The sequence below is a fragment of the Lethenteron reissneri genome, chromosome 1, assembly GCF_015708825.2.
Source record: "Lethenteron reissneri isolate LAM-NWPU_2019-01 chromosome 1, ASM1570882v1, whole genome shotgun sequence".
NCBI lineage: Eukaryota > Metazoa > Chordata > Hyperoartia > Petromyzontiformes > Petromyzontidae > Lethenteron > Lethenteron reissneri.
Window position 1 is genome coordinate 1,243,115 of NC_083779.1, and position 64,677 is coordinate 1,307,791.

General features: G+C 50.9%; 2 protein-coding genes across 5 annotated transcripts; both read left to right on the forward strand.

Moving 5' to 3' along the window:
- Nucleotides 1–11,232: 11,232 nt before the first annotated feature.
- LOC133359887 (myeloid-derived growth factor-like) lies at nt 11,233–19,850 on the forward strand. The gene is made up of 6 exons (XM_061578784.1): nt 11,233–11,501; nt 13,829–13,879; nt 14,435–14,496; nt 16,418–16,499; nt 17,244–17,316; nt 18,623–19,850. Exons 1-6 carry the CDS (start codon nt 11,343–11,345, stop codon nt 18,700–18,702), a joined length of 507 nt encoding a protein of 168 aa, XP_061434768.1. The 5' UTR covers nt 11,233–11,342; the 3' UTR covers nt 18,703–19,850.
- Nucleotides 19,851–22,234: 2,384 nt separating this feature from the next.
- On the forward strand, nt 22,235–60,621 carry LOC133360702 (furin-like). 4 transcript variants are annotated; one of them, XM_061580501.1, is made up of 17 exons: nt 22,235–22,430; nt 24,137–24,287; nt 28,939–29,177; nt 37,566–37,664; nt 40,146–40,241; nt 41,294–41,422; nt 42,709–42,785; nt 43,118–43,206; nt 43,323–43,495; nt 44,457–44,669; nt 45,002–45,102; nt 45,259–45,362; nt 46,239–46,356; nt 46,683–46,862; nt 47,400–47,524; nt 47,867–47,992; nt 51,187–60,621. In XM_061580501.1, the coding sequence occupies exons 3-17, from the start codon at nt 29,010–29,012 to the stop codon at nt 52,026–52,028; spliced, it is 2,640 nt and encodes an 879-aa protein (XP_061436485.1). In that variant the 5' UTR covers nt 22,235–22,430; nt 24,137–24,287; nt 28,939–29,009; the 3' UTR covers nt 52,029–60,621. The 4 variants fall into 4 exon arrangements, 2 of the variants coding, with proteins under 2 accessions (XP_061436485.1, XP_061435836.1); XR_009757501.1 differs by lacking the exon at nt 24,137–24,287 and adding an exon at nt 48,687–48,830 and having other exon boundaries at nt 22,236–22,430; nt 51,194–51,328; XR_009757463.1 differs by lacking the exon at nt 24,137–24,287 and adding an exon at nt 48,687–48,830 and having other exon boundaries at nt 22,236–22,430; nt 51,187–51,313.
- The last annotated feature ends 4,056 nt before the right edge of the window (nt 60,622–64,677 follow it).

The following is a 64,677-nucleotide window of genomic DNA, read 5'->3' on the forward strand; positions in this document are numbered from 1 at the left end:
CAGTCACGAAAGCTTCAAATCTAGAATCTCGATTTAGACCGGAGGAATCCGATGAGCTATGAAGCTGAATTTTTTTTTGTTTGCTCACGGGCTCATCAGTGAACGGATACGCCACCTTGGGTAGGGCTTCTTTTTTTTAGCGGGCGCGATATCGGCGCAAGGCACCCACAACCCCTCCACCCCATCCCCGCCACGTAGGAATTTAGTGCCAGGCTCGTTATGGTCAATAATTGGGGGCATTTCTTGGCGTTCCGCCCATCCTCAGTTCGCGTCCCCCTCCCCCCCCCCAATGCCCTCCTGCCCCATTTATCTTTTTACTGCCGCACTGCGAGCGGATGTCATGAAAATTCCATCTCGCTCCGCCTTTGCTACTGAGGGGGGGGGGGGGCCCAACCCCAACCCAACCCCGCTGCCAAACATTTTTTGACATTTCAAGCGAAGCGTGACCGGACGTGTCCCTCGCTCGATCGACGACAACTGCGCAACGTGGAATCGCCAAGCCGGGCGAGCCAGGGAGCAGTGAGAGAGCAGCCAGGCTGTGACACGAGGAGCGTGCACATGCGTGTGCGTGTGTGTGTAATTGCGGTATATGTGTGTGCGATTGTAAAGATGATGCGTGACCGCGCGCGTGCGTGCGCGTGGTGGCACGCAGTGGTCAGCCACAATGCGTCACCCAACACCGATGGCACGAGTTCGAGTCCCGTGCGCGGCCAACATCGGTGATGAATATCTGAACCGGTTTCTGGGCCTCCCCTAGGTCGACTCAGCCGCAAATAAGCACCCGGTGCGGTGTGTTAAAACATCGCCACTGGGGAGCCAAAGGCGGCCGGGCGTGGTGTTGGCCACCCCCACCCCTCCCCCCCCACGGTGCCGGCCTCTTCATAGGTGCTACTCGCTAACAGCACTTGCCCCAGAAGTCGCTCTAAGGCTACATACGTCGGGACCTTTGTCTTTGCTGAGTGATGGCTGCAGGGGTTGAACAAACCGCGCTCCAAGTCCCGTCACTCTCCGCCCACCTCGTGACCGCGGCACGCATCATTAACGGTAGCCAGAGGGCTGTTAAATATATGTATGGCCTGTGCATCCCTTAGGTCAGCTCAGCCTCAAACAAATAACAATGCAATGTATTGCAATACACAACCTGATCGCTGCCAGGGTTCAAATCCGAGGTCTCGCAGTGACTCCTACACGGCCGTCGTGAACCCCTCCAGAAAGGGAGAGGAAGCGACACACCAGATCAAGGGGCCATGGGTTGACTAAGATGACACACACACACCACCACACACACCATCACACACACACCACCACCACACACTCACACCAACACACACACACCATCACCACCACCCACACACCACCACACACACCACCACACACCATCACCACACACACACACCACCACACACACCACCACCACACACACCACCACACACTCTCCCCAACACACACACACCACCACCACACACACCACACACACATACACCATCACACACACACCACCACACACACCACCACACACACTCACACACCACACACCCACCACCCCACACCCCCACCACCCCACACACTCACCACCCCACACACTCACCACCCCACACACCCACCACCCCGCACACTCACCACCCCACACACCCACCACCCCACACACTCACCACCCCACACACTCACCACCCCACACACCCACCACCCCACACACCCACCACCCCACCCACTCACCACCCCACACACCCACCACCCCACACACCCACCACCCCACACACCCACCACCCCACACACCCACCACCCCACACACTCACCACCCCACACACTCACTCCCCCACACACTCACCACCCCACACACCCACCACCCCACACACCACCACCCCACACACCCATCACCCCACACACCACAACCCCACACACCCACCACCCCACACACTCACCACCCCACACACCCACCACCCCACACACCACCACCCCACACACCCATCACCCCACACACCACAACCCCACACACCCACCACCACACACACCCACCACCACACACACCTACCACCACACACACTCACCACCCCACACACCCACCACCCCACACACTCACCACCCCACACACTCACCACCCCACACACGCGTGTGTTTGACTTTCTGTTAAGACGGAACGACTCATGCGAGAAACTCTCCACGCGATTGTGCGTACGGACCTGCGTGACACTTGAGAGAAAAAGCCAGAACCAGCCCTCCGTGTAAATGGAAAAAAAAAATAACCATCGCGATGCAGCAGATATGCATGACTCACACCGTCACCTTACATATCCAGGCACGTGCTGGCCTGCTCCCTGCGAATGAAAGTCCACGGCAGTTGCATCAAACAATACGCACCCAGGTGGTGGTGGGGGGGGGGGCTGTCTCGCTGAGGGGATTCATAATGGCCAGGTGAGAGAAAGAGACTCTGAGCAAATCACGACGGAGACGCTGGGTCTGTAACGAGACCTGTCCCAGTGGGGCCGCCTGGATCTCTTGCCAGGGGTTCATCATGGCCACGTCAGAGATAACGAGCGGGGCACCATTGGCATCCGAGGTTCAAACCCCGGGGCTCCACGTCTCTCTTGTAAGAGACTCGTAATGGCCGTGTTAGAGACACTGAACCAGCATCGCTTGCATCCTCGGTTCAACCCCGAGGGTTGCGTGTGTGTGTGTCTCTCTCTCTCGTCAGAGGTTCAATCGTGGCCGTGTCAAAGATAATGAGCCAACAACCGGCGAGTTCCCTGATATCCTCGCTTCTTCAGCGCTGCTTTTCGCGTTCAGTGTGTCGTCCTTCCCCCGCACCTCCGATTAGCGCGTTTGGCTACGTACGGTGCGAAAGAAGTTCAACATACAGTGCATACCCTCTTCTTGGTTCTTTCGGTAAAGTCACATAGAAGGGAAATAATAAAATAATAAAAATTAAACATAATGAAATACAATTCTCACGACGTTTCGGCCACAACGCAAGCAGCCGTCCTCAGGTGAAGAACAGGTCTGTCGGGAAGACAGCGTCTGAATGAACACCACCAAGCTTGGCAGCGTATATTTAAGCTGGGTTAGGGGAGGAAAAGTACATACCCAATCCCACCTACCCACCTATAAACCAACCTTCCGACCCAACCACCCACCCATGAATCGTCAGAGGTGGTGGCAGCGGCTTGGGGCAGGCCTTCATCCAGCAGTGGACTGACCATGGCTGATGATGACGATTGGCTACGTACGGTGCGAGAGAAGTTCAACAAACATTATACGCACGTGCCGAGGTTCGATGCCCTGCGTCTGTCTTGTGAGAAATCGATCCACAATTGGCCGTGTCAAACCACTGATAACCCTGGGTGCAATCTCCTGGGCGGGGTGTCTCTCATTCTCTTAGTTCTCTCTCTCTTCTTGTATGGAAGGCTCATAATGGCCATGCCAGAGACACTGAGTGAGCACTGCTGAGATCCTGCAGGGCTTCGTGAAGCCCTGGGGGCCTGGTTCATAATGGCATTGTCACGGGCACTGAACTGATTGTTGTTATTATTGTTGTTGTTATTGTTATTGTTTCACAAGGTTTCGGGGAAGAAACCATCACGGGGCATCGCAGCAAGAAGTGGCAAAATTTCCTCGCGCTAAATATGTAAGCGAGCGATTATTTTTCGAACGAAATCAGCGATGAGGACGAGTTGTCACCATGGCGACGCGGTAGTGTTTAGTTATTTCACCAACAAATATCACAATCTGTATTCATACTGGAGGAATCCAATGAGATACGAAGTAGCGGTGGGTCAGAAAGCTACAGCAGCAAACATTGCAACAAAAAAACACGAGGAGAGTGCAAAGTATAGCCAATGAAAGCAAATCACAAAGACAAAAATCCCCCGTATAGTCTGAACAGACTGTTGGGGCAAGTGCTGTAGCAGCACCTATGCAGGCCGGCACGGGACACGAGGGGATGGGTGGCGAACACCACGCCCGGCCGCCTTTGTTTCCCTCGTGGCGATGTTTACACACTGCTCCAGTCAACCGCTAGCGGCGGCCCAGGACCGGTTCAGATAATCGTCACTGGGTGTTGGCCGTGAAGCGAGACATCGAACTGGGGTCTCCGGCTTTGTGACGCAGCTACACCACAAGCAAGTCACACACCACAAGCAAGTCACACACCACAAGCAAGTCACACACCACAAGCAAGTCACACACAACAAGTCACACATAAGCAAGCGAACGTCTTTAACTTTGTGAGCGGGTGAAAACCATTAACGTGGCCATGACTGCAAGGCCAACCAAATGCCCAGAGCGCGAGCGACCACCACCACCACGATGGGACGGAGTTACAGGTTCTTCACGTTCTGCAGATGTAGATGCCACTGGTTCTTCACGTTCCGCAGATGTAGATGCCACTGGTTCTTCACGTTCCGCAGATGTAGATGCCACTGGTTCTTCACGTTCCGCAGATGTAGATGCCACTGGTTCTTCACGTTCCGCAGATGTAGATGCCACTGGTTCTTCACGTTCTGCAGATGTAGATGCCACTGGTTCTTCACGTTCCGCAGATGTAGATGCCACTGGTTCTTCACGTTCCGCAGATGTAGATGCCACTGGTTCTTCACGTTCTGCAGATGTAGATGCCACTGGTTCTTCACGTTCTGCAGATGTAGATGCCACTGGTTCTTCACGTTCCGCAGATGTAGATGCCACTGGTTCTTCACGTTCCGCAGATGTAGATGCCACTGGTTCTTCACGTTCTGCAGATGTAGATGCCACTGGTTCTTCACGTTCTGCAGATGTAGATGCCACTGGTTCTTCACGTTCCGCAGATGTAGATGCCACTGGTTCTTCACGTTCCGCAGATGTAGATGCCACTGGTTCTTCACGTTCCGCAGATGTAGATGCCACTGGTTCTTCACGTTCTGCAGATGTAGATGCCACTGGTTCTTCACGTTCCGCAGATGTAGATGCCACTGGTTCTTCACGTTCCGCAGATGTAGATGCCACTGGTTCTTCACGTTCTGCAGATGTAGATGCCACTGGTTCTTCACGTTCTGTAGATGTAGATGCCACTGGTTCTTCACGTTCTGCAGATGTAGATGCCACTGGTTCTTCACGTTGCAGATGTAGATGCCACTGGTTCTTCACGTTCTGCAGATGTAGATGCCACTGGTTCTTCACGTTCTGCAGATGTAGATGCCACTGGTTCTTCACATTCTGCAGATGTAGATGCCACTGGTTATTCACGTTCTGCAGATGTAGATGCCACTGGTTCTTCACGTTCTGTAGATGTAGATGCCACTGGTTCTTCACGTTCTGCAGATGTAGATGCCACTGGTTCTTCACGTTGCAGATGTAGATGCCACTGGTTCTTCACGTTCTGCAGATGTAGATGCCACTGGTTCTTCACGTTCTGCAGATGTAGATGCCACTGGTTCTTCACATTCCGCAGATGTAGATGCCACTGGTTATTCACGTTCTGCAGATGTAGATGCCACTGGTTCTTCACGTTCTGTAGATGTAGATGCCACTGGTTCTTCACGTTCTGCAGATGTAGATGCCACTGGTTCTTCACGTTCTGCAGATGTAGATGCCACTGGTTCTTCACGTTGCAGATGTAGATGCCACTGGTTCTTCACGTTCTGCAGATGCAGATGCTACTGGTTCTTCACGTTCCATGGCTGTACTGTCCTTACATATTTTGGTACGGATGGTGAACTTCTTTCACGCCGTATGTAACCGACCGTGCCAATCGGAGGTGCCACTTTGCTGCAATTTACCCGCCCTGCGCTCTGCTCGTTGTTGTGAGCGTCGCTCCTCCGCCCTCCCCATTGTTGCTTGTTGGAGAGAGACCGCCTCCAACCGCACAGTCGCATCTCGACCCCCCCCCCTCCACCCCAATGGACCTCGCAAGTGAGCTCGAGGAATTGACGCAGGAAGGGCAATAAACGAGAGCAAAAACTTGTTTCGAGTGCCCCCTTTTTAAGCACGTGCCGTCCGATTTAACTGAGAAATTAAATGCGCCGTGAAATATTTAAAAACAACTGTGGCGTGTTCCAACGCCACGTGTGTGACTCTCGCACACAAGCGAAGCAGAAGGAGAATGCTGCTGCAGAATACTGAGTTTGTCTCGCGCTCGACAATAAAGACGATCTTCTTGGTTTTTTCGGTAAAGTCACGTAGAAGGGAAATAATTAATAATAAAAATAAACATAATAAAATAAATATGATCTTATTATTAAAAATAAAACATAATAAAATAAATATTATTTTATTATGTTTATTATTAAAATTAAAACAATAAAATAAATATTATTTTATTATTATTTTTATTGTATTATTTCCCTTCCACGTGACTTTACCGAGAGAACCAAGAAGATGAATCCCTGCAGTCACGAAAGCTTTAAATCGAAATAAAGACGATGTTTACGTAAAATGTGAAGCGTTCATTCAGTCCCGCCTGCTGAACGATGCCAAACTTTGAATGTGCGGTGACCCCGAGGGGGTCACACGTGATGCCGTCACGTGTGAGCCAATCATGCGTGAAGGCCAGAACAGAGTGGGGGGGGGGGCGGGGGGATTAATGTATGGATATCAATTACAATGGATACACATTACCGGGTAGGTTATTTATAGGGTGATTAACACACATTAGGGTAAGCATAGGGTGATCAACATACCACCGATCTACTCGCCACCACCGACCCCCTCATCATGACCAAAGTCTTCTCCGGGTTAACACGACTCACTTATTCTCCGCAGTATTTTTTCAGTAAAATTGGAAGATGCGAACGTCAAATATCACTGCTTCCTCCCCCCCGCACCTCCGATGAGAACGGCTGCCTAGGCAGGGTGCGAAATAAATGCAGGTTCGATCCCGACCCTGACGCCTGCTGCTGTATATTTGGCGTTTGCATGTTCTCTCTCTTTCTCTCTGTCTCTCTCCCCGTGGTCGCGTGGATTTTTCTCCGGGTCCTCTGGTTTTTTTTCCCATCCACATTTAGAAACGCGCGTTTAGAGAGTTGTTTGGCGGCTATAAATGTCCACGTGATAAACAACTTAGTTTAGCTTTCATTTGTGGCCAGGTCACTTCTAAAAAAGGGCTGTATAGCTCAGTGGGCCTTACCTGCTAAAATAAAAGTAGTTTCTAGTTTTTAGTTTAACATTAAAATAAAATAAATTACCAGTTAATGAAGCTCACTGAGCTGATATGCAGCTGTTTTTCAGAACCTGGCTATCATCAATGATAGCTCAACGAGGTGGTGTGTCATCATCATCATCATGTCGACATTTATAGCAGCCACACATTCTAAACGCGTGATGTCGATTCTAAATGTGGAGGGGAAACCCCGATGACCCATAGAAAAAATCCACGAGACCACAGGGATAGAGAGAGAGAGAGACACGCAAACTCCAAATATACAGCAGCAGGCGTCAGGGTCGGGATTGAACCCACGACCTTCTGTACACCAGGCGAGGTAGTTAACATCTCCTAGCCACCGTACTGATGATGAGAGAGAGAGACCCGCAAACTCCAAATATACAGCAGCAGGCGTCAGGGTCGGGATTGAACCCACGACCTTCTGTACACCAGGCGAGGTAGTTAACATCTCCTAGCCACCGTGCTGATGATGAGAGAGAGAGACCCGCAAACTCCAAATATACAGCAGCAGGCGTCAGGGTCGGGATTGAACCCACGACCTCCTGTAGACCAGGCGAGGTAGTTAACATCTCCTAGCCACCGTGATGATGATGAGAGAGAGACACGCAAACTCCAAATATACAGCAGCAGGCGTCAGGGTCGGGATTGAACCCACGACCTCCTGTATACCAGGCGAGGTAGTTAATATCTCCCCAACAGACAAACATACATTCCCGCCATAACTAAAGGCAAGGCCATGTACAGACGTGTCTAGACACGCCGTCTTGTATAAACATTACTTTACCGTTGAGTGCTCGTCAACCCGTGTGCTATTTTAGGCTCCTATAAGGTGCACCTCTTTTTGGAAACAATATTTTCTTGAGAAACATATTTTACTTGTCAGTAAAATGTCACAGCAAGGCTATAAAGAGTTTACCTTGCTAATATCGATGAGCATAAACCATCACGCCAACGTCCTTCACCCTGTTTAACGAGGAGGCTTTCGCGACCAATATCATCCATAATACAGGTTTCTTTTGGGGGGTTAGATTGCTTAAATATCCTCGTAGCAGCTGGCCATCGAACAAAGATCGTTAGCACATCGCGGACTTTCAGGTGTGCTTCTGCGGCCGTCTGGAACGCTCTTCCTCCCGATATTAGGAAGTCACTGGAGCTATGATACACTTTTTAGTCATCATCTAGATCGACAAACTAATTTATTGAGAAATTTCCTTTGTGTTTTTAAGGTTGTTGTACTTTCCCCGCACCTCCGATTAACACGGTTGGCTACGTACGGTGCGAAAGAAGTTCAACATACCTTCACCATACTATACACTACAATATACAATACACGCTACACTATACACTACGATATACACCACGCTATACACTACGCTACTATGCACAACCACACTATACTGATCATGCATTCTTTATAACGGCTGTTGGTGTTTGCTTTGTTGCTCACCTCCGATGAGCATGGTTAACGACATACATTGCGAAAGGCATTCAACATACACACCAATACACTGCACATTCCTCGACACATGCTTGCGAGGTTCCGGCCGTTCAGCACATTTCTTGAAAGTCTTTTTGATCCCCACTCGGGTATCATGCGCAAGACCCAAACGTGAGTCACGAAGTCGACCACAAAGCAACACGGTTACCCAGGATGCAATGTGCGAACAACATTTCGCCATTTTGCTTTTGAAACAAATTAGTGTGTGCAACATTTCTACGTTTTTTTTTAAGCGTGGGTTGTCTGTAGCTCAATATGAACTGTGATGGAACCATTCATATGCCCTTTTTGAAACTGTTCATCAAAAAATAAAAATGTTTTAAATGTAAGTCTCATGAGTCCCCATGGCGTATACTGCAGCCTCCAACTCTTATCCACTTTATCTCTCTGCTGGCCTATGCGCTCTGAAGAAGGGCTTGAAAGGTCACGTATAATGTATATATATTGCCCTTTCAAGGCCACATTGCCTTTTGGCGTCATCTGGTCCAACACCATGTGAGACTAGGCTCTAAGAAAAGCTGTCTCGGGTGTGGACCAATCAATTTCAAGGACAGTGCATACATTATCAGAGTTGTGTTTTTTGTTTGCATTCCGACCGCAGGTATTGTGGTCAATGCAAACATGACTGCTTGTAAAAAAAGGTGTCAGTTTTGTTGCCAGATAAAAAGGTAAAAAAACAATGATCATTTTTTGCTACTGGCAAAGGAGGTTCCAATGGTGAATGTAATTGGGTTTTAATGATTATAAAACAATGCAATTTACGAGCATAAGAATCAATTTTAGTGATGCATTGTTGCATACCTGCTTTGTTTGAGCAGAAATCTTGACTAATCAGAATATGTAATTATACTGGAGAAATCCGATAGCTATACACACATATTTTTTTACAACAGCTGGAGTACAGATCGCGGTTAGAGCGCCACCTCCTGGCTGAGACCAATACCACCGCACACGTCACAATGCACCACGTGCTTTAAACAAAACGTAATCTCTCTCTCAATATTAATTTCATGAGGGTCCTGCCAACACTATGAGACATCTCCTTTACCAGTGGCAAAATATAGTAATAGGTTTTTACCCTTTCAACTGGTACAAAAACTGACACCTTTATACAAGGCATCATGTTTGCAATAACCACAACACAAGCAGTCAAAATGATTGGTCCACATTGTCCTTGAAGTTGATTGAGTTGTACGCCTTTGGCGTCATCTGGTCCAACACCAATGGAGACTAGGCTCTAAAAAAAGCTGTCTGGAGTGTGGACCAATCAACTTCAAGGACAGTTCTTATCATTATCAGAGTTGTTTCTTTTTGTTTGCATTTTGACTACTTGTGTTGTGGTTATTGCAAACATGATGCCTTGTATAAAGGTGTCAGTTTGTGTACCAGTTGAAAGGGTAAAAACCTATTTCTATGGTCCTGCCAGCATTAGGATGTTTTGTTTGTAATGTATGTTGAACTTATTTCGCACCACCGTAGAGGCACGGAGGAAGGACAACTACACACAATAGGCAGTGTAGACATACATTCATACTGGTAGGAACCTCCTGGTTACACCAGCCCACAGGGGATTATTGTGTCCGTCCGTCGTGCATCCAAAAATGGGAGTGGGGCTGGGTGGAGAGGGGAGGGTGGGGAGGGGCTGGGTGGGGAGGGTGGGAGGGGAGGGGCTGGGTGGGGGTGGGGCTGGGTGGGGAGGGGCTGGTCACCCCGTGGTGCCCTTATAAAACTCAACGTTTAACCTACTCACGCCGGCTTGTGCCCGCCCTCACAGTCGGGCATATTTGCGGAATACACCACGCCGCCGTTGACCCTGGCCATTGACCGAGCAACCCGACGTTCCTACCAGCTCCCTCTGCAGGAATGTGTTTTGCAGGTATTGAAACGGCTGTACGCCGTATGGACCTCCAAACTCAATTTCCCTTTACAAGAATACGGTGTAAACCGTATGGGTTCGCAGGTATGACTTTGACATACATTACAGGAGAAAGGTGCGTCTTATAGTCCAGAGATACGGTACATCCTTTTGTATCGATCTCGCCTTCCCTACGTAAAATGGCACTCTCCCTTTCCAAGATGGCGCTCTCCCTATACAAGATGACGCACTACCTATGTAAGATGGCGCCCTCCCTATGCAAGATGGCGCCCTCCCTATGCAAGATGGCGCCCTCCCTATGCAAGATGGTGTTTTCCCTACGCAAGATGGCGCCCTCCCTACGTAAGATGGACGCTCCCCCTACGTAAGATGGCGTTCTCCCCCCCCCCACCTCAACCGACAATGACGCCACAGCCACCCGCCCACAATGACGAGAGGCGACGCGTGCGCGCGTACGATTGGTCAACCGCGAGCGCGTGATGCAAACAAAGCAGCTGATTGGCTAACGCGGTAGGTAATCTTCCCCTTCCGGAAGACGGCCCACCGTGTTTTATTTGACCGGATAGCGGAGTTCTTCCAGAAGAAGTAACTTTGTTTTTTTCGATATCGCGTCCGCCTCCAATGCCGACCGATGGCATTCCGGAAGAGCAACACCACTTGGAAGATGCCCGGACCGGATTAGGAAGATATCTTCCGGAATTGGAAGATATCTTCCGGAATTGGAAGATATCTTCCGGAAGAGGAAGATCATCGTCGTTGCAGTGTGGCACCTGAGTGAGAGAGGTCCCGCGATCGGAGGAGCTTCGGTGAATTCAAAATCGAATTTTAATCGATTCATGTCATTGACAAATACAACAACAACAACCATGAGGGCGTGGGCCGCGTGTTTGACGCTGGCCGCCTTGTTCGTGGCTGCGTCGGCTGACGAGAAGGCGCTCACCGTGGAGTTCGATGTCAGGCCCGGCGGGATCGTGCACTCGTTCAAACAAGAGCTGGTGAGTGAAGGTTCATCTTGTTGGTTCTTTCGGTAAAGTCATAATAAAATAATATAATAAAATAATTCTCACAATAATAAAAATAAAACATAATAAATCATTCTTATGTTTTATTTTTATTATTTTATTACTTCCCTTCTACGTGACTTTACCGAAATAATCAAGAAGATGAATCCCTGCAGTCACAAAAGCTTTAAATCGAGAGTTAAGGTTTATTACATCGCAACTCCGTGCGATCTGTAAACCTTGTTACGTGTCAACAACTGCCGACCTCTTTACGTCCATCGCCTAAGAGGCAGTGGATGGACAGGATACAAATTGTCCCCCTGACGGTACTGGAAAGAGCATCGGAATATTTATACTGGTAGGAACCTCCTGGTTACACCAGCCCACAGGGGATTATTGTGTCCGTCCGTCGTGCATCCAAAAATGGGAGAAAGGGGCTGGGTGGGGAGGGAGGGGGCTGGGTGGGGGTGAGAGGGGTGGGGCTGGGTGAGCGGTGGGGCTGGGTGGGGAGAGGCTGGGTGGGGCGGGGCTGGGTGAGCGGTGGGGCTGGGTGGGGAGAGGCTGGGTGGGGCGGGGCTGGGTGGGGGGAGGGGCTGGGTGGGGAGGGGCTGGGTGGGGAGGGGCTGGGTAGGGAGGGGCTGGGTAGGGAGGGGCTGGGTAGGGAGGGGCTGGGTAGGGAGGGGCTGGGTAGGGAGGGGCTGGTCATCCCGTGGTGCCCTTATAAAACTCAACATTTAACCTACTCACGCCGGCTTGTGCCCGCCCTCACAGTGGGGCATATTTGCGGAATACACCACGCCGCCGTTGACCCTGGCCATTGACCGAGCAACCCAACGTTCCTACCAGCTCCTTCTGCAGGACAATGTGTTTCTAGATCTATTATTTTTTCTAGATACGTGACTTTACCGAAAGACCCAAAGAGTATCTTAACACCTGTTTTATTGCCAGAATGGGTAAAACCTATTATTTTTTTCATACTTTGATACTGGTATTCTGGCAAAAAAAATTCCATTTAATAGCAGGCTATGTGTGCCGGTGCTCTGGTTCAAATTTAACAATTTGCGAGAAAAAAAACATTCTCGTGTTAAAAACTCAACGGGGTGAAAACCAGGCGGCAACACGGTCCCCTACTTGGCTGACTAATGCCATTTGCAGGCCGGCACCGTGTACACCTTGCGCCACGTAGGGACAGCAGCCGCTGGGTGTTCCCCAGGCTATGCGAAACGCAGTTCTAAAGAAATTAGTTTTCAATGTATGTATTTGTTGAACTTATTTCGCACCGTACGTAGCCAACCGTGCTAATCGGAGGTGCCATGTTAAGTCTATGGGCAGCGTTGAGTCTATGGGCAGTGTTGAGTCTATGGGCAGTGTTGAGTCTATGGGCAGTGTTGAGTCTATGGGCAGTGTTGAGTCTATGGGCAGTGTTGAGTCTATGGGCAGTGTTGAGTCTATGGGCAGTGTTGAGTCTATGGGCAGTGTTGAGTCTAAGGGCAGTGTTGAGTCTATGGGCAGTGTTGAGTCTATGGGCAGTGTTGAGTCTAAGGGCAGTGTTGAGTCTAAGGGCAGTGTTGAGTATATGGGCAGTGTTGAGTATATGGGCAGTGTTGAGTCTATGGGCAGTGTTGAGTCTATGGGCAGTGTTGAGTCTATGGGCAGTGTTGAGTCTATGGGTAGTGTTGAGTCTATGGGCAGTGCTGAGTCTATGGGCAGCGTTGAGTCTATGGGTAGTGTTGAGTCTATGGGTAGTGTTGAGTCTATCAGCAGTGTTGAGTCTATGGGCAGTGTTGAGTCTATGGGTAGTGTTAGTCTATGGGCAGTGTTGAGTCTATGGGCAGTGTTGAGTCTATGGGTAGTGTTGAGTCTATGGGCAGTGTTGAGTCTATGGGTAGTGTTAGTCTATGGGCAGTGGTGAGTCTATGGGCAGTGGTGAGTCTATGGGCAGTGTTGAGTCTATGGGCAGTGTTGAGTCTATGGGCAGTGTTGAGTCTATGGGCAGTGTTGAGTCTATGGGCAGTGGTGAGTCTATGGGCAGTGTTGAGTCTATGGGCAGTGTTGAGTCTATCAGCAGTGTTGAGTCTATGGGCAGTGGTGAGTCTATGGGCAGTGTTGAGTCTATGGGCAGTGTTGAGTCTATGGGGCAGTGTTGAGTCTATGGGCAGTGTTGAGTCTATGGGCAGTGTTGAGTCTATGGGTAGTGTTGAGTCTATGGGTAGTGTTGAGTATGGGCAGTTTTAGTCTATGGGCAGTATGTATGAATGTTGAACGTGTATTGTGTCGTGCGTATCCAACCGTGCTAACCGGACGCTTCTTTGTGTTGACAGGGGAAGTTCGGCTGCACCTTCACCTACGCTGCACAGGGAGGAACAAACGAGGCAAGAGATCCCCCCCCCCTACCGTCCCTGACATCAACCAGAATCAACATGAGAATATCAATGTATCAGAATATCAATGTATCAGAATATCAATGTATCAGAATATCAATGTATCAGAATATCAATGTATCAGAATATCAATGTATCAGAATATCAATGTATCAGAATATCAATGTATCAGAATATTAATGTATCAGAATATCAATGTATCAGAATATCAATGTATCAGAATATCAATGTATCAGAATATCAATGTATCAGAATATCAATGTATCAGAATATCTATTTATACTGCAGGAGGAATCCACTGAGCTTCAAAGCTCTTTTTCACAGATGTCCGATCGTAGTGCGTGGTACAACCACAAACAAGAACACGACGGGAGTACAAAGTATAGGAACGGTAAACGAATCACTAAAAGATATGTACGAAACCTTCTGATACGGACACCCAGTCCAAGCGGGACTCAAACACAGGAACTGCCACAATACATTGTGCGATGATTATGATGACGATGTTGATTATGACGGTGGTGATGATTGTTTAATTTCTTGCAGCAATGGCTGATGAGTTTGGGGTCGAATGAGGATCAGTCACTTTTCTCCTGCTCCGTGTGGAGGTATGGAAACTATCCGTTCATTTCACTTTATTCGTTTTTACCGCCCTTTGTCTCAATCTTTGGCTGGGTGAAGGCCTCCTATGCGCTGCGTCAGTCGTCGGAGTTGTTTGACCTTAATTCACCGTGCTGGTCATTGCAGGTCGGCGAAGCGGGGGCACCCAGGACCGGTTTAGATATCACTCGCCACTGATGATGTTACCCGCGGCTGGGAACCAAACCCATATACCTGTCAACCCATACGGTTTACCCGTATTCTTGGACAGGGAAATTGAGTTTTCAGGTTCAGACGACATACAAACGTTTCAATACGGGAAAAAAAACACGTCTTTGTTCGTGTGATGGAACTTTGTAGGATGAACGTTGAGATTTATCAGGGGCACGGGGTAGCCAATAAGGTGTCTGAATTGGTCTCTAATCACGTAGGTACTGACAAGGGGTTGACATGTATGGATATCGCCCGCCACTGGTGATGTTACCCACGTCACTGGCTCCATGGCGACGCCGTAATGGAGCGACGAAATGGGACACCTGGCGAAATCGCCGATCGGAGATTTTCTCCCATTACACGGTTGGGTGTGGCGTTGGCCGAAGGGGCGTTGTCTTTGCCCATAATATTTGTGGATCATGAATCGAGGTTCATCATCGTATCGATTGCGCTCGGTCGACCCGGCACCCAGCTCAAAGTTGATCGGGCAGCCATCTTGAAAATGTCGATCTATTGGCAATCCGATTAATTGGCAAGCGACCAGTCGTGTGAAACACCCCCTTTATTTGATTGGCTAATATCAGCAAGGTCGGTGATTCCGTCGCAGGCTTTTATTGTAGTGCTGTGCAGCAGCCGCTGAGCTGCCAATCCATTGGTGCAATTCAACATGGCTCTGTTATCACAACAACAACAACTTGACGTTCAACTTTCACAGCCTCAAATTGAACACGCACGCCCTGTCAGAGTCGACAGCGCTGCCTATCAACAATCGGTCGGCACAGCCTTCAAAATCCCACCATCACCGGCAGTACCGGCAGCACCACGACTTGTATCTGACTTCTTTAGGTCACCCCCCTTAGTCGCCAACCTGGGGGTGCCACGTGCATTACCAGTCTCGGTAACCTGCCCTCCACCACCCTGCACACGTGTCACACCCATCACAACCTCCTCTTCTGGAAGTATGTACGTTTGAACTTCTTTAGCACCGTAAGTAAGGCCAACTGCGCATGCACGGGGGAAGGAAGACAAACTAAACACAAAAAGCACTTCTAAACAAATTACTTTTCGATCAAGGTCACATCTCCAGTGCTCTCCTGTCACGTTCTATTTCGAATCTCTTGAAATTCCTATATTTCTGCACATCTATATACTCAAAGGCAAGCACCTTCATTCGTATTTGTTAAGTTTTAATTCCAACTCTCTGTCGGCCAGTAATTCTTAACCTGGGGTGCACTCACCCCCTGGGGGTGAGAGATGCCCTTTCTGGGGTAGTACAGCTACTTTTCTCGTTAATCAAACCTATGTATTAATTAACATTGTTATTTTTTATGATTTAGAACCAAATGGGTGCATGCTGCAGTAAATGTTAAGAACCACTGCCTCTAAGCCCTAATAGTAACACACACACATTTCTCCTGTCTCAAACACTCACTTCTTCACACCTAGGTTGACCTTTCTATCCTTCTTAAAGTTTTACGTAAGCCATTCTGGACCCACATTGGTGAATACAACTATCGTTTTCTGTTATAGTGTTGTTGGCGATGCTGACGTGCTGTTATCGGTGTGTGAAATTTTAAATATGACTTAGAAAAATCACGTGTGCTTTTAAAAATGGTACAGCCTTCTTCAGTTCACCGGCTTGCGCAGTCAGTTGAGATGCCTGTGCGTCTTGTCACCAATGTGTCGAGACAAATTCTTTCCGCCTTTTCTTTTCAGGCCAAACGGGAAGTCATATCTGTTCTTCGTTCAGTTCAACACTGAGATTTCTGGAGCCAAAGTGGAGTTCGCGGAAGCCTTTGTGAGTCGGTTTTTTGTAGTTCATTGTTCAATGTTGCTCCACAAATCTATCGCAGCGGTTTAACAACCGTTACGTCAGGAAGGAGGATGTTGCCATGGGGTTGTCACAGTGGCGAGATGTTAACTACCTCACCCTGTATGCAGGAGGGTCGTGGGTTTGATTCCGACCCTGACGCCGATTAATTTGGAGTTTGCGTGTCTATCTCCCCGTGGTCGGGTGGATTTTTCTCCGGGTACTCTGGGTTTTTCCTCCCCGTTTAGAATCAACATGTGTTTTAAGTATTCTTAGGTTTTTTCGGTAAAGTCACCTGAAGTCGGAAGCTTGTGTTGCCTCCGAAACGTCGTGATTTTTATCTTATTTTACTTTTATTAATTGTAATGTTTTACCTACGTGACTTTACCGAAAAAACCTAAGAATATGAATCCTTGCAGTCACGAAAGCTTCAAATCTAGAATAAATGTGTTTTAAGTATTGGCTGCTCTATATTTCCACGTGATACGGCTATTAGCTTCTTTTTCAGAAGCGACCTGGCCATAAATGACAGCTCAACGAAGTGGCTTATCATGTGGAAATTTATCGCAGCAAAATTATCTAAATAATTTAGACTGATCCTTAAACCTGGACTCTTGGACCAGTGTCATGCTAGACGATCCTAAAACCCTGTTTCTGTTAACATTCTGTAAAAGAACACTGGCACCAAAAATGTAGTGTTTGAAATTTTAAAATGTCACGTTTGTGTTTCAGTCGCAGGCAGCTACAATTAACCTGAAGGACATCGCTTTGAAGCCAAGTGAAATTGTGGTTGGCGAACACACAGGTGATATATTGTAGATTTTGGTTTTATACTCTTGTTTTGTTACACGCTGAAGATGCTGCTGCCCCGATTGTGGAGCGAAATGTCAGGCATTATTGTCCAATAACACGCGGTGCGACCCCAAAAGCACATCATAGAGTTACAGAAAATCATTACTTTTGTGGTGTGGGGTTGGTGCATAACAATAACAGTCCTTTATAAAAAGTTCAAGTCAAGTCTATACACGTCCCCACTCGAAATGAGTGTTGGGCAGGGATCATCTCGGTTAGTGGCCCTGAGTCGGGAGTGGAAATTCCACATTCTTATGGCAGTGGCCAGTTTATCTGTCGGACAACCACTGTCAACATCCACCTCATTGGTGTTTATTTTTCTATCAACCCCTGAGAGATGAAGATGATGGGATGAAGATGATGGGCTGAGGTGACCCCCAAATGACTGGATCTCGTTATTTGAAGCCCTCTATCCTTTAAAGACCATAGCACCCAATAACACATTGGCCAAACAAACATTTTGTTCTCCGTAATAGTTTTTGTTTGGGTTAGATCGCGTAAATATGTGTTGTCGTCACTGTGAGCCAATCAAAATTACAATGGATATTTAATAGTTGGGTTATTGATAGCTAGTTAATCAACATCGACTTCAAATTTACCCCCCTCTATTCAAGACCCAAACAGGAGGATTTTTCCACAATTCTGGCTGTCGCCTAATGAAGATAGTTGTAATTACCGGCGAAACGTCATACTCAAATTGTAAATGTTGTGGGTTTACTCTCCAACACACCGGTGTGCTGAACTCGTAACTAATTGGCAAGTTTTATTTACGTGACAAACCTCACTTCTTGACTATGTCGGGTGGTGGCGGGTTTAACGAAACATTTTACACGATCTCACCCAAAAAAAAACTATCATAATATTGGTCGCGAAAGCCTGTGTGTGAAAGTTTGTTCTCCGCTTTTATCTATGTATGTTGAACTTATTCTTGGTTCTTTCGGTAAAGTCACGTAGAAGGGAAATAATAAAATAATAAAAAATATAAAACAAAAAAATTCGACTGCAACACAATCATCATCAGGTGTGAAATACAGCAAGAAAATAAAAAAGTGGCGTTTTTTTCAAATTTGCTTGCTGTGGATTTCACACCTGATGATGATCGCTTGTGTTGCAGTCGAAACGTCGTGAGAATTTTTATTGTTTTATATAATTATTTTATTATTTCCCTTCTATGTGACTTTACCAAAAGAACCAAGAATATAATCAATCTTGATAATAGATTATAATGCCAGCTGAAAATGTTCCTTCTGTTTTTGCAGTGAGCCACAACCCGGGCCAGTTTGGATCGCAGCTTTCCAAGCTCATGATCGTGTCGAGGAAACCTCACGAGGAGCTGTGATCGCCTCTCTCACTCTGTCTCTCTCCGCCACACAACTCTCCCATTATTTATCCACGTCTCATTTTCTCTCGACACACCACACCACTTTCACACACTCTTCTCTGCATCCCACACTTCTAGTCTCTCTCCATTTCCCCGTCTCTCTACTTCTTCCTCCCTGGCATCTCACTCCTCTGCACTTCACACAACTCTCACGGCTGTCAATGGAGACACACAACTGCTGGGATTTGGACTCATTTTAACATGAGCCAGTGGTAGCTCTGTGGCTGAAAAGGCCGTTGCAGTAGCACCGAGCTAGAACCTCTTGACACTTTGAGTTTCAGTGAATCCTTGCGGGGGCTGGGCGTTTTGTGTCGAAGGTTCGTCATCGCTGCGTCGCAGACACTGAACCAGCACTGCTGAGATCCGAGGTTTGATCCCTTGGGTTGGATGTCTCAAGGGGCTCATGATGGCCGTGGCAGACTCTTGAGCCAGCACTGCGAAGATGAAGCCCTTGTGCTGGGTATATCTGGCTCTGTCAAAGCACCGTGTTGGAGTAATTGAACAAACACTGGGGACGTCATGAGCCAAGTTTTCGGGGTGGGGTTCTCACTTTCGTATTAGGAGGGTGACGATGGCTGTGTCGGACACTAAGGAAGTGCTTCAGAGATCATGGGGTTGGTTATTCTACTGTTTCCTTACAATGGGGGTTCTTCATGGCCATGTCTGGAACATTGATCCAGCAGTGCAGAGATCTTGAGTTTAAATCCAGGCACCTACCCTGTGATTAAACTGGGTTCTCAAGCATTACGAATTCGATGTCTCAGCCCGGTCACCAATCACTGCTCACAATTGAAATCAATGAAATGAGCTTACCATTTGAGCATAGCTCAGCTCTGAGGTTATACAACTGTACGATACTTTTTCGTATAAAATCACAGAAAACTAGGCCAGTCACCCATCTGCACAGCTGAACTGAATGCCGTATTTGCTGTGGTAAAATTGGCCCTTTTGGAGGACATGGAGCCGTTAAACACTGTGGTTTTGCTGTAATGTGGTGGAGATTGGAATGGATTGAACATTCCTTTGGGTATATAAAGGTTAAAATTTAAAAGAAGCAAACTGGAAAACATTTCCACTCAATAAAAAAATGGTTTTGTTACTTTAAACCCGTGAATGTGCTTATTGTACACACACAAACACAAGCGATGACCGGCTCAAATGCGCATTGAGGCAAGTGGATGTATTTGCCATCTGTTTCCATCTGTACGGGGATATAGTGTTGCCCCCTCACGCAAGACGTGGGTTTTCTCCACCCACTTGTATCATAAACACTCATCAATTGGCTGAAAACAATTTAACATAAAACCGAAATGTAGCACTCCTCAAAAAGAGCCCTACGACTCAACGAAACACGACGGCCGTCTGGACTGCACATCGAGCTTCAATTACATGGCGTCATTCAATTTGCAGATTGCATTACAAGCAGTCCTCGACTTGCAAACACCCACACGGACACCCGCACTTGCGATCCCCCGCGAGAGATGTAACGAGTCGGCTTTGCGCTGTGACGATTATCTGAATGGGTCCTGGGCCTCCCCCTAGGTCGACACAGCCTCAAATGAGTACCTGGTGCGGGGTGTAAACATCGCCACTGGGGAGACAAAGGCGGCCGGGCGCGGCGCTGGCCACCCACCCCCTCGTGTGCCATGCCGGCCTTGATCGATGCTGCTCTAACAGCACTTGTGCCAACAGTCTGTGTGTCTATACTGGGGATCATTGGAGTGTGTCTTTGTGTGTGTGTCTGTGTGTGTGTTTTTGTGTCTGTGTGTGTTTTTGTGTTTGTTTTTGTCTTTGTGTGTGTGTTGTCTTTGTGTGTGTGTGTCTTTGTGTGTGTTCTCTGTGTGTGTGTCTGTGTGTGATTATCTGAACCGGTCCCGGGCCTCCCTTAGGTCGACTCAGCCTCAAATGAGTACCTGGTGCGGTGTGTAAACATTGCCACTAGGGAGACAAAGGCGGTCGGGCGTGGTGCTGGCCACCCACCCCCTCGTGTACCGTTCCGGCCTTCATAGGTGCTCGCTAACAGCACTTGCCCCTACAGTCTGTTAAGGCTACACGGGGGATCTTTATCTTTGTGTGTCTTTGTGCCATTGTGGTTGCTCACTGCCCCCTGCCGACAAGCAAGCCGGCGGCAGGACTCAAGTGAAAATAAAACAGATTTTTTTATATTCATGTTAATTTATTGTATGTTCTATTGACTATACGGTATTTTTTTTACCAGTGTTACATGCAAATGTATAATATTTTTTATGAGTTTAACAAAGCTTCCCTGTTTAGTTGGACTGTAACACATTTCATAACACTGACCGTATGGGCATTTAAAAACGGTACGTGACTGTTTAACACGTCGGCTTTCGCGATCAATATTATCCATATTAGAGATTTTGACCACCCAAAAAGAGCAGAACCATGCATTGTACATTATGCATGGTGTGCATGCATAATGTATGTTGATTAACCGATGAATAACCCAACGGGTAATGGATCACCATTGTAATATAGGCATAGATCAACCCTAGATTTGAAGCTTTCGTGACTGCAAGGATTCATACTCTTAGTTATTTCGGTAAAGTCACGTAGGTAAAAAATGAAATAAAATTTTTATTTTATTTTATTTTTTACCTACGTGACTTTTTTTTAATTTTAATTTCATGTTTTACCTACGTGACTTTTTAAATTTAAATTTCATGTTTTACCTACGTGACTTTTTTTTTAATTTAAAATTTATGTTTTACCTACGTGACTTTTTTAATTTAAATTTCATTTTTTACCTACGTGACTTTTTTAAAATTTTTATTTCATTTTTTTACCTCCGTGACTTTACCGAAAGAACTTAGAGTATAGATCAACCCCCCCCCCTCACTCTGACCTTCGCATCTGATTGACTCACCAGTCTCGGCATCACGTGTGCCCTCTCTCGCTCCACAACTCTCTGGCTGTCGCCTGATGATGCTGGCTGCTGCTGCTGCTGTCGTCGTAATTACCGGCGAAACGCCACGGCACTTGAATTGTAAACGTTGTAGTTGGGGTTTAACTCTCCAACACACAGCCGGTGTGTGTGCTGAACTAGTAACGAATTGACACGTTTTATTTACGTGACAACACTTTGCTTAATTGGCCGTGTCGAGTGGTGGCGGGTTTAACGACACGGTTATATTTACCCCATCTAACCCATCCAAACCCTCTATTGTGCAGTACATGGCTCGAAATTCCCGACTTTAGAAACCGTTCGACTTACGAACGAATCGCGTTCGTAACTCGAGGAGTCGCTCCCCGTCCTACGCGGAATTTGTATTGCGCGATGACGTCACCGAATTTAAATCGCCGTCGCAACGAGAGGCGTGCGTACATGACGTCACCAGAGTTCACGCCTACGAACACAGCTGTTTAGTTTTTTGACGTCATCGTTTTAACGTGACGTACGTGAGAGGGGGCGTGGTTTACGTCGCCCAGCAGCTGTCCGCGCGCCCGGCTATAAAAGGGGGAGCGCCATGAGCACTCGTGTTGGCGTCTTCCCCGGGGTGTCCGCGTCGCTTGCGTTGGTGGTGATCCCCAGGATGGCGACGCCGCTGTCTCGCTGAGCTTTCCGTCTTTCTCCCCCCCCCTGCCGCCGCCGCCCTCGCCTCGGTCTCCCCTCACCACGCACTGCTGCCGCTGCGGGGACTCCGCCGCTTCCGAGCGTTCCTCGGGTAGGCCTCCGCCAGACCACGGTGTTGCCTAGTTTCCCTGCCCGGTGAGGTAGGCGAGCGTCGGTGCCGTCCGAGAGGCCCGGGGTACCCCCCAACATTCATTCGCTCGCCGGGCGATGTTGAAAGTCTTTGACTAAAATGAGCGGTGGCGCAGTGGTTGGCGCATTGCGCCGTAGAGCCCGGCTCGCCTGAGTTCGATTCCCGGCCACGGCTAACATCGGCGGCGGCGAGTGATGTGTGAACTCGGCTCGCCTCTCTTGACCAAATCGTGAGGTGAAGTATGGATACCCGTCCATCAGCGCGTTGTCAGAGGGCTGCAAGCAAAATCTACGTGGCTGTGTGTCTCCATGTGCAGGCTCGACTCGAGTCGGAATACTCGGGAAAATTAGAATAATTTCGGGGTGGTGGTGGGGCGTTAGGGGAGTTTAAAACGACTTAAAAGTGGAGCGTCCTGTAGCCTCACGCCATCCTAGCGGTGTCCATCGAGTTCCAATTCAATTTCGTCCGTGACAATTGGTAACCCCGATCGATGACGATGGGAGGAGAGCGGATGGGGGGGGAAACAAAATCCGTTAAGTTTGCACAGGTGGCTTGATCGTGCGATGATCATATGGGATGCGCGTCTGGTGAAACATCTTTCCCCCCCGCCCGCTTTAACCAGCAGTCGATTGACCATGGCTGGTGATTGACATGACCGAAACGCCTTAATGGTTCGTGTGATCCGTGCCTTTTTAAAGTGTCCTCCTCGTCCCTCCCCCCCTATCGTTCTTTCTTTCTGAACGCTCTCCATCGGAGTCGAGGTCATCCGTTGGCTGTGGGTGTTGGTGTCGTCTGCCGCGTCCTCCGTCTAAACGCGATGAGTGGACTACGTGATGATGACCGGACAGACCCAGATGGTTGTTAAACACTCGAGTAGCTGCAAGGCGCTGCGGCGTTTGTGCTTTTTATTTTAATGTTGTTTACATTCTGTAGTCTGTAATTTATATTTCTATAAACGGTTACTTGGCACGGGCACCAATACTTCAAACGGCTTGCGACAAACAACACGGTCAGGAGTTTTAATAATAGAACTGCTTTTGTTTGTAGTTGTACCTCCCCCGGCACCTGCGATGAGCACGGTTGGCTACGTACGGTGTGAAAGAAGTTCAACATGCAGTACGAGAAAGACGTGGCACTGGATGCGCTCCTGTGCGGCCGTCTGGAACGCTCTCCCCTCCGATATTAGGAAGCCACTGGGGGCTATGATGCACCTTTAAATCGTCTAGATTCACAAACTCAGTTTTAGAAACTGCTTTGTGTGGTTTAGCCCCCCCCCCGCATCTCCGATTAGCGTACGGTGCGAAAGAAGTCCAATATTACATTACGTGCAAAGAGTCATAACACGGTTCTTGACCAACGCCTGGATATTTGCATCCCCCCATGGGCGATCGCCATACGGAGCGGGTTTGTTTTTAGTTTGTAGGCCGCTACAATGCCACACAATGGGCAAGCGATCTCTGGCCGGCACCGCAAAACCCATGGTCGAAGTGCAGCTCTGTGCTCGCCTTCGACTCGCACTGGCGAGCATGGGAAGGCCATCGTCTAGAAGTGGATTGACAAAGAGTTTGGTGTGGCGTGTATCTGCGCAAATGTTTCAGTGGGGATCGTAGCGGTGAGCGTATTCGCGGCCACCAACACCAATGACTATTCTTTGAACCGGTCCTGAGCCCCTCCCCTAGGTCGACTCGGCCACAAGGGAGTACCCGGTGCGCTGTGTAAACATCGCCACCGGGGATTCTACCTCGTGTGGCGTGCCGGCCTTCATAAGGATACACGGGGATCTTTGTCGCGCAATGCTTTAGGAGCAAACACAAGAAGGTAAGTGGGCTTGGGCAGGACACGTCGGGGGGGGGGGGGGGTGAGTGCTGGTTGACGAGATCGACAATGGAATGACGGCCAAAGTGGAGAATTCACCCCAGGGGGTTGTGAAGATGTCGCGATTGAAGTCGTCTCGTGTGTCGGTGCAGGGTAGGCCTTTGTACAGCAGTGGATTGAGCATGGTTGGCGATGAGTTTGTTTTTTAGTACCTTAGTTACAAAGACAAAGATTCTCCCATGTGGCCTGAGGGAGCAAGTGCTGTTAGCGAGCACCTATGAAGGCTGGCACTGCTCACAAAGGGGTGAGTGGCCAACGCCACGTCCGGCCGCCTTGGTCTCCCAAGTGGTGATGTTTTTCACACTGCACCAGGTATTTATTTAAGGCCGAGCCGACCTAGGGGGAGGCCCAGGACCGATTCGGATAATCGTCGCTAGTTTTGGCCGTGAGCATGAATCTAACTCGGGTATGGCAGGTTCTTAGTGCAGTGTGCTAACCGCTACACGACACTCTTGTCTTAGTTACACACATGTAGAGACATACCTGAGAGAGCCCTGGGAGATCAAAGGTATTTTTCAAGGGAGATCTGGGTTGTAAAGCAAAGAATGTGCTTGGCGCACACATTTCTTCGCACAACATCGAGCAATGCGGTTTATAACTGCAACAAAAAATGAGGTGAGGAGTTGTGTGGTTAACCGTGGAAAGCCGTGGTCTCAAAAGCTCATGTTCATGAGGTTCCATCATTGGAAATACAATCTCTTCTTTGGCCTTTGAGCCATTGGGACAATTTTGGGTTGTTAGTACCACGCAGGATGCCAAATTATACTTATTTGCCTAGATCCTACTATCTCTAGATTAGAAATGTACATGATAGCAAGGTCACCGTGGTAGCGTTTAATGAGAAAATATAAAGGCGGGTGCCTTTTTAGTATGTTCGTTTGACAGATAATATATTTTCGGGGGGAGGAAAGAACGACTTTGATATGAAACGTCTGCAGAATGCGAACCCTTGGAAGTTGTCTATAAAACAGATGGTGTGTAGACTGATGTATTCCCATGGTGGGACACGGTCCTTGGTAGGCCCCCCCACTGCCTGCGGTGCAGACTGGCAGCGTTTTCCACCCTCGGTGGTACCCACAAACCCCTTGGTGCATGGGCTAATTGAGGTCGTTTTGAATATGGGAGGAAAGCGCGAATACCTGAAGAAAAACCCACCAACACACGAGGAGACGACGCTCGGGCTCACGTGTGTATAGGTGTGCCGCGATTTTGCGAACGTTCGGTTTTTACGAAATTGCACGTAAACGCACATTGACGAATTCTGGACACTTTTTTAGATTTTTAACGAAATCGAATTTCCACGTTTACGAAATTTCGCGCACTGCACGCGCCGTGAGGTCGTCGGACACGGAGCAACCTGGGAGGCAAAATTTTCTGATTCTGATCCGCTGGTTATAGGGGAGTTTTTTTCAGTTTAGGAGCAGAGCGTGAATGACTGCTCAACGCATCCATAATTTTTTTTGTATCAAATTAACGGGAAAAGCCATTCCGATTTACGAAATTTCGTTTTACGGGTGGTTTTTTGATGAACGCATCCCTTTCACAAATCGAGGGATCTCCTTGTAAAGCAAGAACTGCTTTTTGTGTTTCGTTTGTTTTTGACCCGCACTTCCGATTAGCACCGTTGGCAACGTAAGTTGCCAAAAAAGTTCAACATATATTCCTACATCACTGTCGCCTCCGATTCGCATGGTCAGCTACGCACGGTGCGAAACAAGTCCAACATACCCACGTGCCTGCTGTCAACCTCAGTGCTGCACTGCCTCATGAGCCACCACCACCTCACAGGTGCTTCCACCCTTCTGTGGTGATTCAACCCCGCCGCTTAAGTGCTTAAGTCACCGCCGGTCTTGCTGCGATGTCATCTTTCGCCATATGGTATCAAATTTCCACGACAATGACGCGACTACAAATTCCCTTGAAGTTGTAATTGCAGCTCGCATTTGTATGTCCTTGTTTTTGTTCCTTGCTCTGCTTTCCGTCTGAAACGAGGTTTTACTGACCGCTGCGTTTCACTCGGCATGAGCACCCCTTGAGTCGTCTCGCCGTTGCAGCTTTTCAGTCCTGTGATGCTGAGACCGTTGTTCTTGTTGGTTTTGAGCCAATGGTGGAAATTCGACATTCCTGTGACAGGGACCCATCTCTCTTCCATACGCTGACAATTGTTGACTCCCCACAGGAGGACTCGTTTTTAATGATTCCATAGAGACGATGATCACGATCGGTCCAGTTGGTATTGAAACGCTCCAACGACCGTTTTGTGATCCGCATGCTTTTCCCACAGAGCCTCCATTGTCAATAATAAATAAAAGACTTGTTGAAGAGATGTGTACAAAAAAAGTGCTCTGTACGGCAGCCATAAAGATTTAAGTGCTTTACGTGTCAACAGTTTTTTTGTAATGGTTGTGGTTTCTGAAAAGGCACATGTTGACCTGTGCTTATCAGCTGCGGGAGGTCAGGTCGGTTCCTCCAATAGAATGTGTTTTTTTTTTTCCAGCTATAATGATTGCTTAAGTTTCGCAAGGTCATTGCTTCACATTATCTCTGTTGTTCCTCCTTGGCCTATACAAATACGGGCAGTTTAACTGGGTAAATACATGAATTGCGTTGTGATAATGCTGTTGGCAGTGTTGAGACCACTTTGAATTTTGAGCATCTTTGAATACCCAATAGTGAAGATATTGCTGCAATGGGTTGCTAAGACGAGTTCCCAACGACACCAACAGCAGACTTTGCACTTATTTAAGATTGTGGATCTGGTGGAATTTTTTTGGCAGCTGGTGAAATTGTTCAACAATGGTAAAGTTATTATCGACTTTGGAGGGCTTCTGGTGGGGTATTAATCCCTCACCAGTTCCCGATTGAAATCGCGGGTTATAATTAAATTGCCTCTCTGGCCTCTGCTGTGCAGAAGGACCATTGTCCCAAAACCTCGCTTATTAAATGTTATTTTTCCGTGTTTATTGACGAATGTGAAAAAGAAATCCCCCTTAAACAAAAGGGCACTTTATCAACACCGAATTAATCCCATTTTCCCAAGTGTTTAATACAACATTGCCTCTACGCTAGATATTAACGGGGACATTTTAAGGCGTCTAACCAATTGCATGCCCATTTTGTGGTTTACAAAAAAAATCTGCTCTTGGTACATGCCGCATAATGCGTGGCACGAGAGAATGTGGCGATCCGTGCGAGGTTCCTTGTGTTGGCTCCCATCAGCGGTGTGCGATTGTCGTCTGAACCACCAGCATTGGAAGTGTGATCCACGAGCAACGAGGCTTGTTGGGGTAAGCCTGGCAAAGCCGGTTTTAGCAGTGCACTGAGAGTGGATGGAAACTTATGGCTGTGTAGGTTTTCACGGACACGCTGTGTCGCTGTCCCGCGCTTTGTTTCGTTTGTACCCGGTGTTGTTCCGCACGATCTCTAATGGTTTTGTCCCAACGCGTGGCAACAACCTAAAAATACATCGGCGAGAATGCTTTATTTTTTATCCCACTCTATCGCCGATTATGACCAGCGATTTATGCAAGTGAATTCCCAATAATCCGCGTTGCTATTCGACCATATCATCGCGGATCATGTAATCCATGGCGCACGTACGTATCTACACGTACGTACGTACGTACATACAATCTGAGGCTCGTCGCAGAGTTTCTGTAATCGGCTGGAAAAATTGTTGTGCCGACACCACGGTCTGCCGCAGATTGCGAGGAGAAATTGGCCGCGCGATTCGATTCATCCGACTCAGCATTAGAACGCTCTCCCACCTCTCATTGCGAGCCGCTCACTGTACCGGAGAGCAACCAGGCCAGATTATAGAATTAATAATGCCGCATAGTTACAGCCAGCTGTTCTGAATGTGTCGTGTCGTTCTAATATATTAGGCAAAGGTGGCATCGGTCTGGCGATTGTCAAACACATGGTTGTGTCCTTACATCACCCCATGCAAAAATAAATGTCCCATGTTGTATTACGACGTTGCCGTAGTTTTTTTTCGCTTTTGCTGTTTTGGTGACCCAGGGTCTCTCCTTGCAAAATAAGACTCCATCCCCTGGGTCTCTCTTGACCACTACTCACCACCTGGTTAAACAAAAAAATGCGGCCTGGTGGCTTGAGCGTTCAAGCTCGCGGCTGTCATTTCGATGAGCGTGTGGGACGCACGGTGGCAAAGAGGTTGTTAACTATCTCCCCTGGTACACAGGAGGTCGTGGTTACGATCCAGACCCTGATGCATGCTGTATATTTGGAGTTTTTGCATGTTCTCTCCCTGTGGTCGCGTGGATTTTTCTCCCCTCTGCTGCTATAAATTTCCACCTCGTTGAGCTATCATTCGTCACCAGATCTATTCTGAAAAAGAGCTATATTGCTCAGTGGGCCTTACCTGCTAAAATTAAGTTATTTTTAGTTGTATAGTCCTCTTCATCTGAAAGTCGGTCTGATTTGTGCTTTGAATACCTTTTGCTAGTGCTCTATACTTGGCCCCAGTCAGGGAATTGTGGAGTGCACCACTGGGCACTGGGTTATCAATAGAACCGAGCCATAGCCTAAGCAAAAAACAAAAACAATCTCCCGTGTTTGTGTTTTATGCGCACAGACGGCCAAGAGGAGGAAGGAGGGGCGAGCGCTTGAGGAGGGAGAGGAGGAAGGGAAGCTCACGAGGCCGTGATGCGGCCGACGTTGGCCCTGCTGGCGTGCGCCGCGTGGCTGGTGGCGTGCGGCGTGCGTGGCCAGCCGAGGGACGTGTACACGCACACGTGGGCCGTGCTCGTGCCGGGCGGCGCGGCCGCGGCCGACGACGTGGCGGGGAGACACGGCTTCACCAACCTGGGGCAGGTGAGTGAGCAGCACGCAACCCACGCGCGGTTATTGTCTAGAGAATCGCTACGGTGAAGAGGATGTTGCCTCCGTCGCCCGGTATGCAGGAGGTCGTCGGTTCGACCCCCGACGATTTCTGTTGTATATTTGGAGTTTGTGTTTTACTCTTTCCCCGTGGTCACGTGGGTTTTTCTCTCCACCATTTGGCTGCTGTAATATTCCATGTGGTGACCCACTTCGTTGACCTATCAATTGTGGCCAGGTCTGCATGGCTCGGTGGGCCTTACCTGGTGAAATAAAAAAAATTGTTTAGTTTGAATTTGTTTTTATAGTCGGTCTGACAAGGACAGATCCGAAAAGTGGAAAAACTCCGTGTTAATGTGGGGAGCGGTGATGTGGCCTCGGGTTGGGGGGGGGGCATGTTCGTCACTTGTTGCAGAGGGCTCAGATTCCAAACCAACAGGCCACCCTGGTTATTACTGCAAAGGGGGGCGGTGTTATACCGTAATCTCCGATGCGCCATTGGCTTCATGGTTGATGTTAATGATCTCCCCCCCACCCCCACACATCATTCGAAATGAGAAGACCAGGCTGTTGAGTGCTGGCATCACGCTCCAAATTTGCCAGTCGAAAAATTACACTTAAATTACTCGAATTTTTGGATTGCACACGGCAGCAGCAGCAATCATCCACCCCTCACTTGCGTACTGATGCCCAATTACATCAATGGGATGCCTTTTTTTGGCAGAGTAAAAAATGATGAAAAATTTAAGAATAGGTTTTCACCCTTGCTGCCAATATTACAGGAGTTGTGTTAAGATGTTCAAACTCCAAATAGATTCCTTTTTGCAAGTCTGCATTAACCACACACGGTACTTGTGAAATAAGTAACATTTTTTTTTTACTTTTTAAAAAACACGCTTTAATGAAATGTAACGTACGAGTAATGGAAGAACTCCACGACTCCAGGAAGTGGCCCCGAGGCTTGCCGTGACGCAAGGGACCACGTGGTGATTTACAGGAAACATGAGTTGAGCGTGGACAATTAGAGCCGTTAAAAAGATTGTTTAAAATATTTATTTTTATTTTAATGATAGAATATAGTATTGTCATCAGTATGACATACCTATACCAAGTTTGCAGTCGTTACGACATTGGAAATACGGTTGAAATTGAGTTGCAATATTTTTGGATACGACAACACACACAGTAAGTTAAATAAAAGCGTGTAAAATGTTACAAAATATATGTTTTGGATTTTTTATGATAGAATATCGTGTTGTCATCAGTTTTACATAGCTATTTAAAATTTGCAGTCGATAGCACATTGGGAAGTGTGTAAAAATTGAGTTACAATATTTCATTTTCGAGGATACAACAGACGAAGTGAGTTAAATAAAAGCGTGTAATAATTAGGATAGGTTTGACCCCTTTCTGGCAATGAAACGAGGCGATAAGATTTTGATACGCCAAATAAGACGTGCTCTCTGGTTCTTTCGGTAAAGTCACGGAGATAGAAAAAACAATCAAATCTACTCACGTCACTTTACCAAAAGAGCCAGAGAGTATGGATTCCTGCAGTCACGAAAGCTTCAAATCAAGATCAAATAAGATGTATTTTTTTAAAGGCATCGTCAAGTTTGCGTTAACCAACATGTACTTGTGACAAAAAAACATGCAAACGAATGTCCAATTGCAGGCCAGGTGCACTGTCTCCTCTTGCCACACAGGGACAGCTGCCCCTGGGGGTGCCCTTTTCAAGTGTGGCGAGATGCGATGTAAAGCGCTGTCTCTCTCATGGGGTGTAAATAATCTGAATTAGAATCGTTGTTTCAGACTTGATGAATCTGTTGAGCTTATGGAGCTCTTTCTCACAGGTGTGTCCAGTAGGGGCGCGGGGTCGGAAAGTTGCAACAACAAACAATACAAAAACACGATAGGAGTGCAAAGTGTAGGAAAGGTAGGACGATCACAAATGTTTTATCTAAAACTCAACTCTCTTTATTTTTCCAGGTAAAGCCCACTGAGCTATTAGATAATTACGTGGAAATTTATAGCAGCTTAAGGGCATGCTATCACCAACAAAGAATTATTCACTTTTTTATTATAGTCCTAAGTCAAAAGTCGTGGTGCAATGGGTTAGCACCCTGAACTTGCAATCCAGAGGTTTGTAGCAGCGGTGCTCCTTAACCCCCTTGTCACCGCTCTCCCACACTTCTATTCTGGCGTACGGCATCAATATGTTCATGAGTGAGATGCCGATGTCCTCCTGCTAGCCATGATGAGAGCGCTTCGGCAGAGAGAGAGTTCGTGCCGATTTGCTGAGCGCAGACCAGTGGGTTTACTGTGCGGTCCATAGACTAACATTGCCCATAGACTAACATTTGCCATAGACTAAAATTGCTCAATGAATATTCTATTATTGAGTGGTAATATGTCGAGGAGTTAGATGCCAATGTGGAGGTCCTGCTGCTGCTACAACGAGAGCGCTTCGGCAGAGAGAGAAAGAGAGTTCGTGTCGATTCGCAGTTCCTCCCTTGAAGGAGCGGTGACCCACAGTGCGTTTACTGTGCAGTCCGCAGTTTGGGTTGCACTGCCACAATCGCACCACTGTGGCTCGCGTTTCATTTTCTTTTCGTAGGGGAGATGTGCGCGTTGGCCTGTTGATGTTCGGATGGCGCGGTTGACGGCTCCCCACTGACACCACCTCCACACGTTCTCTCCTTTTCTCGCACGCTCACTGACGCATGCTGTTTCATATTTGAAAGCGGCATTGAAGCCCCGTCGTGTTTTCATTCCATGACATCTCGCCGCTAAGCTGAAAGGCTTTCTGTGCGGATTACTCGACCGTTAATATATTTTAAAATAATCTGAATCGTTCATCTGTTTTGCGAGGGAGGGAGGGAGCAGCGCTCGTCTGCTCCTGCTGGCCCTGCCGTGATCATAAATCCCTTGCCGTGCGTTTTACGAGTGACCATGCTTCTCCGGGAAGTGGCGGTTGTTGTGGAGGCAAGCCCGATGGTTGGTGGTGCGGTGGTTTGGTGGTTTGGTATGCGGTTATTGCTGGGGTGGTCGGGTCAACTTGTGACCACTGCTCCGTTTCCTCCACTGAAGTGTGCAATATGTGCAGTCTTTGTTCTGGGATCCCGCGTGCCCCTCGCATTATTTAGATTATTTTGGCTGCTATAAATTTCCAAATGATCGCCCACTTTGTTGAGCTATCATTTGCAGCCAAGTAGCTTTTGACAAGTAAGTTAATGCCTTGGTTGGGCTCTGCCTGGTTAGGATAGTTTAGTTTTATTTGTTTAGTTTTTTGGGTGATTTGTTACCTTTCTTGTACTTTATACTACTGTACCATCGTTTGGTTTTTGTGCTGTTATTTGTTGCAACATTCTTTCCCATCCCCTACTGGCCATCTGTGAAAAATAGCTTTATAGCTCATCGGATTCCTCCAGTATAAATATTCATATTCTGCATCGGCATAAAAAAACTCCCGCATACATGTGTAGCGAGTCCAACTGGGTTGCAGACGCTGTCTTGGGTAAACACTATTTATTCAGTAAATCAACACAACACAACCTACACTTGGGTGTTGAACGCCCATCTAGCCACGCCACGGCAGAACTAGACACTGTTCGCTATCCCGGCCCGGACCACGAGCTGGGTCCCGGACCGCGTGGCTAGAGGCTTCTTTTACCCAACGTGGATCTTCATCACCAGCAACACGAAGAACCCCAAGCCCCTCACGCCCCCCCCCCCCCCCCCCCCCCCCCCCCGTTATATCGGCCCGGGCTGGGGCTGGCTCCGCCCCTCGCCCCGCCCACCTTCTAGATCTCTCTGGCTCTTTCCCGAAGGCTCCCCGAGAGCTCTTTTAGACCATGTGACCACCCAGCGGCCCCCGTTCACCGGTGGCCCCCCTCTAATATCATCCGGTCACGTGTCGGCAGGTCAACCGGCGTATCGTGCCCCAACGTAACCCTGGCTGGCTGACGCTCTCTCTCGCTCCCTCACCGGGAGCCCGCACCGCACACTGTACGTGGTGCCTCCGCGTTGACCAGCGCTCACCCAAGCCCCACTAGGGCTGGTGGTACTACACCCAGTAAGCGGGCTACACGTAATGCCAACACATTAACTGCCGTGGCTTCGTAAGCCCGGCACCACACAGTGACAATCACAATCACTACACTTGTAAATAAATTGGCCGTGCATTCATTCAATCATCAGCCATGATAAGTGCACTGCTGGATATGAAGACCTTTGCAAGCAGTTGCAAGCCGTTTGGCATCTGCGCACGAGCTGAATTTATCTCTGCACCCCGCCTGCGATGGACATTCTCCACTTTGCCTGCTATTCCTTCACCTTTCTTGCCCGCTGACCATCAATCCTCACCCCCCCCGCCCCCCCTTGTGACATTCTGTCAAAGCCCCATGTCCGTTTCTATGCCACCTAACGCGCACTGTACAACCCTTGTGTAAAATCCCCAAAAAACTGTATTTTAACAGGCCCACCGAGCTCTATAGCTATTTTTTCAGAAGCGACCTGGCCACAAATAATAGCTAGTTCAAAGAAAGTGGCTTATAAATGTGGAGGGGGAAAAATTCACTTGAGCACAGGGAGACGTACGCAAACTCCAAAATATACAGGCGTCCGGGTAGGGATCAGACCCACAACCTCCTGTATACCAAGCGAGGGAGATGACATCTCCTAGCCACCACGGCGTAGACTTTGTCATTGTGATCAGATTCATCCTTGCTTGTCTGGCGTTGGATCCGGACCAGTGCACGAGTCTCGAGTGTTCTGCGATTGGATCGGTTTCATCGAATGAAGCTAAGGATGTTGACATTTTAATCCGGAAGAGCGAGAATGCCGTGACGGATTTATACAAAAAAAATTTCCATGGGAAGCGACTTGTCGCGTTTGTGGTTTTCGTGGCGGAAATGACTTGAATTTCCCCCCCCGGGTTACGGAGCGTTTAGGCATGCGTGTTATTTAAAGCATTGAAACAATAATTACTTTCCGTGAGCTGTTTACAATTGAGCGATAAACAAGCCGTGGACGAGCCTGTTTTTTTACAGCGAAGTTATTTTCCAGTACAGTCGATGATAATGCTGAAAAAATGTGTCCATCTGATCATCATCGTTGTTGTTAAAGTTTTCATATCTATGATGATCACGTACAAATCGTCATCATATTAGATCATAATCAGATTCACCATCATCATCATCCCCCTGGCAGTGATTAAATGAGTAGTGACAGGAAAGCAGTGGTCATCCTATGGGGCAGACTTGTCCCTTGCCATGTCAATGTGGAATTTTAAACCGAGTGCCCCCCCCCCTCCACCAAGCTCGCTGGAGCAGGGTAACGTTAGTCACGAGGGCAACAGCTGTTGACTTATCACAAGGTGGTACTCATTGTATCAAGATGTTAACTCCCTCCCCTGGTGTATTTGGAGTTTGCGTTCTCTCTCACGGATTTTTCTCTCTACCATTTGGCTGCTGTAAATATCCATGCAATGAGCCACTTTGTTGACCTATCACTTGTGACCAGGTCGTTTTATGAAAAAGAGCTACATAGCTCAGTGGGCCTTACCTGGTAACATAAAATACTTTATAGTTTTTAAATAGTTTATCTGGATAGATTGCGAATATTTCTCCAAACAACAATGATCCTGAATTTTTTTTATGCAATCCTTGAGCTACCCGAAGCCTTGTTCGTGTTATCCATAAATATTAGCGTGGCGACAATGTCTTGTTTTTTTAGCCATCGAACAAAGACTGGTCGCAATGCGTCGCTTTCAGATGCACTTCTGTGGCTGTCTGGAAAGCTCTCTTCCTTCCGATTCATTAGGAAGCCACTGGGAGATATGCACTTTTCAATCATCCAGATTGAAAACTAATTTATTTTAACTGTTTTTTGTTTTTTAGTTTGCTGTCCTTCCCCCGCATCTCCCGATTTTTTGCATGGTTGGCTACGTGTTTAGCTTGTACAATGTGCGAAGAGCCAATGCCTTGCGCGGTCCCCTTTTCCTTCCGTGTGCCGTCCCGACTTTCGCACGTGCTCCTACAGCCTGTTAAGGCTATACGGGGGATCTTTGCCTGTATCTTTGTGGTGGGCTTGTGTGCTGGAGCTTCTCGCCTTGGCAGGAATTCTGGAGGTTTAGTGACGCGGGGGATGAGTTGCCCCCCCCCCCGTGCCACGGGCCTCTCCCCCGTGCTGTGGGGTTGGAAGGTTACTTTGCCGCGGCTCCTTGTAACGTTTTTCTGGGCCGTGCCGCTGCAACGTGGTTGTCCGGCATGTACGGAAGACACTCTCGGCATGCGGGAGCGAAACGTCGGACGCCCGCACCTCCGATAAGCCCACCGTGCCTCCCGACTTTTGGCTACGTACTGTGAGAAAGAAGTTCGGTGTACGTACACAACTTGCCGAACGACAACAACGACGATGACAATGCGCTGCGGCGAAACCCGCAAACCACATGGAAGAGCGACGCAGCACATGGAAAATATTCTTGAGCGGTTTATATGTCTGTCTGGGAGTTCACTATGGCCGCGTCAGACACTTGAGCTGGCGGTGTGGCAGTTATGGGCTCGGGTTATGGGCTCGGGTTATGGGCTCGGGTTATGGGCTCAAGCACTGGGCCATGGTGTTTCTCTCTCGCTCTCTCTCTTGGAGGGGGATTCATAGTAATCGTCGTTTTGGAGACAGTGAGCCAGCACTGCTAAACGTGATATCACGATGGCCACGTCACAGACACCGAGAGACTCCCAGCACGGGGTGCTTAACCGTCTTGGCGGCTCTGGCGCAGTTATGAACGTCTCTCGGACGTTCGTAACGGTCGTGTCAGAAACACCCCGACTCTGGGATTGAACCCAGCGCGTCTCGGTGGCTCTGTCTCTGTGTCTCCCACACACAACCATCGTAAACATGATGCCCTTTTTCGCGGCGAATGCTTTGCTCACAGTTTCCGACCGTCCGTGTGTCCTGCTTTCGCAAAATGAAAAGACGACCTTGTATTTATTGAGGGTTTTTTTTCGGGAACAGTGCGATTGCTGTTCCTGTTTTTAATATAAAATCTCACGAAATGCCACTTGGGAAAGTATGGAGTAACCAACCGCATTATCGGATTAAATCCGGAGACAATCGCTTGAGTTTATTTTGCGATGAGCCACGAGCAGAGGCGTAGACAAATGTGACTTTGTATTCCTCAAAAGTCACATGATGGGGGGGGTGGTGGTGTGGGTTGTATTGAGCCAGTGGTGGAAATTCTACATTTCCATGGAAGGGGCATGTGTGTGTGTGTGTATGGGAAGCGGTGGCGCAGTGGTTAGTACACTGCGCTCCAATTCCGGCGATCTGGGTTCAATTCCCGTTCACGGGAATTTAATTAATAAGTTCCTTGGCCTCTTCTGCGTCGACTCGGCCAGGCGTGGTGTTGGCCACTCGCCGCCTGGTCTGCCGTGCTGGCCTTCATAGGTGATGCCTCAACAGTGTGTTGAAGGTCGAGGGGATCTTTGTTTATATATGCATGCATATCTATATGTGGACTTTAGGACCGTGGTGAGGCCCTTTTTATTGGTCTTCTCTCACAACACCGCTTAGTCGCGCTGCATGGGCTACTTGAAGTCTATTTTATCTCTGTTACGTTAGATGGCGGTCGCACAGTGGTCGGCGCGCTGCGCTGTGCTACGCACCTGGTGACTTGCGTTCAATTCCCAAGCGTCTTCGGCCTCTTAAGTAAACAGAATGCTCTCCTGAACGGATAAGATTGTGTGCGGCAAGCGGCGCGTTTGTGGGTGCGAACACGTGCGCAGAGCCGCTACCGGTGGTGTCGATCGGCCTCCATTGGAGGAAGGTTTTCTTTTTTTCTGAAGGAAGCTGCCGAGCAGTTGGAGTTTTGTCGCCCTCCGGCAACAACAACGGAGGGCGGAGGAGCGATGCTCGCAACAACAAACACTGAATTTTGGCAATGTGTGGAGCACATTGGGTGCATCTGCCAGTCATTTCAGGCAGTCGACCCATAACGCCTGGGTCTCGTTGTGAGCTGCAAACAATGAGCCTTCGACAACTCTCATGATGTCCTCGAAGTAAACCTAGCCTGGCGCAAGCTCTGTGGTGATGTGACCGTCACCTAGGCGTGAATGGGAGCTCCTTGTTATTTGGTGCGTTTGTAATTGGAGGGGAGGGGTGGTGTGACATTTCCTGTGGCTTTATTTTGTCCTTGCCAGGAGAGTACCTGCCGTGGTGTGTTTTAAACTTCAGCACTGGGGTGACAAAGTGGCCGGTTGTGGTGCTGACTAAAAACCACCCTTTCATGCTCAGTCGAGGTCTTCATTGGTGATTGCCACCAGCACTTGCCCTCTTGAGTCATATATATATGTGTGTGTGTGTGTGTACGTGTCGTCACAGATATTTGGGGATTACTATCATTTCCGGCATCGGGCGGTCGCAAAGCGATCCCTGTCAAGACATCACAACCGGAATCTGAAGCTGCAAAAGGAACCCAAGGTGAAGTCGCACACACTCTCCCCCCCCCCACCCTCGCCTCGATGGACAGCGCGAGGACAGTCCCGCCTGATGGGGCTGTCTCCAATAGCACGCTCGCACAGTAGTCTCTCTTGGGGTCTCTCTCTCTCTCAATACAATGATGGACTTTGAGGCCGTGGTCTTAGATGGGCTCTCTAGACTTAAATATATCCGCTCGCAGTGGTTTCTCGCAATACAAGATTAAATTTCGATTTAAAGCTTTCGTGACTGCAGGGATTCATATTCTTGGTTCTTTCGATAAAGTCACGTAGAAGGGAAATGATAAAATAATGAAAATATAAAACAATAAAAAATTCTCACGACGTTTCGACTGCAACACAAGCAATCATCATCAGGTGTGAAATCCACAGCAAGAAAATTTGAAAAAAGTGAAAAAATATTTTTTATTGTTTTATATTTTTATTCTTTTATATTTCCTTTCTACGTGACATTACCAAAAGAACCAAGAATATAATACAAGAGTTGTTTCTCAAACTCTTTTTTGCTCCACGGACCGCTGAGTCGATGCAGACATTTCCGCAGACCCACCCAGCCCCAACCCTGGTAACAAATCGCATTCACTTCTCTCTAAACTACCACTAATACTAAATGATTCATGTTTCCGGAACATAATTGTTTTTTTTGCGGCGCTGAAAGGGTTTTTTTTTTGAGAGGGTATTTAGATCTTGGGGTTATGGTAGTTTACCAAACTTCATTTTTTTAAATTAATTTATATAAAAAATATTAATGAAGACATTAATTTATATTATATTAAAAATATAAATTAATGTCTGAAATCAAACGGATAAATGTTGTCGTTATTTCTGGCACAACCTGCGTTTGCATCACCGTCACCGCGGGACTACCTGGCAGACCTGTCGCGAACCACGTTCAGAGAACAGCCGCAATACAACAATCGACTTGGAGACCAGTCTTAGATGGGCTCTCTCTCTAGACTTGAATCGAAGACTCGTCTCTGATCGGCTCTGTAGAATTTCGGCTTGGTATTCCAGTCTCGGACGGGGGGGGTCCCTAGACAACAATCGACTCGCACAGACTGCTTTGTGATGGGCTCTGTAGAATCTAGGCTTTTGACATTCCAGTCTCTGATGGGCTTTCGAGACAACGGCGGGCGGACAGAACGGTCTCTGATCAAGTCCGCATCAGACAAGAGACTTCCTGTCCTTCTCCGCCCCCACGATCGAGTCACGTGCTGCGTGCGCTGTGACGCCGCCGAGTTAGCGGTTTTTATCGCTTCGCATTTACGCAGCTGTGAATGTCGCCAAACCGCAAAGTCTCCTCCCCACCCACGGTATCCCACGCCCAGCCGTCTCCATGTCTCTCTGGGTACAGCTGCTGCCACCTCGGGGGTTGGGGAGGGGCAATTTGAATTGCGCCACTGTGCGAAAACGGAACGCGACCGAGTTTTGCGTTGTGGCCAAAAATGGGTCCCTGCAGCCACGCTCAAGGGATGGATGAATGGCACCGGCCCTCGAAGGTCACCCTGAGGGGTCGATGCAAAGCGACCCGGTTTGCATCGGCGTCATCGGCGTCGTCATCGTCGTCATGGTCGTCATGGTGGCGAGGGCGCCATGGTCCCGAGATTTTGACTACCTCGCCTGATGTGCAGGATGTCATGGGTTATTAATGATGCCCACCCTTGATGCCTGTGTATTTGGAGTTTGCGTGTCTTTGCACGTGGTCGCCTGGATTTTTCTCCCAGGTCCTTCTGGTTTTTCCCTCCACATTTAGAATCAACAACACGAGTTTCGAGTATTTGTCTGCTATAAACTTCCACTTGATAAGCCACTTCGTTGAGCTATCATTTGTGATGACCCGATCACTTCCGACAGAGCTACATAGTAGCTCCTGTGGGCCTTGCTGTCCGCCGGGATGCGTTTCCTCCTTGTGGTGGCGGCGGCGGCGTCACTGGAGGGCGAGCAGCTCAGTGTTTTATTTTACCAGGTAAGGCCCACTAAGCTATATAGCTCTTTTTTTTTTCCCAAAGCGAACTTGCTATCACAAATGATCGCCCAATGAAGTGGCGCTTATCATCATCATCACGTGGACATTTATCGCAGCCAAATACTCTGAAAGGCACGTCGATGTTGATTCTAAATGCGGAGGGGGAAAAAAAACAACAACGGAGAAACCCAGACAAAAATCCACGGGACTACGGGGAAAGAGCGAGACACGCAAACTCCAAATATGCAGCAGGCGTCGTGGTCGGGATTGAACCCGCGACTTGGGAGAACGGTAAGCAAGTCACGAAATATAAATAAATAAACACCACACAGCAGTCGTCTCCCTCTGGCTGTTGTCGTCTCAGTCTCGCCAACAACGACCCGTGGACTTTTAGTCAAGTCATGGTCAGGTGCTGGCCACACCGCTGAGTCGCCTTCCTCACGCTCGGTTGCACAAAATCAACTTGCCCTTAGAAGGCCTCTCCTGCCCTTCGCCCAGGTGCAATGGGCCGAGCAGCAGGTGGTGAAGGCCCGGAGGAAACGGGAGCTGTTCCAGGAGCCCACCGATCCCAAGTACTTGCTGCAGTGGTATCTGGTACGTGGACCCGCACTCTCCAATGCACGCCGACGCCTTGAATTGTAATGTAATGCACGCCACTGCCTTGCAATGTGAAGCAATGCAGACGCCTTGAATTGTAATGTAATGCACGCCACTGCCTTGCAATGTAATGCACGCCGACGCCTTGCATTGTAATGTAATGCACGCCACTGCCTTGCAATGCAGACGCCTTGCATTGTAATGTAATGCCGAGGCCTTATACCCCAGCGTGTTACAATGCACGCTAACACATTGCGCACCGATGCATGGCTAGCCATCGAACAAAGACGGGCACGGCATTGCCCGTTTTCAGATGCTCTTCTGCGGCCATCTGGAATGTTCTTTCGGTACTAGGAAGTCACTGGAGCTGTGCATTTTTAAGTTTACATTGAAAACTAATTTATATCAAAGTGCTTTTTGTGTTTCGTGTGTTTTTCCTGCCGATTTTCAGCACGTAGCCAACTGTGCTAATGGAGGTTAGCACGGTTGCCTATGTACGGAGCAAACAAAGTTTGACATGAATACGAAATGTACACCAATGCATTATAATAGACACCAACGTATAACAATTCACACCACCATGCATTGCAGTAGATGACAGTGCAACAATGGATTGCTTGAGACCGCAATGTCTTATGGCAATGCTTTAAATGCACACCGTGTTGTTTAAGAGGCTCGTGAAGGACGCTGCTGCTACTGGGCAGTGTGACGCATTCACCCTCCAGCAACAACGAAGGGCGGAGGAGCGACGCTCGCAATAACGAGCGGCGCACCGGGTGGCTAAAGCGCAGCGAGTTGGCACAGTAGGGGGCACAGGTGGTGCATCGGCCAGTCCTCTCGGTAGGTCAACCCATGGCACCTGCTGGGTCTGCCCCGTGACCTCCTGCCAGCAACAAACCATCGAACGCATCACCTGGCCTCGGTACACCCAGCCTGGCACGAGCGCCGTGGTGACGTCGCCGCCACTTGGTGGCGAACGGCGGTTATTGCTGCCGCTGCTGCTGATGTTGTAGTATCGGTCTCCTCCCCCGCGCCCTGTGTGAGTGCAGCACAACAGCGTGCACCACGACCTGAACGTGCTGGCCGCGTGGAGCCAGGGCGTCTCGGGCCGCGGCGTCGTCGTCTCCATCCTCGACGACGGCATCGAGAAGAACCACCCCGACCTGGTGTCCAACTACGTGAGTGCAGCTCGGGGGGGGGGGGGGGGGGCGGCGGGGGTGGTGGTGGATGGACACGGTGAGGGGCAGGGGGTGGGTGTCTGAATACTAAACACTAACATTAAACTACAGCAGATGACTCTATTATCCGCGCTAATCACGGGGGAGGACCGCCGCTGATAATTCAAAATTGCGGATGATCCAAAAATATCAATTTCCACGGATCTCTATGCAAAAAACCGCTTAATATCGGTATAGATGAAGAACGCACGCTCACGATCGAGCAATCAACGCACGTGCTCGGTGCTAACACTTTCCTGCTCCCGTGCAGAAGACTCGGCCCACGAAGTGAGTTGCAGAGCCACGCCAATCATCAATGAAACTCCACCCACCGTTGTAAAGATATGCAACGATTGTACTGCACTGTAGGGGCCATCGCGTGGATTTCGGGTTAACCGGAGCACATATTTGTTCGTTTTAAATGTTTATCGCACGTGACTTTCAACAAACATTTACAAGAATAACAATGCATAACTCTTTTTAGATTATTCATTTGGGCTTGAGGGAAAAAATAAACTGCATGCGTAATAATTGAGTCTCTGCTGTATGTTTATTTACCATGTAAGCCCCACTGAGCTACTTTATAACTTTAAAAGCAAACTTGGCTTCGCGAATGATGGCTCAACGAAGTGGCTTGTTACCGCCTTGTGGAAATTTACAGCAGCCAGCGCAGTGTCACTGTGGTATCCGTCCAGGAAACCTGGGGCCAGTGCCCGGCGCGGCATTGTAAGTCTCGACAGCCGCACGAAGAGTACTGGCTGTGTGTGTGCGAGTGTGCGTGTGGGGAGCAGGAGTGTAGCGGTTAGCGAGATGCACAGGTGGTGCATCGGCCAGTCATCTCAGTCAGTCGACCCATGGCACCTGGTTCTGCCCCTTGACCTCCTGCCAGCGGGCGTTCGACACTTCACATGGCCTTAACGTGCACTTAGCCTGGCACAAGCGCCATGGTGACGTTACCGCCACTTGGTGGCGAATAGCGGTTGTTGTAGTCGAGCGGTAATGTAGCGGTTAGCGAGCTGCGCTACGAATCTAGTGACCAGAGTTCAATTCTTGCTCTCGGCGAACACCAGGGACGATTATCGGAAACCGGTTCTGAGCCTCCCCGAGGTCGGGCGTGGTGCTGGCCAACCACCCCCTCGTGTGCCGTACCGGCCTTCATAGGTGCTACTCTCTAACAGCACTTGCCCTGACAGTCTGTTTAGGCTACACGGAGGGGGGGGGATCTTTATCCTTGTGTTTGCGAGCAGGATCCCATGGCGAGCTACGACGTCAACAGCAACGACCCCGACCCCCAGCCGCGCTACACGGAAATGAACGACAACAGGTGAGGTCCACGAGTGAGCTGGGTGAGTGGGTGAATGGGGAGTGGGGTGAGTTGGTGAGCAGACGAGCGAGTTAATGAATGAGCGAGTGCCGAAGTGAAGTGAGAATGTGCTAGCGGCTGAGTGAGCGGATGTTTTGGTGGGGTGATTTGAAATGGGGGCTTGTTGGGGGGGCGGTAGTTGTTTGGATGGGTTGGTGGGTCCGTAAATGCGGCTAGTGGTCACGTGAGTGAGTATACGAGTTAACGGGCAAGTGATTGGATGGGCTTGCATGGTGGTCGAGGTGGGCCAGCGGGGGGGTTGGTGAGCGCGATCTTGCCCGTCTTACCCGCAGGCACGGCACGCGCTGCGCCGGAGAGGTGGCGGCCGCGGCAAACAACGACGTCTGCGGCGTCGGCATCGCCTACAACGCTCGCATCGGCGGTGAGCGTCGGTTGCCCTCGCCCAACCCGAACACTCGCTCGTCCGCTCGTGTATCCACACACTCGCTCACGTGTCCCCGTGTGTGTCCCCCCCCCCCCACCACGTGTCCCTCCCAGGCGTTCGCATGCTGGACGGGGACGTGACGGACGCGGTGGAGGCCCGCTCGCTGAGCCTCAACCCCCAGCACATCGCCGTGTACAGCGCCAGCTGGGGGCCCGAGGATGACGGCAAGACGGTGGACGGGCCTGCGCGGCTCGCACAGGAGGCCTTCGTGCGGGGGATCACCAAGGTACCGGCGCTTGCGTAGAATACGCAGACAGACAAAGAACCCCCCTCCCCCCCCTTATGGTATAGCCTTAGCAGACTGCTGGGGCAAGTGCTGTTCGCAAAGACGCACAATACGACGGTAGGTGGTTCGTCAAGCGAGTTTAGGAAATTCACAAAGGCTTAATTTGTTCCGATACAATCGAAAGTTACCACCTTTTCGCCCAAAAAAGTACTTAAATATTTAAACAATGGATACTCTCTATAAGCATATTGTTTACTGTACCTACAACTGCCCGTCGTTAACAGGGGAATGGCCGGTAGGCAAACACAATTGGGCTCTATGGAGGCACTACTCTACATTACACTATACACTACACTACTATAGACTGCACGATACACTACACTACTATACACTACACATTGGGCTCTATTTAAGCCTGTTATTAAGCGAATAACCGTTAACAGGGGTGATCGTTAAGAGGGGTTCTACTGTGCACACCTACACGTTCAAAGGCAACAACAGTTGTCGCCGTTCGCCATTTAAGTGGCAATGACGTTGCCGTGGCGATTGTGCCAGGCTCGGTGCACGTCGAGTCCGTTACCTGAAGTGTGGAAGGCTCGCTGCTGCAAGCAGGTCGTAGGATAGCACCCAGGATGTGTTATGGGTTCACTGGCTGAGATAATTGTGGCATATCCTAGGCACAGGAGTTTAACACGTAGACTCTCGCTCTCGCCTGATGAGGCTGGTGGTAATTCCTGGCGAAACGTCGTACTCGAATTGTAAATGTTGTGGGTTTACTCTCCAACACACCTGTGTAGGCACCAGCTCCTCGTGAGCACGCGCTCTCAGCGGTTGCTTGCTCTGTGTGGACGCGAGCTGCGTGGCTCCGTGTCTTTGCCGCGGCCGTCGCGACCCCCTCAACCGGGGATGTGTGGGCCCCCCCCCCCCCCCCCCCCCCCCCCCCCATTGTCCTCTCTCGCAGGGCCGTGGCGGCCTGGGCTCCATTTTCGTGTGGGCCTCGGGCAACGGCGGTCGCGAGAAGGACAGCTGCAACTGCGACGGCTACACCAACTCGATCTACACGCTGTCCATCAGCAGCACGACGGAGAAGGGCAACGTGCCGTGGTACAGCGAGGCGTGCTCCTCCACGCTCGCCACCACCTACAGCAGCGGCGCTATCGGCGAGAAGCAGATCGTGAGTATGACCAGGGGATCAATACCTCATCCGTCCCCTCCGTAGCTGCCACTCTGTCTACACTTAGGGTCTAATCCGTTTTCCTCTCTCGGCTACCTCCCTGCCCAAAACTCCCACCGCCACCCCCCATGCCTTCAAACTGCTGACCTCTCTCAAGCGCCCCCTTCTGTTTAAATTGCCACCCTATCTGTTAACTGCCATCACCTCCCAAACTGTCCGATTTCGCCCTCTCGCGACTGCCCCGCGCTTTGTAAGCTCCCTGCCACCCGACGTTGACGCCGCCTCCCGCGTTGAAAAACTGTCCCCTCCCACCCCCCGCACCCCCCCCCCAGGTGACCACGGATCTGCGGCTCAAGTGCACGGAGAGCCACACGGGCACGTCGGCCTCGGCCCCGCTCGCCGCCGGCATCATCGCGCTGGCGCTCGAGGCCAAGTGAGACGCGTTGTCCTGCTAGACCCCCCCCCCCACCCTCGCCGACGTCGTGCCATCTATGCTCTCACATGGGTCGTGTTAATTATTTTAATTGTTGTGAGTGTCACGTTAGCCATAGCTATGTTATCCGTGCGTCACGTGTGGCTGTGTCACCAGCCCCCGTCTCACCTGGAGGGACATGCAGCACCTGGTGGTTCGCACGTCCAACCCCTCGCACCTTCACGCCTCCGACTGGGTGACCAACGGTGTCGGTCGCAAAGGTGACGCTCGCGCACCGCTCACTTCCCCCGCCGAGGCGCCGGGTTCGAGTCCAGATCTCCCGCCGACCTGTCTGTCTGTCCGTCGACCCGCGAGTTTAGCGGGGTCGTCGTGTGCAGAGGAGTTGTGGTCTCAGCCGGGTGACTTGATTGTATGTATCGCCTTAGCGGAGTGTGTGTGCGCCCAACTGTGCTAATCGAAGGCCATGGGTGCGCATGCATCTGTTGTTTGTGCCTATGTGCGTCTCTTCTTCGCGTGTGTGTGCACGAGTCTGTTTGTGGCTCTGCGTATTTGTCTGCATCTCTGCGCGTGTCTGTCTGTGTGCGTGCGCAAGACGGCCGGGCGTGGTGTTGCCCCCCCCCCCACCCCCTCGTGCGTCATGGCCAGCCTTCCTAGGTGCTACTCATTAACAGCACTTGCCCTAAAGTTAAAGGCTATATGGGGAGTCTTTGTCTAATCAATGCATGCATCTCTTGTGTGCGCGCGTGCGTGCAAAGTGCGTTCCCGTCTCTGTGTGCGTATGTGCGTGACTTGGTATTTGCTTGCCTGTGCGCGTGTGCGTGCGTCTGTGATGGGGAGCGGGAGTGTAGCGGTTAGCACGCTGCATTACGAACCCGGCGACACAAGTTCGATTCCCGCTCACGGCTAACACCTGTGTCGATGGTCTGAACTGGTCCTTGGCCTTATGTCGACTCCATCTCAATGAGTTTCGAGTGCTGTGTGTAAACTTCTGCCACTAGGGAGACAAAGGCGACCGGGCGTGGTGCTGGCCACCCGCCCCCCTCGTGCCGTTCCAGCCTTCATAGGTGCTCGCTAACAGCACTTGCCCCAACAGTCTGTTAAGGCTACACGGGAGATCTTTGTCTTTGTGCGTGCAGTGAGCCACTCGTACGGCTACGGTCTCCTCGACGCCGGCGCCATCGTGACGCTCGCTCGCAACTGGACGACCGTTCCCCCGCAGCGGGCGTGCACCATGGAGATGAGCACTGAAGCCCGGTCAGTCGTCGCTCACCGGCACGCGCGCTGGCTCCTCTCGCTTACGCGTTCACCGGCTCGCTCAGCCGCTCCCTTGCACGCTCATTCTCTTGCACGTTCATTCGTCAGGTCTTTCGCTCGCTCACCACGATATCTACACACCGCCGAGGTGAGGCAGACCCAGTACCGCTTTTGATGATAGTGTCACTGGCGATTAGTGGGGAATCGAACTCTGGTCGCCGGCTTCTCAGCGCAGCGCGCTAATCGCTGCGCCGCCGTTCGCTCGCTCGCTCACCGCCAACTCTCTCCCCCGACCCTCGCTGTGCCCCCCCCCCCCTCCCGCACAGCCCCATAGGACAGAAGCTGCTGGTGAGCGGGCGCGTGAGCTCCTGCCTGGGCACCGGCGACTACGTCACCACGCTGGAACACGTGCAAGCCCGCCTCACGCTGGCGTTCAGCCACCGCGGGGAGTTGGCGGTCCGTCTCACCAGCCCAATGGGCACCCGCTGCACGCTGCTGGCACCCCGGTGAGAGGGGGTGGGGGGGGCGGGGGTAAGGGGGGTGGTGCGCGCCGCTGCTGGGAGTAAAACGTGGGATATCGTGCCGAACAAAGACGAAGATCGCCCGTGTAGCTTTAACAGACTTTTGGGACAAGTGGTGTGAGCTGGCACGGCACACGAAGGGTGGGTGGCCAGCAACCACGCCTGGCCGCCTTTGTCTCCCCAGTGGCGATTTGTTTTTACACGCACGGCACCAGGTACTCAATTGAGGCTGACTCGGCCTAGAGGAGGCTCAGGACTGGTTCAGATAATTGTCGGGGGTGGCGGCGGCGGCGGCAGCAGTGGTGGCAAGCGGGAATCTAACCCGGGCTGGTTTGTAGCGCAGCACGCTCACCGCTGCGCCACCGTTCGCCGAGCAACGCGCAGTACAACTTGCGCGGGTGTCGGCGATCTGCGTACAGTGCAACCGCGTACAGTGCGACGGGGAACCCCTGCGTGGCGATGTTCGTGCTCGTCGCTCGCGTTAAACGCGGCGTCGGCGATGATGCTGACATTGTTCCGCAGGCCTCACGATTTCTCGACGGAGGGCTTCAACGACTGGGCGTTCATGAGCACCCACTCGTGGGGCGAGGACCCAACGGGGGTGTGGACCCTGGAGCTGGAGAATACCGGCAGCGTCCGCAACACCGGTGAGGGACCAGGGCCTCGCTCGCACGCCCCGTCCCCTCCCCACCCCCGCTCCGTCCACCTACCGCTCCCGTGACTACGCACCCTCATCCACTACCCCCCCTTCCCTACCTCTCCCTCCCTTCCCCTTGCGCGTGGAGACGAGGACAACGGCGATCTGTGTCCAAACGTACGGCAGCTGCCGACCTGCTCGGCAACGTGAACTCCATACTGGGCTTGGACGATGCCCAGACAACGATGTAATTGTGCAAGCTTCAATGTAATCTTGGTGCTGGCCGTGGTAACCTCGTGTTGCCCCTCCCCGCCCCCCCTACCACCACCACTCGTGCGCGTGTTTGGTGCAGGCACGCTGAAGCGGTTCACGCTGGTGCTTTACGGCACCGCTCACCGCAAGCGCAGCCTGCAGGGCGTCCCCACGGTGGCGTCGAGCGTCGCTTGCCGAGCGCGCGACCCTGCGGGGCTCTGTGTGGGTACGTGGACCGCTAGCTCGCTCGCTCGCGCACACTCACGCACACTCGCACACACGCTCCCGTGCGCACACTCAGATGCTCCTATGCACACCACAAACACTGACGCACGCGTTCTCACGCACGTGTGTACGCACTCACGGACGCATCATTGCCTGCATCCGCCCACCCTCGCCGGCTCCTTAACTCGCCGCGCAAATGCTCGCCGGCGCTCGTGAGCGCCGAGCGTGGTACTTCCGACGCTTGCCACCACCCTCCACCACTCGGGTGAACGCCATCGCTCACCTGGTGAGACACGCCGTGCCACGTTTCCCGTCTTACCTCCATATTCTCTCCCCATGCATTCCCACCCCTTCCCCGTATCTGCCTTCAACTACCCGCGCATCTCCTTTCTGCCGCTCGCGTATGTTCCCATGTCTTTCTTCCCCTCCCTGTGACTCCCAGTGTGTCCCCCGTGTCTCCTTTGACCTCCCCCGTGCATCCCCCCCCCCCCTATCTTCCTTCAGCCTCCCTGTGTGTCCCGGTTGTCTCCCTGTGCGTCCCCGAAGTCTTCCCATGCCTCTCCCCTCGCATCCGCCGTGTCTTCCATTGCATAACGCTGTCTCCCCGTGTGCAGCGCAGTGTGTCCCTGCATCCCCCCGTGTCTCCACGTGTCTCCCCGTGCACTCTCGTGCTCGTGCTGCTTGGTCCCACGCAGGATCGCGGCTGTGGCGGCGGTGGCAGCGGCGTCGTTGGTGGCGCTGGCGGCAGTGCGGGGCCCCCCAGGCGGCGCGCTCGCAGTCGCCCTAGCCTAGGCAGGAAGCAGGATAGGGCCCGGCAGGGAAGGCAGGAGGAGCGTGCGGTGAGTGACCCCCCCCCCCTCCCCCAGGCAGGCAAGGCACCGCCCTCACGGACCCCGCTGGGGCGCAGAGCAGCCTCGAGCCAGACCAGGCCAGGGGGGCGTTGATTGTTACGTATCCGGGTTGTTGACGACGGGTGTTCGTCGTGGTTTCCCCGAGCACGCGGTGTTGGTGACGGACATTGAATTTCTTCCCAGAAAACTTTCCTCGGCTAAGAAGAAAGGAATTTTTTTTTTCCTAAACTTGACTAAATCGGTCCCCATAATGTCGACCAATCCAAGTTTCAACTTTCAACCACGGGTGTCTTCGCAAAATGCCGACCCCCCCCCCCCCCCATTAATTTGTTAAGCCAAGCGGAGATTGGGATGAGTGGGGATGGGTAAGGGGGGGCACACGCGTGGTGTCTCATCCTCTCGCTGCTTGGCGCTTCTGTTTTTGCACTGTGGGTCCCAGTCGCGCGATTTAAAACCCGGCGCACCGCTTCAGAAACCGTCGTGCACCTCAATCGTCACCCCCCCCCCCCCGCTGCCATGTCTGAGGTGAGGTGGTTGCGCAACGAGAAAGGGGGGAGGCACGGCAAAGGTTTCTCGCCATGCCCCTTTACAGCAGAGCCCCCACCTTCTTCCTGGATAGCCCCCCCCCCCCCAAAACCAACATGTGGTGACGAAACTCGTCCCTTGCCATGTCGCCGAACCGATCGGTCGCTCGAAAGTCTAAATTGTTTTGCTTTCACAATCAGTTTGGCGCAACTGCTCCCCTTGCAACCGGTCGGTAGGGACGTCTGCGTAAGCCATTTCGGTTGCATGCTGCCCCACTGAGTTGCGCAACTCGGCCTGCTCCGATGTGGGACCCAGCTTTGGGCAAGGGGGTGACCTTTTCTCTTCTCCTCCGTGTTGGGTGGGCGGGAGTGATGGGGTGGACTTTGTTGTTGCACTGTGTTCACGTTGTGTGCCGAGAGCACGCAGGCCACGCTTCTCCTGAAAAATGAAATGTACAAGCAGTGCTGCGTTCAGCGTCTCCACGCTATGTAAATAAAACGGAATCTGATGTACCCCCATCGGCCTCCTATTGGATTGTCAGGCCAAATACTATCCCGGAGTGCCTTGTCAAGCGAGCAAGAACTCTGGACCGTTGTCGAGCATCCTAGTCGGACGACTGTGTGTGCCTTTCCCGGATAAATAATGATCGTGTTAAATTTTGACTTAACTTTCGTGACTGCAGGAATTCATATTCTGTGGTTCCTTCGGTAAAGTCACATAGAAAAAAGAATAACAATAAAATAATAATAAAAATAAAGTGAAATAAAAATCACGACGTTTCAATTGCAACACAAGCAATCGTCATAAGGAGGAAAAAAGGGGGAAATCTGCTGGCGCAGGCTGTTTTATAAGGGTTTCGAGATGGGCAGGGCAACAACTTATTTTTATTTTATTGTTATTATTTTTTCTATCTACGTGACTTTACCTGTAGAACCATAGACTATTATCACGTTAAGTTAGTATTAAAATAAATCATCACCCTGCTGCCAACTGCCCAAAGTCGGCAAAACTTCGCAGGGAGCTGTGGTTTGTGTGTGCGTGGTTCGGCCCTTCTCACCACCCCTTCCGAAGCACTCTCACCAGTAAACCGTGTCTCCGCGAGGTTTGCGACCACGTCCTGGCTTCTCCCGGTGTCTCTGAACCTTACCTGCGGGGGAGCACTCTTCTGTGTCGGAGCTCGCAGCCTGCGGTTGCTTTTTTTTAATGATCGGTTTTTTCCCCCAATCACATCTCCCGAGCACCACGGGGTCGTTTGGCTGCCGCTGTGACCCGACCATCGCGTGGCAGCTGCAGCTCCCCGAGTGTTTACCCCCCCCACTCGCCTACCACACGCTTGGCTGTGCCAACCGCTAGCCTGCTGGTCAACCACCCACTGTCCCCCCCACCCGCTCGCTCGCCCATCCACTCGCCCTCTCGTCTGCACCGCACACGCTCATCCGTACCCGCTCACTGACCCACTCGCCTGCTTACCCACCCATCCACTCACCAACTCCTCATTACCACTCGCCCATCCACTCACCTACTCCTCATTACCATCCACCCGTCCACTCGATCGCGTCCGCATCATCGCCACCCCCATCCACTCGCTCACCAACTCATCCCCTCCGCATCCCACTTGCGGGGGCCCGCCCACCCCGCCAATCCTCCCAGAAGACGCCTGTGCCCAATTTGAGCTGGCGCCGACCTCCCGTAGGGAAAACGCCGGGGAAAGTTGCTGGAGCGGTGCTGACGCACGTCGGCTGACAGTGTTGGTGGCGGTGGTGGTGGCGCGCGCCTTGCTGCTGCTGTCGTGCGCCGCGCCGCCGCTGTTGTCTGGCAGAGTGTAGGCCGCCCTTCCTGCTGTTGGGCCACGCCTGCGTGCAGCGCTGTCCCAACGGCACCTTCGCCAGGGAGCCGGAGCAGCAGCCCGGGGGGGCGAGGAGGAGGCGGTGGCTGCGGGAGCGGCAGTGGAGGCCGGAGGATTCGGAGGATTCGGAGGAGCATCGGGTGACGGAACAACAGTGGAAGCGAGACGACTGGCAGCAGCATTTTCCACCCAGCCGCGGTGGACCGTCGTCGTCGTCGTCGTCACCTCCACCACCGCGGTTAGCAGCAGCTGGAGCGTCGTCGTCGTCTTCGTCGCCGTCGCTGTGCGAGGAGTGCGACGCATCGTGCGTGTCGTGCTGGGGGCCCGGCCCGGCCGCGTGCCTCTCGTGCGCTCCCCACTCGCGCCTCGTTGCGTCGCGCTGCGTCCCGCAGCCGCAGGTCGGCCGTGCGTCCCCTCCGCTCTCCCTCTCGTCGTCCGGCGACGGCGACGGCGGCGCGTCCCCCGAGGCGACGACGCCGCCGCTGGTGGACTTGCGGCGCGCCGCCGCGGTCGCCTGCGTCGCCGCCGTCGCCCTCTTCGCCGTCCTCTTTGCCGTCCTGCAGCTGCGCTCCGGCGAGTGCGGTGCCGGTGCCCGCGCCCTGAGGACCGTGTGGTTCACCTCGGCCGGAGGTGGCGGTGGAGGCGGCGGCGGCGGCGGCTCCTGCTGCTGCGGGGACGTCGGCGAGAGCGGAGGAGGAGGGGGAATGGCCGTGTCGTACGAGGAGCTGAGCGCCAAGGCGCCCGACGAGGGCTTCATGGACGAGGACAGCGACGCAGAGCTGCACAGCGAGACGCGGGCCTTCATCCAGGGCTGACGACGCCGCCGCCGCCATCGCCTTTCGTCCTGGTTACTGTTCCCGGGGTCGCCCTCTCCGTGTGCGTCTCTGTCGTTGTGACTGTGGCCGATCTCGCTCCTGGAGACGTTCCCCCGTCTCCGCTTGAGTCGTTGTTTCGCTGCTGATGCTGCTGATGCTGATAAATGCCCGAGGACGCGAAACATCTCGCGTCGCGATGTTTGTCGGCCGTGAGAATGACCACGCGATCCCGCCGCTCGATGCGTTCACGTTTTATCTCTTTCCCCCCCCCCACCCCTCCCACTTGCGGTATTGTTGCGAGGCTATTTATCTACCCACCCCACACCTGTCCCACCCATGCCCCACCCCGAGGTGGCAACCCGACCTGACGGGGAGCCGTGGAAGATGGCGGCCGTTGTTTATTGGCCGTGCGTAAAATCCATCTCTAGCGCCGTTTTATAAATCTCGTGGGCAGATTTGAGTTGGCCGTTGTTGTTGCGGTGCAGCTGTTTGTGTGTGTGTGTGTGTTTTTAGTGTGCTTTGTCTTGTTGGGGGGTGGTTGTTTGTCTTTGTTTGAGGTTTATTGTGTCGTCTAGGGATTTGTTTGTGACCTCACCAAATTTAGATTTCCGTTGCGTGTGCACGTTTTTGATTCCGCGTTTGCAGTTTTTCGTTTTTAGGCGGAGATTCATTTTTTTAACTCGTCATTTTGTTGTGGTTGTTGCTCGTCAGAATTGGGTGTTTGCGTGCAGCCCGTTTCGTTTAGTCGTTGGGACGAAGCGCCGCCGTGCGACCGTTTTGTTTTTGTCGTTGGTAGCTTCCGTCTTGTTCCAGTCACGCGTTCTCTCTCTCTCTCTCTCCCCCGTGCATTTTTTTTGCGTCCTCTGCCGCGTGCCGTTCAGGACGATGTCTCTAAATGACGTCGTTTCGTCACGCGAGCGGCACGACACGAGATGGCGCGCGCGTGCGAGGGTTGCGCAGCTGTGCACGTTGCATTATTATTTTTCTTCCTTCCCGGTTGTTTTCGTCTTCATGATGCAGCTGTGCTCGGAGTGCAAATTCCTCGTTTGTCCTTAAGACAATTCCGGTCTTTGTGTTTCTGCAGCTATCTTTAAGTTTTTGTTCGTCGTTAATTCTTTCACGCGGTTTTTTTTGTGTAAGTTTTGGCAGCATCAAAATGTTTTGTTATTTTTGTGGCCCATTTTTTTGTGCGAACTTAATAGTTGAGCTCCCCAATATTTGTAAAATGTTTTTTGTTTAATGGTTTTTTTTTGTGGTGGGTACGTGTGGCCCATCTCCAAGGTCCGTCGACACCACACTACACCTTCGTTGTTTGCCGCTGGCAAATATTTTCACGGGAGCCAAGAAATTTTTTTTTTTGGACCGTCCGCACGTGGTTTGCTGGAAACCTCTTAAACACCGGGTTTGCAAGTGGCTATGTTCGTAATTGTTAACACTGTTTAGCTAATTATCACCGGCTATTGGTTAGCCTCCAGCGTGCTGCACCTGTGGATGTTGAGGTTTATCGTGTGCGTATACGCCGGCGTCGCTGCGTGCGCGCATCGACACGCTGTAAGTCTACTCTACGGTGTATGATGGGATGGTATATGCACATGTCTTTATTTTGACTCTGCTGTTTCGAACCTGTAGAGTGGTGTGTGCCAATGTGCACTGTGTGTGTGTGCGCGCGTGTGCCAGTGTGCACTGTGTGTGTCGGGAGCGGTAGTGCAGCGGTAAGCGCCGCTACGAACCCGGTGACCAAAGGTTCGAGTCCCGATCGCGGCCAACACCAGGTGATGGATGATCTGAACCGTTCTTGGGTCTCCCCTATGTCGACTCGGCCTCAAATGAGTACCCGGAGCGGTGTGTAAACATCACCGCCGAGGAGACAAAGGCGGCCGGCGTGGTGCTGGCCACCCACCCCCTCGTGTGCCGTGCCGGCCGCCTTCACAGGTGCTGCTACTCGCTAACAGCACTTGCCCGAATAGTCAGTTGAAGGCTATACGGGGAGGAGATCTTTGTCTCTATTTGTATATATTTGGTCTTGTATATGTTTTGTATACGTGTAACATCATGTTCACGTGCAGATATAAAGTGCATCTATTTTAAATACATGTGCCTATAATGTTGCTGAAATGGTGTGTATTTATACTGTATAGTGTTTTCTGTATGCTACATGTTGTGAATGTACCTATATGTGTGTGTCTGCCCATCTACACTATGCATTAAGTACGTGCGTGTGTGTGTGCACTACTTCTGTAATACACACACAGCCAGTGTGTCGTGTAATATTACCTATATGGTGTGTGCCGTTACATCAGCACTGTGTGAGGAGCGGTGGCACAGCGGGTTGGCGCACTGCGGTGGTGTCTGACCCCCCCCCCCCCCTCCCTGTTTTGCGTGGTGTGAAACTAAATATCCAACACTGGAGAGACAGGTTGCAGAGCGTAGCGCTGTGATGGGTCGCCTTAATAGGTGCTTGCAAACAACAACAACAACACTTTGCCCTGGCAAGCGGTGTACAAGCTTTACGCTTCCGTTGTGTAAATCTGTGTAGTTCTGTTGAAAAAATGTGCGTGTGAAAGTACTGTATACATACATATCCAGCAAAGGACAGCATAGTCTTAAGTGTCTGTATATAAAACGGGTGCGTGTGTGTGTAAATAGATGTACGAAACATTGCTGCTGCTGCTGTTGCTTGGGGTAAAAGAATGCAAAAAAAAAATTGAAAGTCCTTTTTACAACACGTGACTTAAATTCTTGGTTGCTTTACATTCACAGTCCGACGTTTTAATTGCAAGTGTTATCGAACGTCTCGCCGCTTGTGTTTTTCGCATACACGAATATTTACACATACCCTGGTGCGCGTGTACATTATGTACATGTAGCCGATTTTCAGCAACATGCCGTAGGTGTGCGCGTGCACGCACTGTGTGACAGCGTTGCGGTGGTGCAGCCGTTAGCGCCGCTGCGCTACGAACCCGGCGAAACGCGTTCCCAATCCGGCTCACGGCCACCAACACCAGTGACGATTATCTGAACCGGTCCTGGGCCTCCCCTAGGTCGACTCCACCTCCAAATGAGTACCTGGTGCGGTGTATCAACATCGCCACTGGGGAGACAAAGGCAGTGAGGTGCGATGCTGGCCACCCACTCCCTCGTGTGCCGTGCCGGCCTTCGTAGGTGCTCCCAAGGAGCACTTCTGCCTCCCGGTCTGTCAAGGCGACACGTGGGGGATCGGTGTCTTTATCTTAGACGAAACATGTTAATCCTACAACACCGCATGTACAGGGACTCCCCTACTTTCGAACACGTTAGGTTCCAGAGGTTACAAGTGTGCACGCCCTACAAGTTGTAGGGCGTGCACACTAAACACGGAATGGCTTTAACAGTCGTATAACCTCCTGCAGATGTAGATGCCACTGGTTCTTCACGTTCTGCAGATGTAGATGCCACTGGTTCTTCACGTTCTGCAGATGTAGATGCCACTGGCTCTTCACGTTCTGCAGATGTAGAGGCCACTGGCTCTTCATGTTTTGTAGATGTAAATGCCACTGGTTCTACAGATATAGATGCCACTGGTTCTGCAGATGTAGATGCCACTGGTTCTTTGCGTTCTGCAGATGTAGATGCCACCGGTTCTTCACGTTCTGCAGATGTAGATGCCACCGCCACCTCTGGCCCACCCAGCAGTAGTTGCGAATGGAAAGTTGCTGCAGTTAGCCGATGGGCAAGGCCGCGTGTCGCAGCGGGGTAAAAACTAAACTAAACTTTTTATTTTATTTATTTTACCAGCTAAGGCCCCACCCCGAGGTGTGTGTAGCTCGTTTTCAGAAGCGACCTGGCTGTCACAAATGATAGCTGGACGAAGTGGCTTGTCCACGCGGGGATTTATACGAACAGGCAAATCTCGTGTTTCTAAAATGAGGAGGGGGGGGGGGGACCGGAGGACCCGGAGAGAAAGATCCACGCCACCGACGGGGAGACGCACAAACAAATCTAACAGGGAGTTGGGATCGAGCCCACGAACCCCTGTAGACCAGGCGAGGTAGTTAACATCTCGCAAAGTGTGTGGGTACCCCCAGCTCTTTCCAATGCGTCCAGCCAGCGTTTGAGTTATCTCGCTAACAGAGCCTCCTCCATCCGCCACCAGTGCGGCGTGCACGCGTAAATATCTCCACCTAATTCTAGATGCTGTGTGTTTTGTTTGTACCGTTTAGACACACTCAGACACACACGCTCACCCCCCCCCCCAAAAGTTTCGCTGCTCAAACAAGCAAGAGACACCCCCCCCCCGTGCCCTCCTCTGCAGTCGGCAGCCCTGCCAGAGCCAGTGGTGGAAATTCCACATCCCTATGACAGTTCCCATTTACCCGGCACGCGCGTATGTGTACACGCACACGGAGATGATATAATGCGCGTCTGTATTTACGTGTTTTGTCGTGCGGTATGTTTTTCAGTTTTTCTGTTTCATTTATTAGGCATAAACACGTTTATGTTTAACGTTAATGTAACACTTAAACGCGCACAGTTCTGGTGCTGTGTTAAGGTTCTTTTTTTTAGATGTACTACTGATGGCTCAACGGCATATAATGAAAGCTTACGGTCAATATTCACACAAGCTGGGCTAGCCTACAATGCAAACACGCGCGCGTGTGCCCGTGTGTTTATGCGCGTGTGTGTGGGGAGCGGTGGTGTAACGGTTAGCGCGCTGCAAACCCACGGCGACTCGAGTTCGATTCCCGCTCACGGCCAACACCAGTGACGATTATTTTCTGAACCGGTCCTGGGCCTCCCCTAGGTCGACTCGGCCTCAAATGAGTACCTGGTGCGGTGTGCAGTAAACATCGTCACGGGGGGAGACAAAGGCGGCCGGCCGTGGCAGCGGCCTTCGTAGATGCTCGCTAACAGCACTTGCTCCAACATTCTGTTAAGGCTATACGAGGGATCTTTGTCTTTTGTGCGCGTGTGTGGTGGCACTTGCCCCAAGACTCCACGAAGGCTGTACGAGAACCTCTGCCTTTATGATGCGCTAAGAGCTCAGTCACTGCCCTCGCTGTGACGCCTGATCCTGACTCGCTTCAATTTGCGAATCTGAACCTTTCCCCTCGGCCGACTCTGCCTTCAAATGAGTCGTCCCTTGGTGCAGTGGTGGTGGTGGTGCTGTGGTATGGTGTGTGTGCGGTCACGACAGGTAGGCCGGGGGGGGGGTCGTGCATGTGTGCTGGCCTTCCTGGTCTTAATAGGCGCTCTCTGATACCCGCTTGCTTTTCCCACTGGAACAACCGTGCCGAGCTGCTGGTTTCTTGTTTTCCCACTGCACGAGCCGAGACACGCCAGCGACGCGACCGTCTTTGCGGGTTACGTGGCGTTCACGCGACGTTCGCCCCCTGATCCTCTCCCCCGTGGGTTCATTCGGACGTCGTCTTGCTGCTGCTCTTCTGGCTCCGTGGGTTATCGCAGCTCCCTTCTTGAGCACTCCTTTTTGGGTTTGGTTTTGTCCTTGCACGCACCTCGCGATTCAGCACCGGTTGGCCTACGTACGGTGTGAAAGAAATTCTACATACACACTACTTTGCACCACCTGTACAACATTGAGAACGCAATTACGTTAGCACGGCTTTGTGTTTTAGTTTTCCGTCTTTCTCCCCGCACCTCCGATTTCGCGCGGTTGGCTCTGTGATGCGAAATAAATTCTTCACACAGACGACTACTATACACTACACTGTAAACTACACTGCGAAATACGACGCCACGATACCACATTGAGAGTTAATTTCTTTCGCGCTGATTTTTGCGTGCTCCGTTTGACCTTCCCGCCCACCTCCGATATTTTTTTAGCACGGTTGGCCTACGTACGGTGCAAAAGAAGTTAAACATACCTGCAATGGGACAAACGTGTAGGGGGGTGGCAGCAGCCGTAGCCGTGACAGCCCCACACTGGCACGGCACGCGTGCCAGTGTCGCCGTGACAGCCATTCAGTAAGGTTTCTCACGTAAACAAAACATGGAAATTCGTTACTAGTACAGCAATGCTGTGTGTGGGTTCACTCTTCAACACACCGCCGGTGTGCTGAACTAGTAGCGGATTGACACGTTTTGTTTTATCTGACTGCTTACAAATTGGGCTGTGTCGGGTTTAACGACACATTCAGATTTACGCGATCTAACCCCAAAATCCTCCTTGTGGATAATATCGGTCGTGAAATCGATACATGTTTTTATAAACTCCACCACCACCCTCACCGTTAACTTCCATGCTGACACCACACTCATTACTGCCCTCTTCATTTGGAATCCTTTTTTTGTATCAAACATGAAAACAATGAAAGCTATCGTAACAAAAAAAACCTAAGGCTCACCGGCACACTCCGAAATCCTGCACAGGCAATCTGAGCATACACACAGTGTAACAATCCTGAGTGGGGGGGGGGGGGTCATGGTCACGGAACCCAAAGTCTGTGACCTCTCCTCCCACGCTATATGCAGCAGCTTCACCGATGAGTGCCCTAAAGAATGTCGTCGTCCTTCACGCAGCCCGCACCGCGCTGCTTGCTTGGATAGTTTCAAAAGTCCTGAACCAGATGTTGATGTTGTTGTTTTTAAAATCCTATGGACAATCTTTGAATCGTGCCGGGTGAAGGGCGGGGTGGTAGGGAGGATGGGGGGGGGTAAGTAAAATTAGGTTTTGGGTTTTGTGTTTTTAATTCCACCGATGCCAAAATCTCGCGTGACGCTTTGGTGAATGGGGATGGGTGGGGGGGCACTGTGGCTCCGGCCAGTGGGGGGGGCCGCGCTGGCGACGTCGTGGCGCCTGAGAGACGCTCACGACGGCGTGGGGGGGGGCGACACGTTGATGCTAAATCCGTGGCTTCTCGCTTTGCCAGCGCGTCCGTCCATCCGTGACGACGAGAAACAACGCGCCCAGCCGCGGCACTGACCGGCGTCTGAATTTGTTCGCTGAAGATGGGATGGGTTTTTTTTGTCTTTTTTTCGGACGCTGCCGCCACTTTTGGGAATTTTATAGCTGGAAAGGATGGTGCTGTGGCAGTCGACGATGTGATGATGATGATATGTCATTCGTAAATGTTTCACCCCCACCCCCCTGTCCCCAACAAGCCTTGCTCGCTATTACCGGAGTGTAAGCTTCTGAAAGTCCTGTGATAGGTCCTAGTAACTTAATACGAATGCTTTGGATGAAGGTAAAATTTAACCTCGTTTTTAAATGCAGGTGGTTCCCAGACTTTTAGACGGTGGACTCCAAATCAAAACCACCAAGGCCAGAATGCAGATGGCTCCCTATCCACGCCTGAGTTCGTGAATGCGGCATTATTAGTAAGGCATTTGTTTTTCGCGTTGTGTAATTCGCGTGGTTTTTTTTTAGTCGGTAAAGCGTCTCCACGCCGTGTGTATCGTCCCCCTCCCCCAAACGTGGTGCTGTCGTGACACCGACACGCACATCCACAATTCTAAATTCCTCCTGCACGGTGTCCATGACGCAGCCTGCGCCCACCAGGTACATCAATGCCCCGCTGGTTTTTCCCCAAGGTTTAGCTTTGCAGATTCCAGACTTTTTTTTTGGTGAGACGAGTAGTGCTGTTTATTAGGCTCCTGCAACATTCTCCAATCCTACAGCGTGTGCCCGCGAAATCCCGCCTCTGCTACTGCTACTGCCCCTGGCCTCCCCTCTCCCCGCTTTGCCTTGTGACCAAATCTCGTCCATGAGCCCCCCCCCCCAGACCCCAGACGTTCCACTTCGGCGGGTTGCCAATTTGTCTTCACGGCCGATTTTAACGGGGCGGTTACGCCGATACCCACTTATCGCGCAAGTCGGCCTTGTAAAGTAGTAAACAAAAGACGACGACAACACCCTGAAAGTTGTTGCTGATGCTGCTGCCTTCTACAGGTGCGGGGGGGAGCCCCACAGACTATACACGGACCCTTGAACCCCCATGGACAATTTGGGCCCATAGACTTTTTTGACCCATGGGCTAATATAGACCCTTGGATAGTTTGGACCCTTGGATAATTTGGACCCATGGGCTAATATGGACCCATGAGCTATATGGACTATTTGGACATTTTGGCGTTTGCTCCGCCGTTGCCTGATGGGCAAGAAACGAGGGGGGAGCGATCGGGACTTTTCGCTCGTCTCGCGTTCGTCAAAGATCCGCCTGCTTGTTGTTGTTCCTCGTCCTCCTCCTCGCACCGACGGTCTCCGTTCTCCCCGGGAGGGCGACCTTCGGTTCGTTTTGGATACCCAAAGCCCCCCCCCACCCCCCTCCACCCCCCTCCACCCCACCTCGAGGTGCGGTTTGAATGGGAATGTAGCTTTGATTGCTTTAAGTTGATTTTTGAGGTCCAAAAAACTATTGAGTGAACTACAAACATTTAATGCAAGCTATATATTTAAGAAACGTGAAAAGAATATACTTTGTGACCAAGTGGATGGGTAATTTTGTACATATTGGTCTGCGAAACTGCTGTTTGCATATGTTAATCTGTACGAGTGAATTATTTTTTGCATTTAAAATAAAGATGTTGACTTTGCGGGAGATTTAGACGATTTGGCCTCGCAGCTTAACGTGAGTAAGAAATAAACTTAAACACTTTAGACGATGTTTGTTTTTGTATCTTTTTTAATTCGCGATTTCCCCCCTCCCCTCCCCCCACTTGGCTGGTCAATTGGAAGGTGGTCGCAACTTCTCCAGCGCCGGTTGTAGGGTCAACTTCACCCATCGTCATTCCAGCAGGGTTGAACAAAATGAGAATGAGCGCTGCGATTGCGATGTTTAATACCTCGCCTGGTACACAGGAGATCGTGAGTTCGATCCGAACCTGTTGTATATTTGGCGTTTGCGTGTCCCTCTCCAATGGTCCGATGGTCGTGTGGATTTTTCTCCTCCCGGGTCCTCCGGGTTTTCCCTCCCATATTTAGAAACATGCGTTTTAGAGTATTTGGCTGATATCAAATTTCCGCGTGATGATAAGGCACCTTCCGTTGAGCTATCAGATGTGATAGCAAGGTCGCTTCTGAAGAAAAGCGACAGAGCTAAGTGGCCCTTACCTGGTATAAAACACATTCCTCCTGTGGAGGGAGCTGGTAGGAACGTTGGGTTGCTCGGTCAATGGCCAGGGTCAACGGCGGCGTGGTGTATTCCGCAAATATGCCCGACTGAGGGCAGGCACAAGCCGGCGTGAGTAGGTTAAACGTTGAGTTTTATAAGGGCACCACGGGGTGACCAGCCCCTCCCCACCCAGCCCCTCCTTGCACGACGGACACAATAATCCCCTGTGGGCTGGTGGAACCAGGAGGTTCTTACCAGTAAAAAATAGCTTGGAGTACGCATTGTTGTGGGTTCAGCCTCCCTTGAGACACTAAACATGCACAACGTCAAATGCACTCCGGCTTTGAAGAACCATCTCCAGACCTCTCTCTTTATCTCTGTGTGTCTGGCTCGGGGCTTTCGAGCGGCCCTGAGATTTGCTCCAAGCCTATGAGTTGTCGACTTTGCAACATCTGGCGCGTTACGAGTGGCATTCATAATATCATCATTCTCAACAACAGGGTTTGGCTTTTTCAAGTGCTGCTCAACTTTGATCAACTGCAGGAATGCGGTTGACGATCACGGTTGACGGGAACGACCGCGATTGTGATGAGCGAATTGCCCCCAACAAGGAGGCGCAACAACAACAACGCCAACAACAAACTCAACGCGCCGCTGTTCATGAAGCGATCCGCGTGGATTGCAGTGGCAGGAGAGGGCATTGCCGAGCCGCTGAGACCCAGCGGGGATGCTGGGCGTTGACCGGGGGGGGGGGGGGGGCTCGTCATCGCGATGTTGTGGGGGGAGCGAGAGTCGGAGTCGTCGACTCGAGCAACACCAGCGACGATTCTCTTGACAACCCCCACCAACCACCCCACCCCCTAGGTCAACTTGGCCTCAAATGAATACCGGGTGCTGTGTAAAGTAAAACAACATTTAAAAAAAAAATTCCGCTAGGGGAGACAAAGGCGGCCGGGCGTGGTGCTGGCCACCCACCCGCTCACTCCTTCTGTGTGCCATAGTCCCAGCCTTTACAGGTGCTGCTACTCCCTAACAACCCTTGCCCCAAAAGTCTGTCGAGGCTATACGGGGGGGTGGGGGTGTGTGTGTCTTTGTCTTTGTTGTGGGGGAGTAAGGGAGTGAGGGAGGGAGGGGGGTGGGAGACAGCTGGCGTTGTTGGCCCAGGGCCTCGATGGGCCCGAGCACGTGACCGGGGGGGCCCTCCCCGTGAACAAGGAGGCCGAGAGGGCTGCAGGGTGGTGCTGGTGCTGGTGGTGACCGCGTGGAGCGTCTCGCTGGCGAGTGGTGACGTTTCCCTGCTGGAGGGATGTCAGTGGCGTAGGACCTGCATTACATTATGTAACCATTTTTGTTCATGGGTAGTAAGTGTTATTTCGTTAATTGTTCATGCCTAAAAAGTACAGAAGATTGCTATTATTCCTGCAAACTTTGCTTTTGTGACCAGGACAGTGATATTTAGAAATGTACCTGTTTTAATGTGTCTCTTCGTTCACGTAAAGTCAGAAAAAATAACCTATGAATCAAAATAAACATGTATTTATACTAAAGTAATAAAAAAAATGAACTCCCTCGGTACCCTCCTCTTTACAGTCTCTCAAGTCACCCTTCTTCCAAGTCCACTGCAAGGTCACTGGGTCACCCACTCACCTGTTCACTCACTCACCCACCCACCAACTCACTCACTCACCCACCCACCCACCAACTCACCCACCCACCAACTCACCATTCATTAACTCTCACTCACCGACTCACCTGTTCAATCACCCACTCACCCCACTCACCCACTCACCCACTCACTCACTCATTCATTAACTCACTCACCCACTCGCCTGGGCATTCACTCACTCTCCCCACCCACTCATTAGCTCGCCTCCTCACTCACCTGTTCATTCACTCACTTTCCTCACCCACTCACCCACCCACTCACCCACCCATTCATTAACTCTCACTCACCCACTCACCTATTCATTCACTCACCCACTCACGCACTCACCCACTCACCTGGGCATTCACTCACTCGCCCCACCCACTCATTAGCTCACCTCCTCACTCACCTGTTCATTCACCCACTCGCCCCACTCACCAAACCAATCACCCACACATTCATTACTTCACTCACTCCCCTACTCACCTGTGCACTCACCCACCCACCCACTCACCACACCGCAGGTCACAATATTTCTCCTTCTGCTCTCTCCCTTCGCTCTGCTCCGCGTTGGAATGCCTGATTTCCCTCCCATCATCTTTTACTACAACCACCTTGGGTACACGTTTGTTTTCATCAAATGTCAAAATTGTATCCGTGCTGTTTGTCGCTGACCTCTGGCGCTTTGAGTGCCTGCGCTCAGCACCCGGCGCATTGTGTGAACATCATCAATGGGGGTACAAAGGCGACGGGGCCATGGTGGTGGTGGTATCAGCCACCGTGCGCACCTTAATAGGTGCTCGCTCAGGGGCGGTTTCTTCATTAGGGCGATTGGGCGACGCACCACCAATGTCATTCAACCACAGAGTCACGCTAGCCGTCACTGTGCCTCTGGATATAGTCCAATCAGCGTCATGTCACGTTCTGTGGAGTACCACCTCTTTTTGGGCGATTTCACTCCGGCTGAGAATCGCCCCGAGTGGCCCCATAGACTTACATTCAAAGATGTTTTTTTTCGACCGGGGGGCGCTGCAATGCATTCTCTACGGCTTCCGGGAGGGCTTGCACTAACGTGCTTACGTCATCATACGTAAGCACGTTTCATCCAACAATATAATTTGTCGCCACCTAGTGGAATCTTTAATAAAAGAAACTTGAGTGGATTGTATTAATAGTGAGTATAGAAACAAGCAAGATGTATTGTAAGAGTCACTTTATTTAGCATTAATATTAAAGAAGTGAAGTTGCCTTTACATGCTTAAGCTGTTAATTTATCCATTGCATGGGTGGACCTTATCCTTATCAATCATCCAGACATTTGCCCCCCCCTCCCCCTGAGAGATTTTGCAGGAGCCGCCACTGGGCTCGCTAACAGCACTTGCCCCTGCCCCTATCGTGTCGCTGTGGCGCTATTTGGGGAAACTTTGCGTGTCCGGTCACATCCCGAAAGTGACCTTGAAGTCCACCCCCCCCCCCCCCCCAAAACGTCCAATCTGCCTCGCCCTTCCTTCCTGCAGAACGACGTTGCAATTGTTCTGACCTTGCCTTTGTGGAAGCGTGGGTCTGTGTGTCAGTGTGTCAGTGTGTGTGTGTGTGTCCGTGTGTGTATGGGGAGCTCGCTAACAGCACTTGCCCCTACAGTCTGTTAAGGCTATACGGGGGATCTTTGTCTTTGTATGGGGAGCGGTAGTGTAGCGGTTAGCGCTACGCTGCGCGACGTACCTGGCGACCCGATTTCAATTTCAGCTCCCGGCCAAAACCGGTGACGTTTATCTGAACCGGTCCTGGGCAGCCCCCCTCCCTTAGATCGACTCGGCCTCAAATAAGTACCTGGTGCGGTGTGTAAGCATCGCCACGAGGAAGATAAAGGCGGCCGGGTGTGGTGCTGGCCACCCACCCCCTCGTGTGCCGTGCCGGCCTTCATAGGTGCTCGCTAACAGCACTTGCCCCAAAAGCC

Excerpts from the sequence above, each read along its gene's own strand:
- LOC133359887 (XM_061578784.1), top strand. The coding sequence starts at position 11,343 with ATGTCATTGACAAATACAACAACAACAACCATGAGGGCGTGGGCCGCG. Across the intron at positions 13,880-14,434 it reads CACAGGGAGGAACAAACGAG|CAATGGCTGATGAGTTTGGG; the intron begins GCAAGAGATCCC and ends AATTTCTTGCAG. Across the intron at positions 14,497-16,417 it reads TTCTCCTGCTCCGTGTGGAG|GCCAAACGGGAAGTCATATC; the intron begins GTATGGAAACTA and ends TTTTCTTTTCAG.
- LOC133360702 (XM_061580501.1), top strand. The coding sequence starts at position 29,010 with ATGCGGCCGACGTTGGCCCTGCTGGCGTGCGCCGCGTGGCTGGTGGCG. Across the intron at positions 37,665-40,145 it reads AGCTGCAAAAGGAACCCAAG|GTGCAATGGGCCGAGCAGCA; the intron begins GTGAAGTCGCAC and ends CCCTTCGCCCAG. Across the intron at positions 47,993-51,186 it reads CCCTGCGGGGCTCTGTGTGG|AGTGTAGGCCGCCCTTCCTG; the intron begins GTACGTGGACCG and ends GTTGTCTGGCAG.